Below are 72,089 nucleotides of genomic sequence, written 5' to 3' on the forward strand. Positions count from 1 at the left end.
TTTCAACCGATTTTAAAAGTTTAATGCTTTTTTGAGCGCAAATAATGGCGCGTACATGATTGGTTTGAGATTTCCAAGATTTGAGTAAGTTCAGGTGAACCCAAACTTTTGCACGATACACCATACTGAGGGATGAACCCAAACTTTTACACGATGACTTGACTGACTGTTTCATTGAATTTGAATACTTTCCAGATTTTTCCGCCAAAATTTCGTGGGGTCTCTTCAAAGAATATAAGATTACGATTCTAATGAAACTTTTATTTAAAATTTTGGTCGATCCAATGCTGAGGAATTTTGATATGAACTTTCAGTGTGTTTTTTGAAAAATGTCACAACTTTAAGTAAAAATTTAGTATACAAAATTCAAAAAATGTTTTTGGAAAAAAACATACGAAGTAAGAATAACTCTTTGCCTTTTGAATGCAGCTTAGAGAGTTTCAATTGGACGTGTGATCACAGAGATATGGACTGAACACTTTTGCATGTTTTTTAGGGGGTGAACCCAAACTTATACACGGGAGTGTACCTTGGGCGTTAACGGGTTAATATAGGTATTTAATATTTTCGATAAAAAATTACTTTGCTGCAAGCAGAGTTGTTTTTCCTAATCTCGACCGATTAATATCCAAACCAACAATCAGGCTCTGTCCCAGTATCGAAGTCAAGCCAAAAAATCATATTATCTTTATAAATTAAAGTGTCACTGGAGTGAATCTTTCCATCATCTGTGAAATTTAGGTTTCCACCTTACATTTTTTAGGGCGACAACACGTTGTCATTATCGACCGGCCAGTCATGCCAAAACTACAAAGTGCTTAATTTAATTAAAAACCGGTGAATTGGGGCTCCAGAAGAAACGAACACGACAACGACGGTCACAGTTCCACAGAGTGTAAAAATATTTTATTTCGGGCATTTTTCTTTTCTTCAAGGCTTATATTTTTATGGCCGCTCCTATTTCGCTCCAACTTCTGTGGTAACCAATAAAATACGTGCCAAAGGTAGGTGGTTAGGGCATCAGAAGTGGGGATAGAAAGAGGGGAGGCAGTAAGATAAACATTTTTCGATTTTTATTTCATTTTTTTCGGCATAGATAAAACGCATACAAACGCACGTACATTTCGACAGAAACTGGCACTTTGTTAGTGCTGACGCTTTACTAACACAGTCCACACCGTATTATCGTTTCAGGACGATTAGTCAATTGCTATACGTTTGGTTATGGTTTTTTTTTCGGCAAGCAAGGTGACATGTTTCACTGAACATGGCGGCCCGGCTTTTATTTAATTATTGTCATAAATATTTGAAACACCCCGAACGGCATTTGGCTTCCAATCGAACGCGTGAGCGAACACCTCCAACTGTCGCCTGCCGTCGATAATTACCGGATATTTGAAGCTCCCGAAGACAGATCTGGCACCCCTTTCGTTTCATGTTTTCAATGTGAATTCGACGTTAAATTGAATACAATCATGTATGTGACCTGTGACGTAGACATGTGGTAATTATCATTGGCGTGCCACGGTGCCCCATTATCTAAACCGATGAGCTTTTGTCACGAGATTTTAGAAACATATTGTGTCAGTGAAATGATCTACAGTCAATTATCAAATATTTCGTAGTACACTACCCTCAATCTGGTTAAAATGAAACAACTTTAACAGAACCAAAAATACTAAAAAAAACTTCTATTTTTTAAGTCAATGAAAAACCGAATTAATAACTATACCATTTAATTCCGCTAGAGTTTTTATTCTTTGACAGATACGCGTATTTCGACCTCAACTGTAAGGCCGTCTTTAGAGTCGTGTACTAGACTCGACTAATTTTTGCTACCGGTTTCGGTAGTCACATTTCATGCACAACACTTTATTTATTTCACGCCATATATAAAGTTGATAAAGCTAAAAATATCAATTTTACGCATGTCGAGCTTCAAAAACTAGAGTGAAATATGGTAAAAAGATGTAGAGATTTATGCATTTCACAACATGGTCCATTTGGATCTCTTTATACAGTTAGAGTAGACTACAATTTGAAACCGGTATATCGCAAAATCCAAATAATTTCGATACAAAGGGTCTTCATAACAGTTGTTATGAAGGTGAAGCGCTAGCTAATGCTACTTCATTTAATTCGCAATGTGACCGCTAGGTTACACTAGAATTTCTGAGAGAACTTTCGTTGTGTTTCCGTTGTTGGACTACTGAAGGATTTTCTGGAGCAAATTTTGAAGGAATTCCACTTAGCATATCGTAGGTAATTTCAAGGCAAATTCCTGGGAGACGTAAACCCACGTAAACCTGATGAAAGCTCTGAAAAAGTCTCTAGAAGAATTCCTGAAAATCTATTAACCTATGTATTATTTCCGTAGTAAGCTCTGGAGCCTCAAGATTTCACATAAAAAATCAATGCAACTAAAAAAGAAGGAAAATGTGGCTTTAGGTAGATTAGATGTTTTGCGTAAAAAAGAAACTTTTGAGAACTTTGTTCACCTTTGTAAGGGTATCACGTTAAGTTTTTGGTACTTTTCAAGAATGTATAAAATATTGTGTACAAATATTCATATCTCGGCTTGGTTCAGGATAAGGCTTATAATAAAATATTCCTCAACCTCCTCAGGCTTCCTCAGGCTCAAGTTATAGAGAGCGCCCTGATTTTCGATGATTAACAGAACAATGTATTTTCGAATCCAAAACCACGATGTTCTGTTCAAAAGTACTGTTGAATAGTGTTACAATAAACGCTAACTTCAGTAATATAGTAGATGATAAGTGATGAAGACGATAATTACCAATTTAGTGCCCCTCCCAATCAGATTTTCCTTGCCCCGATGCATTTTAGTTTGGCAAAAACGCAAATGCTATGAGACATTTTTACCATGATTACGGGGCCCCTAAGAAAATCCTGAAGTGGTTATTGTTGGATTCTTGACTTGATTTATGTTATTTCTTATGTTGTTATTGTCTTCGCAAAAGACAAAAAAAAACAGCAAAATCTCCAGGAAAGCACAAATGATATTGTAAGAATGTTTCATAGATTTCGCTGCAAAAAAATACAAGCATAGATCCTACCACATTTCCTAAAAATCCATCAACCAGAATGTCCATCAAATACTCAGAATTTAATTTCCCTGAATGCCATTACCCATATTCTCATTACCCCGGGAATCATGCGGCGCAATTTGGCTTTCGGGATGACAGGTTATGCAATTTGGAATAATGATACAGTCAGGGAAATCACACCAGATATCCATCTACTAATGAATTCAATAAGAATACGCTATGTATCAAAAATCCTAAATACATCACATCAGCAATCGCCCACAACTTCTGCCTTGAACCCAAAAAGATTCTTGCATTGAATCAAGGAATTCAACAAAAATCTCACATAAAATTCATCATAGACTGTTAATAGTTTTCTTCGCTTTGGTTTGGCATGCATTCTCAAGAAATCAAAGGAAAACAGTGATTTTCTATTTTCCGACGTTTCGGCGCAATGTATTTTGCCTTCTTCACACTATTATCCTAAGAAGAAGGAAAAAAAACATTGCGCCAAAATGTCGGAAAATAGAAAATCACTGTTTTCCTTTGATTTATTGAGACTGCATGCCAAATCAAAGCGAAGAATTCATCATACACGCTCAAAAAAGAGATCTGGAAAACGTGAACTGTCAAAAATACACCATGAACTACCACAAACGATCCCATAAACATGATCTAGTTCACGGTGTATTTTTGCTTGTTGACGAGTTCACGTCTGCTGTTCACGGATACGAGAACGGATTTTTTTTCTGTGTAGATTTTACCTGGAATCCGTTGGAGATTGTTTCTGGTTTCCTGAAGCTTAACAATAATCAATTCCAATGTTATGAAAACTCAATTTCTCAGAACTCACGCTTGAGATTTTTCATGCGTGAGTTGTCAGTCACGCAACTCAACAGTCAATTCATGGATGAGTTGGCTTACCTTTTTGACTCATTGTCTCGAATTTCCACAATTTACTGACACACGGCAGTATTTTCTAATTAGTCTGGTAAAATTATAGTAATCCTTTCTAACGTAAACAACAACATTCAGGTTTCACGAGTTTTTGACGAGTTTTGCGACTGAATCATATTTTACGGTTTGAGTTGATTGAGTGATTTTGTCGAATCTAACGTCGAGCATAATGCGCTTAACAGAGGATCTGGTGTGCTACACAGCGCACCTTGCCCAACGTAGCTCTGGCGCATGGATTTGGAGAAAATCCGTTTTTCGCGGGTCGAAAATTCCGATTTTTAACTGTGTGAATGCTATTACTTTCTATAAGTGAGCTACAACGTCTAGGACCTATTTGGCCGCTTCGGATCCGGTATCCGGGGTCAATCTTCGAAGGTGAGCAAAAACTGTCATGCGACATATCAATCTTCATGATTTTGAAAATGATTATTTTCTATGGATGAGCTGCAGCGCCTGGGACTTGTTTGGCCACTTTGGAATCAACATCCCGGTTACTGAAAAACCGACTCCGGGACATTGAAGGTAACTTAATATTATGCGACACATCAAACTTCATGATTTTTTAAATGATTGCATTCTATGACTGGACTGAGCTGCACAGTAAAGAACCCATATTCTTCACTTTGGAACCGGTATCCGGGTCAATTATTGAATAGGATTGAACAGGATATACTGACATGCGACAGATCAAACCTTGAAATTTTTAGAGATATTAAATTCATTGGGTGAACAATGTAGATTTAATCACCGTAATTCCAAAAAAAAAACAGTTTTCTTGGGAAAAGCGTGTAAATACTTTCATACGACTCATCAAATCTCAGCGGCGATTTCAAAACTGTCGAAGTACATATGACTGTATGACCATGTATTTGTTCAAATGTAACATCAAGCAATCTTTTAAAATTTGTTTACAAATTTCTTGCAGAAATTTTAGAGTTATACTAAATAAGTCTTGGGAATTTCTGAAAATATTTCTCTACTGTATTATCACTTATAAAACTCTAAAGGTTTTTTATATATTTTTACACAAGATAAGATTGCCCTAAAAGTGTTTCCAGATGAATTCTTGAAAGACTCGTTTGGAAAATTGCGAAAGTTATCCCTAGCAATGTCATGATTATGTGTATCAGCAGTAATTTCTATAGAAATTCCTGGAAAAAAAAATCAGGAGGTTTTTTATGTCAGTCCTGAATATACCCATATTGAATTACTGTTTATTCGAATTAATTTAATAAACAATAATTGAAATCACTGTATAATACATATAAGTAATCTCTGAATATAACATTAGTATACCTATTGAAGATATCTTTGTAGGCATATTCTATTAAGTCTTAGACAAATAAATGAGATGAGTAAATTATATCCTTAGTGCTTTTGGTAGATATTATTACCCGTTTTCTGGTGATATGTGTGAATACGTTCCTATTATGAATCCAATTATGGGAATCGTGTGAATGTGTTATTACTGCATTGATTATTATTTACAATGTTTGAAAATAAATAAGCAGAATATACTATACCACAAAGAAAAACATCACCAGCTATTCGTCACACAAGTCTCGTTTTGACAGAATCTTCCCATTCCTGCTTAACATGCGTTCAAAACAAGTTATAAAATAAATAAGCGGTAGCCACGATTGAATATTTCCACTATCAAAATGGGGAAAAGTTTTCCATTTCAAAAACATTTCCCCTCCCACGTTCGTTGGCTATGTTTTTTCGTTGCACGGTTCGTTAGGATTTTATTTGGCAGTTTTACTTGAATTTTCTTTCCATCCAGAATGTGTTTGTCACACTGATTACAACTGGAACTTTGAACGATGGAAATACTTTGTGATGCTTCTCGCTAAACGACACTTATGTTCCAGACTTTCAGCTTGAAGTCATTTTACAACAGCTGGGAATCACAACTTATCCTTTGAAAATAGCACTATAGCACTTGACTTACAGGAAAGTCTCGATCCATTGCAATGCATTTAATTTTTCATTGTCACAAACGTAAACCAATCCCAAATTAAAACTCCAATTCCGAAACGATCAACTCATCATCATTTGTTGCGCACTGATTGGCAAGAGGTCCCGATTAATACTGATAGAATTTTGAAAATCTAATCTATAAAAATCCAAACACGCCAATCGGTTTTTTGATCCTCGCTCTCCGCACCCAGCATTTTTGAAAAATCTCTTCCCCTCCCGTTTTCGAAAATCTCTTTTTTTCCAAAAACCGTATTGTACCACAAACCTTTCTACTGCTGTCGGTGCTACTGCATTCAGCATGCCGTATAATAACTGCTGCACATTAGGGACGCGTGTCTCACTTCGTTCCAAAACATAATGAGTCCTGACTAAGGGTATGCGATTTTTCTAATGATTCTGTCAAATAACGTTCGAAACGAAATTCCTAGGAATTCGAATAAGACTGGAACAAATCTTGCATTTTCTGTGTTGTGTTGTTCTCAGAAAAGTGGAATAAGTTGTGATGTTCACAATTCACAATTTACCGTTACCGTTGCTCGGAATTCCATGTATTGTTTCGTTTCGTACCGAAAAAGTGATATCACATACTCTTAGTCCACACACTGCATGCGCTGCCGATCACACGAGCGGGCACTTTCCGATAGAAAAACCGAAAATTTTGGAACACAAAAAATCACCCCTACGAATGTGTGGAAGCGAAGGAAAAAAAAACTTTTTGGACATTATGGTAATTTATTTTCTCCTCCGGATAGCCTATGGCAAAAGGGCCGATCGAAAAGACATCGTTGTCGGGAGTTTTCGTTTCGTTAGGTGCAATAATAATACATACTATTCGGGTACTCCCTTTGTGCTGAAAACTATAACAATTGACGTCGAAAACTATTCGTCCGTTGTAATGATTTGAATGTTCCCCTATTCGCCAGCAGTATGCTGTTAATGGGGACATGTAAATTGGAAGAAATTTCCTTTGAAAATTGGGCTTTTGAAAATGCTGTTTTTTGTACATGTGTTGGGACAAAATATCAATACCCCGATGCAAAAGTGATTCATGAAGGTGCCCAAGAACTTTTTACCATAATTATAAGGTACAGTGGGGGAAGTGTATCAGTGGGGTAAGTGGATCATTTGTCAATATAAAGCCTAAATACTTGGATATGTTGAATGTTTTCGCACCATTGCTTCGTTTTAGGTTATATTCTTACGCCCACACTGATACTATTGCAAAACTGGTACTACACGTACACTAACACAAGCAAACTTGTTAGCTGCAAAAATTAAATAATTTCAAAATTGTTTTCCATCAATCAAAAATCCATTGTATCTCTGTCTAAAATCAAATTCTATTATTTTTTTCGACACATGGTGAGCATTTCAGTTGTAATTAAATGAATCACAAAGAAAAATATGTCATTTTTATGAATAAATACAAAAATATTGGACATGGTACACTTACCCCTACTTTTTAGTGGGGTGGGGTAAGTGGATCAAGAATAATTATCATTTATTGGCAGACTGCTTAGTAGAATTTTAATAAGCTTTAATACCTGCAAATGTTGTTTTCCTTTATTTTGTTCCATTCCCAGCTTGAATTTGTTAATTTGACCATAGAAAATTTGAAATAATCCACCTAAAAATTTTTTCAACCTTTCTGGTATAAAAATATATTAAAAGAATAATAATTTCAAAATTCACACGAAACTTTTCGTGGTTTATCTAAGCTGAGTTGTAAAAGAGCAAAATATACTAATTATCCGATCGAAAGCATAGTCTCGTACATGATTTGACCATATAAATTGTTCTAGACAGATGATACACATATATTCATGAATAAAACAGAAGGATTTCAGTTTGTTATTCAAAAGTAAATGTAACTAATATTTTTAAACCCAGAGTGCTTTTCAAAAATATTGCTAGGAATAATCCTACAATACTTTTGTATAACTAATGCGTATAAATGGATGAATTTTCTCCAAATTTTTCTAGTTACAATGTTTTTTTTTTGTTCTAATTAGTATGAACTAATATATACATACTTTTTATTATATTTTGATTAAATAAAGATACTTTTTAATTTTAAAATAATAAAATGTAACATTACTAGCACTAAAAACAAGTGCGAGGGTAATATCATTCTCATTAAACATAATCATACTACATTTGTTTCGAGAACAGATTTTTTTTTAATGGTGATCCACTTACCCCACCATGGTGCGGTAAGTGGATCATTTGGCGCAAATTTTCAAGTCTCTCATTCTCAATACATAACAATCAGAAAAATCAAAATAAATGACGATTTGAAGTATAATAGTCCCTTACTTGTTATCCACAGAAAAAAGTTTGAGTTAAACTATTCACGTTAGCTGTACATAACAATGAAGTTAACTATTGATTTTTCTGTATCCACTTACCCCACGGTACCTTACCTAACGTTGCAATAGATGATTGTAATGAATTTTGCCTTAAAGTAAGGACTGTTCATTTCATGAAGTGTACATAATAAGTTCATGCTATATCTTGCTTCTTTATTAAAAAAACATGTCAGAAAATCGTTAAGAATTTAACAAAAAGATGGCACTCCACTTGTTCTTCTATTTCGTTTTTGAATCTACCTTGATCTTTTTATTTTTCGTAAAGTCTAAAAAACATTCTAAATGTTAAAATATTTTGTTCTAGTAATTTTACATATTAGAGTTTATTTCCAAAAATTTCGCCCATTATCAAGGATTTATTTAAAAAATTGAATCATTCAAATAATATGATGCGTTACCGAAAAGTATGTAGGTAGTATTGCATTGATTCTTATTATTCTTGAAAGCTCAACCATAAATATTTTCGTTGAAATTTGTGGGGGCCCCGTAAATGCGGCCCTGCCCGTTTGGCGTAATGGTTGTTTGGCATTATTTGAAATGGAAGATACTACAATGGTACAGTAATATCCGGGACCAAGCATCATAAAATATCATGTGCCTTCTTTTTTTATAAATAGTATGGCATGTTTTAAGCATTGGACACATTTTTGGTCCAAATCAAACTCGAAAACATATTTAAGGAACAACACGGAAGAAAATAAGCTAATGGCATCACGCTAATGTAGTTATTGTAATAATTTTACTATGTAAAAGATAAAGCATATACTACTTTATTTCGATTCATTTTATAAAAAAAATGTCTCATCAAAAAGTATTTTTAAATTTGTCTCATCAAGAAGTATTTCTTATTTCTATTCATTCCAGTTTCTAGGAAAATTTGAAACATCTGCCGTTTGTCCGTAGGCCAATATGCATGCCCAAGCAAATTACTGAAACAAGACCAAATTTTCCGTCGATTGCTTTCGGATGCATCCAATTTCATCCATATTTCATAAAGTTATAAGCATTTAAATTTAGGCAAATTTTTGCCAATTCCCTGTATCTGTTATATTGTTGCTCCAAAAATTTATTGAATTTTTAGAAGGTTTTTTATTGATTTAGCTTTTAGAGAACAAGTGATTTTTTAAATGGAAAACATAGATTGTCGAATTTTTTAGCCAATTCTGATAATCATAGATTTTGATAACCTTCAAAAATCCACCTTCCAAACGTTGCCCCTTATTCATGTAAATTTCAATTATTTTGGGGCTTTTTTATAAAAACATCTTATAATATTAGTCGAACGATGTACAGGATATCGATTATGATTTGAATGATAAATTAAAAATATATACCATGCACAAGGTGTCAACTTTATAAAATGAACAGCCATGAAATGGATATTATCTGCAAGGTACAACGGAGAAGTGTGCAAGTGGGGTTAGTGGAACATTCAACTATTTTTTTAAATTTAAATTTAAATTTAAATTTAAATTTTTTTAAATTGAATTTTTACTTAAATTTTAAATACTAGTGGTACCGGCAAACTTTCCCCGTTTAACACAACTTCGATCAATTCTGGGTCAGACTCTAACAACAGTGGTGCAGTAGATTTTTGCAGATGATAGGATGTTTGATGATAGGTGCTGTGATTGTGAGTATTCAATAACGTTATTGTTTTAAGGGAGATCTGCCATTTGGTTTGGAAGCTTTTTCAGAATTTCTGATTTCAAAGTATAATACTTTGAAAAACCAGCAGGGGTCGTGTACAAGATACGACTGCATGACGTTAACTGCGCCATGTGATTAGCTGCATTTGAATTTAAGTCAATTGTCATAATTGCAGCCTTCCTTTGCTTATAGTTCTGAATGTAATGGTTTGTGAATTTAAGAACAGTGAGGAGCTCTTCGTTCGGCGAAGTGTCCCAGTCATCGATATCGTCATAGTCACCGTAAATTCCAATTCTTCTTCTTTTTAGCATTAACGTCCTCACTGGGACAAAGCCTGCTTCTTAGCTTAGTGTTCAAAGAGCATTTCCACAGTTATCAACTGAGAGCTTTCGTTGCCAAATTTGCCGTTTTCGAAAGTCAAGGAAATTCCAATTACGAAAAGTTCCTGGACCGACCGGGAATCGAACTCGGACACCTGCAGCATGGCTTTGCTTTGAGCCGCGGACACAAACCACTCGGCTTAGGAAGGCCCCTATTGACAATTGTAAATTATTCATAACAACTCAGATATTGTATGATGCTACGAGACGAATTAAGAGCTTATAGCAAGTAAGTGGCCCAAGTAACACAACTTGTTTTATAAATGAATAAAATACTTGATTCATACAAATTGGTATGTTTTGTGGTGAATATGGATAACTTTATTTTGTACACTTATATCACCGAAACAGCGCAAAAAATGGCCGCTTATAAAACATCTTTCATGTCATAGAAGATGTTTCCCAATACATCATTAGAACATACATTTAGGTGTTAAAGATGTATTACATAGCATCACTAATACTTACTTGTTATATTGAAGCTAAGAAGATGTATTGTTTTACAAATTACATCTATTTTTGTTTTGATAGCATCAGTTCAAAACAAAATCAAAATAATGAAAGCGATTTTTTTTCTCTTCACGAATTGCTTATGGTGATTATTAAATTTTCTTCTGTTAATTCCCAATAGTGTACTCAAACTGTGTGCGGCTCCAGATTTATTGTGAAATACACAATTTTATTAATTGTAAATTCATGCGCCTCAATGAAATGGAAAAACAAAACAAACTATCCTAAAAATATGTGTGCCATCATAGAATTTTGCAGCGGATCAATTCCCTATGTCAGAAACACAATATGGTGTCTTCCTCACGAAGCCTGCAGTGCGTCAAAAAATGTTCGGATGTTTATCGATTAAATATTCTGAACTATTCTATGAAAATTACGTTACCAAATAGCATCCACATTAATATCAATCGAACTACCCTGAATAACACACTACTTGTGTATATTCACAATGTGTTTATTGCGCTAACTTCTCAAATTAACATTCGGAAAGCATAAATCAAACGACTTTATATACTGTGCCGTGGCAATTTTTTGGACCGTCAATGTTGCCCCCGGCAAATTTTTACTTTGCATTCGTACGTGCCACGTGGCAACTGAAGCGCTTGTATAGTTAGTTTGAACAACGTATTTAAGACGTAAAAATAACATGCATAAATCTCAAACCATCAAGTTGGCTCAAACAGGTGTTAATAATGCGCTACTGACGTTTTACTTAGCATCTCATTTTCAAGAAAGGTAATGAAGTCATATACTTGTATAATCAACGTATTCAATACGCATCAGAAACATATGTTTTTTTGATTGAACGTTGTGAGGCAACTTGTAATCATCAAACCTTACAATGACTGCATTTCACCCCAAGATGTTTTTCAATAGGATTATAATACAATTGTAACACATCATATGTCAATCTCGAATAGCATCGAATGCAATCGCTGTAGCTCAGCTGTGATGACGATGGACTTCAAAGAATAACAGAGCATGTGCTACTGTATAGAATGCTTGCATTTATATTGGTAAACAATCTCGACTCAACTATGCATTACTTGGTGGTGTAGTGATAAGGTGTTGACTTCTGAATCCAAGGCTCACAAGTTCGAGACCGGGTGAAAACTTTTTTTTTAAATTTTCATCAAATTTGTGTGGCATCGTATGTCTGATTGTAAAATTGTGGAAAAGTCGTGCGAAGTGCTAAGATAGCCTCCACTTTGATAGGTGTAAAATGTAAATAAATAGGTGTAAAGGTGTTTGAATGTTATTGAAACCAAGTTCAAAATACTTTTTTAGCGCATACGTTTTGATAACGTAAACATGTGCGGTTTAAACCTTAAAAAAGTTATATTAACACTCATGAAGCTATAATAATACCTAGACCGTTTGTTTTATTTCCAATTCATGATCTTGCATGACATGTTTTTCGAATACTGTACTATAGCTCATATATAACACAAGATGTTATATAATACTCAAATAGAGCTTCAATATAACAATATATCGTTAATGCTGCACAAAAAGATGTATTTGGTGTTACTTGGGGGTGAATACATTAGGAAATATTACACAAATAACTCTTAAGAACATATTTATTGGCCCTGAAAAGGGCCGAATGTATTGTTGAATTCGAGCAACACGGACACATTATGACGGCGCACTGGTTAAAATCCTCCTCGCCCGATGAGGTGTCCGGTGCCGATGACAATAGGCGCTTCAACAAGCGGCTTTGGATGATTTTCCTCAACCATCTCGTACAAATCTTGCGTTAGCGCACCGATTCCTTCAGGGCAAATTCTGGAAGCACGAGTCAATTTAGAAATCTTGAGCGATTTCACAATCCGGACACTAGATTTGCAGCAGCTTGATGATCAAGAGCTCTGTGGCACAGGTAGCGAGGAGCTGAGCAGGTTCGACGGAGCTCTTACCAGCTCGAAAGCGAAAATATAATGAAACCTAATCCAACTTTCTGATCTAGGAAAAAGGCAATATGAAACAAGATGAGCATTATGCTGTTATTGTATCCCAGCAGCGTCCTCGGAAACATCCTCAAATTGCCGTATTGTCGATTATTCGTAATAAATCAGATATTGTATGACGGGATGAATTAGGCGATTATAGCAAGTATGTGGTAAACACATTAGCAAATATTACATAAATAACTCTTTAGTACACATTTGTTTTCCCTGAAAAGGGCCGATTGAATTGTCGAATTGGAGTAAAACCGATGTATTTCTCGATCACCTGCAGGGAGGACCCGTTCCGTTCGTTCAGAGCAACGATGGCGGCCACAACCATCTTAATCTCCTATGGACTTCTTCCTCTTCTTCTTCTTCTTCTTCTTCTTCTTCTTCTTCTTCTTCTTCTTCTTCTTCTTCTTCTTCTTCTTCTTCTTCTTCTTCTTCTTGGCGGCGGCAGCGGCCTTGGCTTTGGCTTCGGACGGCATCTTGTCTCGGTCGGTCGACGGTCTGTTCGATTTGAGGGAAGCAAGACAAATGGGGGGAGGGGTCCTTCGCTATCGATTTCTGTGCCTGAGAAGCACACCCGGACAGAACCAGCCGATCTGTCATCATCTCAGCAAGGATGCGATCCAAGCGGAGAGTGATAAATGACGTCAACTTCCCTCCAGCACCCCTTTTTATAGATTTGCTTGAAATCAACGTTCTCTTTTAAAACAGTTATTAAACTATTTGGACAGGTATGTGGGATTCCGTAAGTAAACGACATGAACCTTTGATGCTTTGTCTATCAATTAAGGTGCTCATCAAGGAATTTGGTTAGGCCAGCAAAAAGTTATAAATGTTTAAAATATTCCATGCCAACGTAACGCTCTTGGTTTTGAAATTCCAATTCAAAGTCATCACACTTATTTTTTTTTTTGTTAAAAACGTATTAAAGATTTAAAATTCTTGTGCTAATGACTAGCTTGGCGAACTTAAGAAGGTTCAAATGTGACTTCATAGAATCATGAAGCATGAAAATAACTGGAACTTCTAAAAACTTACAGTCATTACTGTATTGTACATTTTATTTTAAACTGAACTTCAAAGTTACTCTCTTACTTCAATACTTGTCAGTCAAAAATACCATAGTTCTTTACTGGGTTCCTGGGCATCAGGGAATAGAAGGAAATGAAAAAGCAGATGAACTGGCAGGAGTTGGATCATCTCAACATTTACAAGGGCCAGAGCCTTTCTGTGGAGTCTCACCATGCTCAGGAACTGGGAAAAAGCCATGGTAAATATCAATTGTAATAAAACTGATGAAGCCCGCCAATCTAAACAGTTTATAAAACCCAATAAAGCAAATACACAAATACTTCTCGCTCTGTCAAAAAAAAAGACCTGTGTACATACACAGGACTAATTACAGGACATTGTTTAGTTAAATATCATTTACGACTAATCAAGAGAATCGAAGATGATATTTGTCACTTTTTTAGTGAAGAAACAGAAACTTCTGAATACCTTCTGTGTAACTGCGTTGCACTTTTTGCTGTATCTTAATCAAGGGTTTCTACAGCCCTCTGATATATGGTCCTTAGCTCCATTCAAAGTAGTTCGGTTTATACGACATATTATTTCCCATTTTGAAAATACCGAAATCATGAATTGAGGATAACTATTCATAGTAATCTATCACTTTGAATACGATTATACATTAAAATAGGTGGTGTATCACAATAGGTCAAACAAATGGTCGCAGTGATAATACAACCAACACAAGAAAAAAACTGAACATATTTTCCACTGAAGTGTAACAGACGCATGTGTAAACATGATCTAAAATGCGATATATTGTCCCACTATGAAAAAAAAAACTTTTGTCACTTTAGGTTAAGTTAGTTAGAAGCATTTTTTTTCTCTTATAAGTTATAAGTTATAAGTTAAAAGCAGATGCAATCAACTCACCTGTAAACATTCTGAACTGCTACGGCAAATTTTATTGACAAAATATTAAGAAATGTTAATTTACTCTACCAAATGAGGATGATAGTGTTGCCTAACACAGAACACCTAGACATAAGAAAGGAATGTAATGTTTGAATTGATACTAATAAAGGAACTAAAACAGGAAAGGCATATAAACAATGAATAATCATTTCGGTTCCGAACTTACCAAATGAACGATATAAGTTTTTTTTTTCGATCCGCAAAGTTGAATGTCATCATCGATGAAGTCTTAAAAAACTTGGACCAAGAGCAATAACCCCATTTGTACAAATTCCATGAGATGAAATGCATCACCATATCAGTATATCAATAGCACGAATCCATCATGATAATAGAAAATTATACCCTTGAGTGAGGTCACGTATAACGATTGCACATATGAAAACACTTCGGATAAGCCTACCAAAGCCTTAACCTCTAACGAGAAATAGTTCGTTGACCTATCTAAGTACATGCCATGGAACTGCATGCGGTGATATAAATTGCTCGACGCAAGTGCTGATGTTTTTTTTTTCTTGCATGCTTGAGCACGTGAAAAAATATACAAACTAAAAGCCGACCGAAACTGAATTCCAGCTCTCTGTTCCCCGTGATTCCTCCTCGAACGAAGGATTAACGCAAGTATCCGTTCTAGTTTGTAGCATAGTTACAGCTCGTCTGAGCCTACTATTTAAATCCATACTTATTGGATTAGATTGGCAACATCATGCCGAAATAGCAAAACTTTGTAGAATCGAAGAATACATAAATATTTAATACAGCATTCTTTATACTGTCTCACAGAAAAACCTAGCCATGAAATAAGAATTTTCTTCAATTTCGTGCTGAAAAAAAAATTGAAATATAAACTGAACTACAGCAGTGCTCTAGTATCCCGAAAGTAAAAATATGCCTTGGGGGGGCAATAATAATAAAGTTATATTTTAATACACTGATTATTACAGTTTTTTAGCCGACTTTATTCTCTACCCAACGGCAAAAGCTTCCTAGTCGACATTGTATTGACAGTAAGAGAAGGAAACTATCAATTTTTTCATAAGCGAGTTTCAGAAAGGAAAGAAAAATCCCCGCACGGAACAATGAATAACTGTCGCCAATAAATTTTGCCGCATACCGAGCGCCTCCATGTAGACATTGGGTGGTTTCCTTCGGTAGTGCCCACCTCGTAGTTCTTTCCGTTAATACCGCAGCAGCAGTATGCTTTTTAAATAAATCACTATAGGAGGTTAATTTTATTACACTCTCAAATGCTCGAAAACCACCCACAATGAGAACATTGAGGGCAAAAAAAAAGGATCAAAATCACGAGGCCGCATGAGCCCTGTCAATGGCTGCGTTTTTTATTCTCCTTTGCCGTTCGTTTTCCAAATTAGTTTTATGGCCAGCATTCAGTTTTATTGTAAAAATATTTTTAAATAACTATGCTGATTCGTAATGAATATGCATTAGTGAAAGAGTATCGCCCAAGGTGGTTGCCCGAACGAGTGTTAACTAGAGCGAGTGCCAAGTACATGGATAAAGCTTTCGCTTTTGGTTACCTGTCAAAATTCTAATTAAGTCCGTGCCCACCGCAGATGTAGCCCTGCTACCCCAAAAAAGTGGACGATTGCGTACCTACCGAGAGTGTAAACGTGTGAATAAAATTAACAAATGATTTCTCACCGAGGTGTTGTACTTGAAGCAAACTGCCGAAGCTTTTGTCTTGAAGTCATCGTTTACGTAAATGTCCTGGTAACCACGATGTTATCTCCATCTACTGTAGTCCAACTAACCAGTCAGAATAGTAAGACCCGGTTCAGGATTTGTTTCGTGGAAAAATGTAAATAGCTATTAGATGTGAGCTGCATGTAAAGAGCTCATGCAAATCCGTATATCCAAGCAAATTTTGTACCCGTAAGTCGTGACTGTTCATCATCCAAGCCCACGAAGCTTGTAGGCAATCAATCCTTGCGCATTTTGCTTCGGAGGCCATCTATTTATCTTGGCATACTAATGCTATGCGTTGAGAGCAATGAAAGAAATGAGACTGTTACAATTCAAGGTGGGTTCATTTCTACAATATATGAGCTTGAGCTTGAGCTTCATTGGCCGCCCGTGGTTGCTACTCCAGTATCGTCAGATCAGCTGCACTTACACAAGGAACCAACCAGATGACTGCTTGGGATTAACAGACAACCTCAGTGTATAAGTGCTGGTGATCTTCTATTTTTAGACGACAATGGTGCCTGCCACGTCAGAATACAGACGAATGAGGGGAAGAGGAAGGAGTTGATGATGCATTCAACTGGCTCCCACGGTAGACCGCATATACCACTGCGTCTACGCCCGTTCATGCGGGAAGGGTGAAGGGGTGGGGTAATTTATATGGCAGAGAGGCTTGCTGGTTTAGTTAGCGTACTGCCTAAATATCAGACGTAAGGATGGGCGTACTATAATCAAGAAAGAATGGAAGCGTAGGGAAACGGGTTTATTTCTGTCCGTCTCGGGTTCTACCAAATGCTATGAACTGTGATAGGATCAACTGTGATATATTAAGAATGGTAAATAGAAGCAAATGAAAAATACAAGTACAAAGTACGAGGAAAGGGACGGGCCTGGGAATGAACCCATGACTTCTGCTTATGAAGCCGAAGCGGTAGCCATTAGACCACCAACCCCGTCAGGTTCATTTCTACAATTGTGAAGTTGTAAAATTCTTCGTTCAAAGTCGATTGCTTTTCCATTAACCTTCTATCAAATAGAGATGTTGAAAAATCAATTCTGTTTGAAACATGGCAGCAATTCATCATTTCTCGGAAATCTTGACATTGGACTAGAACCGATTTTGGATTCATCAGTTATAGTCTTCAGGTACGTACGTTGGTACATCATGTGCTTGAAGGAATAGAAATGGCCTCGATGAGTGCTCACTTAACAACTCATATCACTACCATTTCGCGGTACCGGCGCCTGATTACGAGCAATCTTAGGGAAGATCGGGTAATTACCCCAGTAGGAGCTTTGGTCGTATGCTGACAAGGCAAGAGGTGTTTACTTCTGCAAACTTGAAGCGTCTGTTCTTCATGTTAGTAGCGATTCTACTCCATGATCTTGAATTATGGTACCCGAATGTACGGCTACGGGAGGACGAAGAAATGCCTACAGTTGATGTTACTGGGCGCTTGAACATCGCCATCACTACTCGATAAGATTTACCCCAGGCATCGCCAATTTAAACGTGGTTCTGATCAGCCGGAACGTTATAGCTATATACTTTCTGCTCGGAGGACCTGAATGAAAAGATCTTTGTGAAAGTCCTTCGTCTTTCGCTTTACTCCTCCGCTACGGTGTACAGCTTCCCTGGCCAATGCTTCGGTTTATCGCCTGGCAGTCGCTATGAGTTTTTTCTTCGATGACTCTCCAGTTCATGTGGATCACGTGTGTGTGGGCTCTCGAATGGAATGGATATTTGATCTTCCAATAGCTTTTATCAGTTTTGTTGTCAAACTTAGATCTTAAAATTGGCTATTGCCTCTGTGTCTTGTTTTTTTTTGCATATTACTACTGTTTTGATCGCAAAGGGATCAAGTGGATTTATTTTGTTTCAAACGGACGATGTTTGAGACAGTAGTATTGACTATATTTTTCTTCTACACTTGGTATCAAACTCAAAGGTGAGGAAATGAAACTTTGTATCATAACTTGAACTAATTATTTGGGAACCAGGTATGGCCATGAACATTCGGAATAAAACGAAAGAATAATAAATACGTTTTAATTCTTCGAGGTCAGTTTTCCAAAAACAATTCAATGATGTAAAGATGATATTTATCTGACAATGGGTAATGGTAATAAGGTCGAATAGCGGAAATGCTACTGTTCAACACTGATATGTCCTGAATCTACAGGAATGGAATTGGAAGATGATCTATTGATGTTCACCGCGAGTGAAAAGGCTACCCAAACCAATGCTGCGTACCCTTCGTCTGAACTTTCCAACAAGCGTAGAGCCAATTCACCAGCATCTAATGGTGACAAAATGTCTCAAACAAAGCACGATCCATCAACTTCTATGAAATTGGTGGTCAAACTTTCAAGAGGTTATGTCGATGAAATTTTCTTCAATATTGATGCTCTTCACCATTCAACAAAAGCATGCAGATGATGCAGTTCAGCCAGCTTTTACTGGCTCAGGATATTCTCAAGGAATGGCATGGTGTTCGGCAAACGATATATATAGCAGAGAGTGGCTAATTAGTTCCCTTGGGGAAGATCCAAATATGACGTCCATCGTTTTTCGGGATTTCTAGACCCCCCTCCCCCTCTGTCACGCTTTTTCCAATACCTACACTGTCACCATGCACTGTCACACCTTCGTAGACATACACCCCCCCCTAACCTAAATGATGGACGTCATTTTTGGATGACCACTTGAGCAAATAGCAGACAAAATGGTTCTTCCAGGATTTGATGTTTAAGCTTTTGTTCCAATTCAATCGTTGAGAAAAATTATCTTCTCAGCTCCTTTGATACCGAAGCTTGATCGAAATTCGCACAAAATTGTGAGAATTACCAAATTGAACGAAAAATTGGATACCAGATTCAGGAAGGTAGGGGGACACGGGGCAGTATGGACACTCTAAGGAATTTGCCTATTTTGACTGTGAGGACATGAATATTATACTGTTTTTTATGTGCAGCATGCTTTTTAGAGTTCTTAAGCATTTGTTAAACATGGTTGCATAATTGGGAAACAAATATTTTGTTTTCAAAAATAGGTTTAAAAAAAGCTTATATTTGGTAGTCGCCATCAAGCTAGCGGGGCAAAGTGGACACCCCCATGGGGCAGTATGGACACCCTACTGTTTATAGGAAAATTGTCCCGCGATCGTTCTCAAAACCTCTAAAAATGAAGTTCGTATTCAGGAAACCATAGTGACAGGTCACTGTGCCACTGGAAACATGATTAAAACCAATTAACGACATTTTTCGTAGAGATGCTTTCAATATTGCCTCCAAGTTAGTTTTAATCAAGAATTGACAATTTTCAACTGATTTGTGGTTCCGCTTCATAATCATTGCATTGAATGCTAAATATTTTTGGATAATTATTTGAAGCTATATTTTTTTCTCTTTGAAGTGTCAGCTCTACTTTGTCACCCGGTGTCCATATTGCCCCAACAGTATAAGAAATTTTTAATAAGTTTTTCAATGTCTTAAAGTACCAAAGCCTCTGAAACCTTATTTGGTGAGGTGTGAATGTTTTAATTTTCGAACCAAATAAAAACATGCTCGATTTTTCTATTTAAAATCAATGTTTTGAACATTTTTTCTGAAATTTTAGTGGATAATTTACTCCTCCGACAGGCAACTGAAATATTGTTTGCATTTAAAGTGTAAAAGTATTCGCTTATGCAAAGATACAGGGGGTGTCCATTCTGCCCCGGGTGTCCATACTGCCCCCGGTACCCCTATCTCGTATTTATCCACCAATCAAAGGCAAACATTCTATTATTCGATTCGGTCAACTCGCTTGCACAAAAGTGAATCGCATCTTCTATTCTTTCACCAAGCTGTATGAGAAAGTCTATCCAAAAACATGAATAACACATTTGTAAATTGTAAAATACACTGCATAACACGTTCTTGTCTCAAGCACCAAAATACTTCTATTTACTTAATTAGCGGTTGCTGAATCCAATGCCGTTTTCAAAAAAATCATAGCACGTCTAGATAATGGGATATTTGCTGTTGAAAATGGGCTCCATCCCATTACACCGAATGCCATTACCCCGAACGCCACAACCCCGAACGCCACTATCCCTAATGGGTCACTACCCCCAATAGGTCATATAGCCCCGAACGCCACTACCCCGAATAGTATGAGATAGAGTGCAGTGTCTTGTTTTGCGGACAAAAATGCGTCACTAATGAAAAATGGTAATGGCGCGTAAAATTCGTCGGTAAAATGTTCATCATATATTTTCCCTTCTTTTATATGTCAGCTATTCTTTCGGAACATCTTATTGGCAACTACCCTTCTTCTTCTCACTCTTTCTGAGACAGTGCTTGTTTATCAGCTCAAAAATTGCAATTTTTGACACTTAACCACGCCCTCGTACCATTTTTTGTATGGAAATTATACATATTGTGTATAAGCATTTTGAGGACAACTACCCACAACTTGTTTGCCCCCTTCAGCGATACGAAATTTGTGGATGGGAATAAGCCTTTTATTGACTGACAATATTTATTTGTGAGATCTTTCCTTGTCAAGGAAATGTTTAGTACATAAGATCCGCCAACGAAAAAATTCGAGCCCATAACCCTCAATATGGTCTTGTTGAAGCGCTGCGTGATCACCGGCATTTGGACTTCTTGGTGGTGTTTCAATTTTGTTTTTAAACAAATATTTTCTATTCTTATGAATATAGGTTGTGCCATAGCATCGCGTTGTTAAAGTGATCATTCACGTCATAGCTGCAAACATTTCACCAGAAATTTTCCCTTCTTTCTTAAATAGGCTGTTCTTTCAAGTTTTCTTTAGATAAGCTAGTCAATAATATTTCCATATAGAACACCTTTTTTTAAAGAAAATATCCTGAAGGCATTCACTAAAGTGAATCCTGATATAATTTTAATCAGACATTTTCCCTTTCTTTTATCTTCTTGTATGAAAACAGACAAGTCTCTTATGGATTTGCTCACCATTTTTCTGCCATTATCATTTCTTCATTGTCTTGAATAAAAAGTATTTTTTTGTGCTTATCTCATCGAAAATAAAATTAATGATTAATGATATAAACGTTTCCTGTTGTTGTTGTTGTTATTCTTTCAGAGGGACTTTAACCCGAAGATCATTTGTCCCTTCCATTAACGTTTCCTTGCTATAGCAGTTATCTATCAGGTTGGTCTTTGAACGAATTCCATAGAACAACACCTGCAGCGACTATCTCAGGGTGATCTTCCATTACCATCGTTCACGAAGCAAAATTTTTAAGTCTTAATGCTAGTAGCCCGACACATACAAAAATGAGTAAAGGAAGTGGGTACCGACGTCCAATAAGAGACTTTACTACATCCTAATTTTGTGCATATTATAGCTATCCTTTTCATAATAAATTCACCCTTCTTTTCAAAATAGGCTGTTTATTAGAGAATTGCAATGTGGCTGTGTGAATCTCACAAAAATTAAAGGACTAATCACAACGAAACTTAGTATGTAAAATTTTGCTGAAAAACTGTTTTTTCATCTCATTATATTTGAAAATGTATTGTTGAGCCAAACTCGTTAAAAGCTCATAAGGAATCGTACAATTATCACCCCACTCTCTAACTAGAATAAGTCTTAAAATGTTATGTATACGGGGTAATGGCGTTCGGGGTAGTGACCCATTCAGGGTAGTGGCGTTCGGGGTAATTGCGTTCGGGGTAATGGCGTTCGGGGTAGTGGCATTCGGCATTCGCCACTACCCCGAATGCCATTACCCCGAACGCCACTACCCCGAATGGGTCACTACCTCACTATTTTGAGATGGATAATTGTGAAGTATTGTGATGTGGAATTTCGATCAATAGGATAATATTCGTATGATACCCAAATCGTTTGGCAGCTATGATGACTTTGTAGCGTGCGATTTTAAAGTGATAAAACTCATTCTTGATAGATTATATAGACTTGAAAAAGTACCACTGTAGGCACCAACATACATAAAGTATGCTGATACTTTTTCAGTTGTGTCGGTACAAAACCAATTGATTCTTTTTGATTCGAAATCGTGAGATGAGGTTATTTACACCAATAACAATAGGTGTAAGACTATTTGCAGGTAAATTTCAAATAAAACGTGATTTTTATAAATTTTAATAATAGAAGGGTTTGAAATCTATATACTGATATGTTTAAATCACACATTTTATGATTTTATCATTATGTTTAGCAGTTTTTCTTTAGGTGCGCCACAATTGATTCATTTTCCCTATTATGGGTATTTTATTATTATTATTTTTGCTGGAAACAGCTTCGTATTGTGATCAAACGTCATCATCCCACCGCAGAATAGCTTGTGTTTGGAGGTGATTTTTTCTTCTAAAATGCAAAATCATCACCTCCAATTTAATTCTTATATCCTCCTCATATGGTCAGCCTGAACGCTACACTTTCCACTCGGAGTGTCCTGAATGAAAAAATCTTGGTGAAAATCCTTCGTCTTCCACTTTCGTTCCGCTTTATTCCTCCGCTACGCTGTACAGTTTTCCTGGCTAATGCTTTGGTTGATTGCCTGATAGTCGCTATGTGTATTTTCTTCACTGACTCTCCAGTTCATGTTGTTCATCGACAAGCTGCAGAAGGTTATGTTGACGATAGATTCCTCAACGGGAGCTCTCAATGTACAACCTTCCATCAAGCTTCTTCTGATATTTCATCAGACTCTAGCGTAGGACTGTCAGCTACTCCAGTCTAAAACCCAAGCATTGTAGTTTCCTCCAATGGCGCCCGAACCATCGTTCAAAATGAGGTACGGAGATTCAACCTGGCCTGCAATACTCTGGTAGAAGACATAGAATGTGCGGATGGCTGGAGCGATTCTAGAAATGTGAAGAATACGATCAGGTTGAACACGATCGCAAAGTAGTGGAATTACGCCCCTGACGAGTTCGCCACTACAAGTGATTTGAATCCACCGACTCAATGCTAATTTGTTGACTTGAACGATCAGGTACATATACAGATTTATCTGTAATTACAAAGATTTTTACTTGTCTGATGTATAGCTATCTGTGATTTCGGTTGATTAGCGAAACTCCAACTCTATTTCTATTTCAATTTCCACATAAATCAAAAGTTCCTTAACCCGTATCTGCCCAGCACACGGTGTCTTTGTGGAGTAATTTTATTACAAAAAAAAAATAGGTAAGTCTGAAATTTCGTACTAAAAACAATTATACTTTGCTCTTTCATTTGCGACCAAAATCTTAGAAATGCTTATTTTTACCGTGTATGATATATGCATAATCGCAAAACTGTCTCAAGTGTCATTTTAATTATTTTTTACGAAAAACCTTGAAAATCGTACTTAAATTGATCATAATGATGTAAGAAGTTATTAAGAAATATTTCTCGCAAAACTAAGGTGATGATGCATCGAAGTCAAACCTCGAATTTTCAAGAGAACAAATCTAGAGAACCTGACAACCTTTTTCGTTGAAATTTTTTTTGATTGGTCGCCAGTTACAAGTGAGCTACCGGTTGTCTGCTTCTCTAGACTTGTGCTTTTGAAAATTCGAAATTTGGCTTCTACACGCAGCGAACTGGACTATCGAATTTCATACATTTTGCCTTATGAAAGATGGAACGATCATTGCAATAATAACGCTTTATGTATCGTTTCAGCATCACTCCACATCAAGGTGTCGATAGGCGCGTGGTGTACGCTCGGGCCTATTGATCGCAAGGTTCTTGGTTCGATTCCAGGTTGCCGCGTAAACGTTTTTTGTTTTCAAATTCTGGTTTCATAAGGCAAATTCATGAATTTCAACCCGATTTCTTGTGGCGAATTTTCATAAGGAATTCCTATGTTTATCGATAGTCCATTTGCCTGAGTGTATGTATCTTTACCCTAGAAACCATTGGTAATCGAGTCTGTAGCTCGTTGTTATTAAGCAGATAAACGGACCAAAATAAAAACTATCACCGATGGGAGACTGAAGAGGATTTTCTCTTCATCGTAGCATTGTGAAATAAAGTGTAAATCCATTCGTTTGCTTAGTAGTAACAAGCTAGACACTTGGTCACCTATGGCTTTTAGGACGAGATCATAAATTATGCGAGATTTCTCTTTTTACTCGGTAAACTTGACTATTTCCAAAACTGTCAATCCTCTCTTACTTATTATCTGTATTAATTATTAATTAAATAATATATAAAAATTATTAATTTAATAATATATAAAAATTAGAGCATACTAAAAAAATGAAGAAGTTATTACTCCCAAAAATAGGAAGATTAACACCTCTTCCGAACGAACATTTCCAAGATGGATTCCAGCTCTCTAATTAAAGGCGAAAAAATCGAATTGAATTGTTCATCGATAACTCAGAAACATAAATTACATTTTTCACAAAAAAGAAGGAAATGAAATCGCCAAAAAAATGCCATACATGCTCACATAAATCTAATTCGGGTTCCCATCTCACGCAGTATTGGTGCTAAACACATATACCCGTCGCCGACGACTTCTTTGGATGTGGAAACCTACCACATTGAAACATTGTTTTCTTTTTGCCGATCACAACCACCGATAGAAAAGTGCACATTTTCTGTTTCCTGCGCCTCACAACCCCGCTTCGGAAGGATATTCACCGACAGAAACGAACAATGAGGACAGCTAGCAACCATCGCCAGACGGCGGCGTGAGAGAATTGTTTTCACTTTCTTCCACTTTACTACACAACGAACTAGACCTGGCGGTGTTCAATGGTAGTGGTTCGGAGAAACCGGTCTGAAGGCCAGACTGTAGGATCCTTGCCCCCGACTCGACGGGAATGCCAAAACTTTCACTCTCGTCCGGTACGATGAGAAACATAAACAGAGAGTAGACGCGTGCTCATGAAAGCAGAGTGAGCAAACGAACGGCAACCGAAGCGGCAAAAATATTTTGTAAGGATTCGGTTTATGAGAGAGACCCGATGATTTCCACCTTGAAGTGGGGAGGTGGCGAGAATTTGGTGTATTCGGCTGGACACAACTACACTTGTAGCCTATTGAAGGCACGTGGAACGATTAAAGGAGCCAACGACGAAGAGGATATTGTAGTCGGTGAAAAATTGCGTGGAATAATGCTAAGCTGCAAGGATGTGCAATATTCGGGAAAATTCGGATTATTTCTAATTCAACAGATTGATCCAATGAAAAGTTTTCTTTCTTTTCACTTCTATGATAATAATTGGGAAATGTAATTGACCTCCAAAATAATATTCGCAGAACAGTTTTTAAATTCCAATTACATACATCGCCCAATTCTATTAGAAAGCTACATGATAGTTGATTGTCTAAAGCTCATCAGATCCAATATGCCGCCAGCATAGGCGTAACCAAACGTGAGTTAGGGGGGAAGTGGATGGTTTTATTAATCTGTTGGGCTGAACGCTTCGATCGCAAGTGAGAATGGCTGGACTCGTGATTCGACTGTACCCACAGCTCCGTGACTGACAGCGGACAACAATTACGAAATGAACTAGTACTCTATATACGACAAGGTGAGGGACGATTCAAATAAGACGTCAGTCGTTTTTCGGGATTTCCAGAAACTCCTCCCTCTGTCACACTTTCTCCAATACCGAATACATGCACTGTCACACTTTCATAGACCAAACCCCACCCCCTCCTCAAATGATGAACGTCTTTTTTGGCTGACCCCTAATGGGCTTTCATGCCTATTGTTCAATATTGCGCTAGAAGGGGTTATGCAGAGAGCCGGTATTAACAGCCGTGCTACGATTTTCACGAGATCCAGTCAATTTGTTTGCTTCGCGGATGATATGGACATTGTCGGCCAAACATTTGAAAAAGTGACAGACCTGTACACCCGCCTGAAACGCAAGGCAGCAAAAGTTGGACTGCAGAAGAATGCGGCCTTTCTAGTAGGTGGAGCTGAGCACAAAAGGGCTCTCCTAGTTGGCAGTGTCACGATGGTGACGATAGACGGGGATTCTTTCGAGGTTGTCGATGAGTTCGTCTACCTTGGATCCTTGCTGACGGCTGACAATAACGTTAGCCGTGAAATACGGAGGCGTATCATCAGTAGATGTCATACCTGCGTCAAAACGTCGGGTTAAAAAATAAAACTCATTTTTAACAAAAAAAAAGACTGCTTTGCCGATATTTCATCGATCATTGAAAATACAGTCGAACTCTCAGCAGTAAATAAATAAATAAATAATAAGTTACAGAAATTTGAAAGAAATTGCTACTACCGCCACCCAACCTCCAGAATTTTAACTTATAAGTTTACCACAGACAAACAGACATAACAGTCAGAACAGTTATCAATTTGAACCTTTTAACACGAACATTGATTTACTTTTGAAGTACCTTACACCCCTTCACGGAAGTCCTGGCTACTCCCTTGTCGCACAGTGCAATGTGTTAGACGAATGTTAACAAAGACGGATATGGGTTATGAGGCAAAACCAAAGACGCACACGCACCTTGTTCCGAGGAACGAGTGTCCAGTATCCGGCTCGGAGAAGAGTAAGATATTTCCCATTCCAACGGAATCCGATCTCCACAGGTCGGGTGTACTTTCGCAACTACAACCCCCCTCCCGCTATCCTCCTGAAGCAGTGGTGGGTGGCAGTATTCCTCCGGCATTCTTGCCAACTTCCAGCGAAACAGAGATCGGCTCTGTCTTTATTCGTTGGTACTTTTTCATATTTTACTTTTTTTCCTCTGTTGCTACTCATTTCAAGTTACTTATTAAAGTTTTTTTTTTTCATTTGACCATCAACCACACATGTGCGAGCGTTTCTCCGGCGACGACTTTGGACGTTGGACACGAGTGTGCGTATGAGTAGAATGTGTCCTTTAACGACGCGCCGGACCTTTTGAGTGAGAGAGGGGAGGGTGGGTGGTGTGAACATGTGTGGGAGGGTTCGCCTGCCAGTATCTATGCCAACTGCAAACGCATGCCTATGTGAAAGTTTTATGATTCATTCTAAATTATCGCTCCCCTGTTCGCCAATGTTGTTGGGTGGGTGGAAGTTTCGTTGTAAATACGAAGCATAGAGGCGCAAGCACCATTTCAGTGTTCGATCGTATTTCCCAATAAATGTTCATGTCGAAACGATAAACTTGAGACTCTGGAGGAATTGGAAAAACTATTATGGATAACTTTCTAGGGAGAAGAAAACTGTCGGGACAATAATAGAAAAAGCGTCACATAGCGTCATAATTTTGAAGAATATTTTTTATACACTCTTAAAAATAATGAAAATTACTGCGGTCGTAATTCACATTATGACTGAATGACACATGATGTAAATGATAAAATGACATAAAACTGTGTTCTGAAAGATGTATTGAACGAAAATTGTAATTTTACATGATGAAGGGCATGAAAACGATGACACTATGACTGACATTTCCCAAATCAGACACCTTCGTATTTAAAATGTGACACAAATTCAAGTCATTTGATTCGCTTCTTTTATGTGCATCCAAAAGACGTAAAATCACATGATTTTTTCGGAGTGTGTATAATTAAAACTTGATGAATTTTAGAAGAAAAAAAACTTTGTGGTACAACGAATTCCTAATATGCGCACTCCTATAAGACACAGTTGAGTGTTATAGGAGACCCAGGGCTTAAGGGATTTCATCAATTAACTTGGAGGTGTTTTCGAATATATCGTACGCCTTAAGAGATAGCACAGTACTGTTTTCGGTAAAGTTTCAGTAATCAGTACAATCCGTCTTTAGGAATTGAAGATGATCTTTTTAGTTGAGAACTTAAAGCTTTTGAAACTTGCACTACAAATAAATATAAACCGTGAGGAAGAATAATAAAACTTTCAAAACATATGATACCTCCAGATCCTTAGGATTTCAAAAGTTGGTGTTTTGGACAAAGTTGTTCAGTAGCTCAAATACTGACATGTGGTGCGGAATTCCGTAAGCATGAAACTTTTGTTTTGTGGATATCTCAGGATCCTGACCACTTAGAAAGATGACGTCTTCGGCAAAGTTGTTCAGTAGCTCAAGTGCTATCAATATTCTAGTCAAAAGACTCCATGATTTGCCACCAGGTGGCGCTAGTGATCACAAGGCGATTGATTTTATCGAGAATATATTTTTTTTTTTTTTCAAGAAAAAAATCTTTCTTAGGGCTACAAGTAACGTTAGTGCTACTTTTAATGCTTATACCAAACAAATCAGCCGGACAAAAATCAATTAGCCTTTCAAGAATATTATTTGAAATTCCACCAATAAATTTTTAAGAAATATGCGCATGAAATCAGTTGGACATTCTTTGTGGAGTTTCCAGTGCTTGTCTATGAAGCTTTCATGGAATACCAAATCGTATCCGACATAGTTTGATCCACCTCCTCATTGAATAAAATCATATATTTTTCTCTTATAAGCATGTGAAATCAACTCACCTGTAAAAAATCTGAACTGCTACGGCAAATGAAGTGTAGTATGTTGTTAACAAAATGTTAATAAAATCTAAGGTTTGTTTTACCAAATAAGGATGACAGTGTTGTCTAATAACACAGAACACCTAGATATAAGAAATTAATGTAATGTTTGGAATGATACTAATAAAGAAATTCAAAAAAAAAAATTGAATAAAATCATGTAATGAAAATTGCGCCCCATAGAGCACCACAGTTCAGGAATTGTTTATTTTTTCCATTCACTTCTTATAAGGGCTTTATCATGTAATGAAAAGTGCGCCCCTATCATTCATGAATTGTGCAATTTTTTCCGCTCACCTACCCTTATTGAATAGAATCACCTTCCCTTATTAACATGATACAAGTGAAGTGACTTGACAATTTTTAATTAAGACCCACCTTCCCATATATCATGCAATGAACAAAGAGGCGCAATTCTTTGGTCCAGTAATTATAACATTTTTCATTAATTACTCAACATCCACTACTATGATCCCATCCATTATTGAACTCACGGTAATCTAATGAAAAATTTACACTGATTATCCAAGTACAATGACAAGTTTTTCGCCCACCTCCTGATTTTAAAATATCATCTTATGAAAATTTCACTTCTATACTTCAAGAATTGAGACAATTTTTCTCATTCACCATTTAAATGTGATCTACTATCGTATAGTACTAGTATGTATGAAAATTACGCTCATATCTTTCATGAATTGTGACAATTTTTCCGCCCATCTTCACCCGTTAATCAATATCATCTAATAAAAATTACTGTATCAGGAATTATAAGGTTTTTACTCCTAGTTATTTTTTTTTTAATTTTAAGCAAATAATTAAATTTGCGCACTTATGATTCTGCCCAAGTAACAATTCCACGGCTATTTGGCATTCGTGTGGATTTATCAATGTTTTATGACAGTTACTTGAATGCTATAACAGCTAGAGGTGACATTTAATGTTGCAAAAAGAATCTATTTTGTAAGTCAGCTCTTAGTTCTTTTTAAAACCTTTTGGAGACAAAATATAAAGTCAAAATGTTGTGGCTGCAAAACCAGCTTTTTTGCAGCATATGATACCTCATTTAAACTGCTTGAAGTGGCTGAATGACACTTATTTGTTACGGCTATGATAAAAGATTGATATAATACACCTTGTTGTCATAAAAGCTGCTTTTAAACTGATTAACTTGCACTTGAATCTGGATAACTTACCTTATCATACCTCTTAAAACGATATTGGGGCTCCTAATATGTGATAACACCTTAAGCATTGCGAATTTATAACCCACCATATCATCATTGACATTGCGTCATTTATCAAAAACACTTATTCTTAATATAAAAACGCCAAACTAATGTCCGTTTTCATTGTTTTTGCGTAGGGAAAGTGTACCAGTTATGGCCATAGTGGTTCCCTATTTCGCCATACGTGGTATCTTGAATGCCTTCACATTTTAAAAAATCTTTTGTGTTTTAGCAGTAAGATAAAGGATAAATCTTGATGTTAAAACATACAGAAAGATTAAAAATGTAAAAGTTATCCATATTTTGCATATGGCCAAATAGGGAACCACTATGGCCATAACTGGTACACTTTCCCTATTTTCTTCAAAACAGCACTCGCAAACTGTCAAACTTTGTTAAATGCTGCTTAGTTACCATAAAATGTGAAAAAAGCTGAATCATCTTCGATCAGCATTTATTAAGGAAATTTTACAACCACAAATGCTGAACCATAACAGTGTGCCCTTATTCGTGTATTAATAATCACAAAACAGCATTTGTCGATGAATCAATAAATTATGGTCCCGCCATATTATTTTCACTCCGGAAGCCACAATTTCACTTTTATCAACTCATATTATCTCCATGAATTCGCTCATAAGATGCTATGGTTTGATGATTAAACTGTCTAAATATAATTCAATGAACAATTACTGCGCAATCAAACCAACAAATGTTGACTCAATCACGATTTGCTTGTTCGGTAATTTTTTATACTGGGTACGAATTGTAAACCATAAAAACTACCGAACTTTCAGCTTTTTGATTGAATACTTCTGAGGTTCAGTAATAATTTTTACTTTTTACTGAACTTCGGTAGCTGTCAGACCCAATTTTGCAACATTACCGAACAGGCCGAAAAGTCAGTAAAAACAATTACTGACTATTCAGTAGTTGATGTTTTTTTACTGACTTGTCGTCAAAATCAAATCAAAACAAACTGATGCGCGTGCGGGAATGTGTCAAATGAGAATCTTCTGCTGTAAAATCATCCGGCCGGCGCCAGGAGACACGTCCACGGCAACCATACTTTTCCTGCACCTATTTTGCGCTTTCTCGTGGTAAGTAGTCGACATTTAGTGACAAACTCAACTATTTTAAGCAATCAAAAAGGCTCAGCACGATTTTAACTGCTCTTACGTTAGTAAATTCGGTTGGTTTCCATACAAGAGGTAAATTCATCTGCATCATTGAGTTTGCCTCTTGCATGCAAACCAACCTAATAATAATGATTTTGTCACACATTTTTCGATTACTGCCACCGAGATACGAGCGTACCGTAGATGTTTATTCACATGAAAAATGCTTAATAAGGAACATGTCCATGTCCCTTGGGTTTTTATTTGTATTGTTTTTGGAGAAAAAACAGAATCCGGAGAAGCAAAGCATGAAGCATGGGAAACTGGAAAGCCAGTAAAAACGCTCTACAATTTAACTGACTAAGTCAGTAATTTCCATCAATCAAAACATGTTTTGGTTTACTGGGTTTTTTCGGTAATCGTAAAAATTACCGAAAAAACCGTAGTTCCAAAACCCAGTAAAATTTTACTGGGGTCGGTAATCTGGATTGGCTGTGTTTTATTCTTCACCTGGCGGTTTGTTTTAGCAAATGCTAAATAACTACAAGCATACCGCTTTCAGAGGGGGCAACCGAAATTTCACTTCTTTTTCACCACATTTCACTATAAATCTCACTCGGCACTACAGATTTTAGCACTGTATCAAAATAAATCACTTTAATTTTTTAACAAGCACTACGAAACAAATTATCACAGACGTATTTTGATTCTTCTTTTGTTTTGTTTACGTTGGAATAAATCCGTGAAGATCGACGTTATGATAAAATCAATTTCAAGATGAAGCGACATTCACCTAAAACAGGTGGCCTCAAACTAGCTACCACTAAGGCGGCTTCGAGCGTTACGACTCATACAAAATTTTAAAAATTTCCTTACAAAAAGCGTTACGAAGGGGGGGGGGAGGGGGTCGGAAATTTCCAATTTTAGCGTTACGTAATAAATGGATGCCGCCTAATGCTATTTTGCTTTATTTGTGTGACATAAATATGCACTTCATAGCCTCTTTCAGAGTGGGCCAAATCACGTTCTAATCTGCAAGAGGCTTTGGAGGATGCGATGAAGGCAACAGTGCCTTGACCGAGGTTTAAAGGGCGTTTATTTATAGCACCCTGGAAGTAATTCGTAAAACTAAAATTATTACTTGGGTGAGATTGTGACATTTTTTTATCCACTATTAAAAATTCTTCGCCGACCCATAATAATTAATGAAAATTGCGCCCCTGTGATTCATGCAATTATCAACTTTTTCATTCAATTCTCATAAGTCTTTTAACATCTTATGAAAATTACGCTCCTAAGACCCCATCATTGATTAAGTTAACATCTAAACAGATAACACTGAATCAACAATTTACGGCACAATACTCGGTTCGTGGCCGCATTTCTCCATCCTAGGTCTGCCCCACGCTCGCCAAATCGATACGCACTTGATCCGCCCACTTAGCTCGCTGCACCCCACGCCTTCTTGTACCAACCGGATCCGAAGCGAACACCATCTTTGCAGGGTTGCTGTCCGGCATTCTTGCAACATGCGCTGCCCATCGTATCCTTCCACCTTTGGCCACCTTTGGGATACTGGGTTCGCCGTAGAGTTGGGCGAGCTCGTGGTTCATCTTTCGCCGCCACACACCGTTTTCCTGCACACCGCCAAAGATCGTTCTAAGCTCCCGACGTTCGAAGACTCCAAGTGCTTGCAAGTCCTCCTCGAGCATCGTCTACGTTTCATGCTCGGCCTTATGAGCGATTTGTACATGGTACATTTGGTGCGGGTGTGAATCATTTTTGATAGCAGCTTCTTGTGGAGGCCAACGTTATTGTCAGCCGTCAGCAATGATCCAAGGTAGACGCTAACATGAACTTTGTCTTGGCCGCATTCACCATCAGTCCAACTTTTGCTGCCTCGCGTTTCAGGCGGGAGTACAGGTCTGCCACATTTTCAAATGTTCGGCCCACAATGTCCATATCATCCGCGAAGCAAACAAATTGACTGGATCTCGTAAAAATCGTACCCCAGCTTTTGAGCCCGCATAACACCTTCTAGCGCAATATTAAACAACAGTTATGAAAGTCCATCACCTTGTCGTAGTCCCCGGCGGGATCCAAACGAACTGGAATATTCGCCTGAAACCTTCACACAATTATGCACACCTTCATCGTCGCTCTTATCAGTCTCGTGAGCTTCCCGGGAAAGCTGTTCTCGTCCATGATTTTCCATAGCTCAACGCAGTCGATACTATCGTATGCCGCCTTGAAATCGATGAAAAGGTAATGCGTTGGGATCTGGTATTTACCACATTTTTGGAGGATTTGCCGTACAGTAAAGATCTGGTCCGTTATCGATCGGCCGTCAACGAAGCCGGCTTGATAACTTCTCACGAACTCGCTTACTATAGGTGACAGACGACGGAAGATGATCTGGGATAATACTTTGTAGGCCGCATTTAGAATGGTGATCGCTCGAAAGTTCTCACAATCTAACTAGTCGCCTTTCTTGTAGATGGGGCATATTACCCCTTCCTTCCACACCTCCGGTAGCTGTTCTGTTTCCCAGATTGTGCTTATCAACCGGTGCAGACAAATGGCCAGCCTCTCCAGGCCCATCTTTATGAGTTCGGCTTCGATACCATCCTTACCAGCAGCTTTATTGTTCTTGAGCTGGTGAATGGCATCCTTAACTTCGCTCAAAGTGGGGGCTGGTTGGTTTCCATCCTCCGCAGTACCGACGAAGGCATTTCCTCCGTTGTCCTGTCCTCCATTGCCTGTGCTCTCAGCGCCATTCAGATGTCGAAGTGCTGCTTCCACCTTTCGATCACCTCACGCTCGTCCGTCAAAATGCTCCCACCCTTATCCTTGCACATCTCGGCTCGCGGCACGAAGCCGTTGCGAGATGCGTTGAGTTTCTGATAGAACTTGCATGTTTCTTGATACCGGCACAGCTGTTCCATCTCGTCGCACTCCGTCTCTTCCGTCCGTCCCGAAAGAGGCGGGTCTGCTGTTCCCGTTTCCGTCTATAACGCTCCACGTTCTGCCGGGTCCCTTGCTGCAGCATGACCACCCGCGCTGCGTTATTCCTCTCCAGAATCTGGCTACATTCCTCGGCGAACCAACCCGACGTTGCTCTCAGCTGCATTGTTGATGGCTGCTTTCACTGCTCTCCAGCAGTCCTCAAGAGGGGCTTCATCCAGCTCACTCTCTTCCGGTAATGCAGCCTTGAGTGTGGTGCGCGTATGCCGCTGCGACATCCGCTCTAGGTCCTACCGGGGCGGCCATCGATACCGTACGTTGTTAGCGATGGAGAGTTTCGGGCGCAGTTTAACCATCGCTAGATATTGTGGCCAGAGTCAATGTTAGCTCCACGATAGGTCCTGTCGTTGATAATGTCGGAGATTTGCCATCCATCAATCAGAACGTGGTCGATTTGTGATTCTGTCTGCTGTGGTGATCTCCAGGTGTATCGGTATGGAAGGCTGTGCTGGAAGTAGGTGCTACGAATGGCCATATTCTTGGAGGCGTCGAAATCAATAAGTCGTAAGCCGTTTTCGTACGTCAGCCGGTGGGCGCTGAACTTTCCAATAGTCGGTTCGAACTCCTCCTCCTGGCCAACCTGAGCGTTTAGATCTCCTATGCTGATTTTGCCGTCATGGCTTGGGCAACTGTCGTACTCGCGTTCGAGCTGCGCGTAAAATGCGTCTTTATCATCATTAGTGCTTCCGGAATGAGGGTTGTGCACGTTTATTATGCTGAAGTTGAAGAACCGGCCTTTGAGCCTCAACTTGCACATTCTCTCATTGATCGGCCACCACCCGATCACGCGCTTCTAAATATCACCCATCACTATAAAAGCTGTTCCCAGCTCGTATGTGTTGCCGCAGCTCTGGTAAATGGTATGGTTACCTCTAAACGTTCGCACCATTCCAACACACTTCCTGCAACGCTTGGATACCGAATCCGCGGTCCTTCAGCACGTCGGCGAGTATGCGTGTGCTCCCGATGAAGTTGAGAGATTTGCAGTTCCACGTATCGAGCTTTCAATCGCTAGTCACTTTACGTCGCTGTGGTCTTCGCCGATTGTCCCGGTTCGTATTCTCTCGTTGATTATTCGTTGCTTGTTTTTTTTTTACGGCTGGCTTGCAGGGCCTGACACCTACCCCCTAGATTTCTGGAAGACCATTCCCCCCAAATGTTCGGAGGACCATAGTGCACAGTTTAGCTAAGAGTCCTTCTCTGGCACTCGAACGATGATCCGCCGCCCCTGACATGGGTAACAGACGCTGTTGTGAGCCGCTCCTAACATGGAGTACAGACGCTCCAGGTTTGCAGGTTGAACTCCTTAAAATATAAAACTTACACGAAATAACAATTTTATTCTGGGCAACAAATAGCCGTAGCGTAAAGTGCAGCTACTTAGCAAAACCAAGCTTGCCGCACGACTGTTAATAACTGTGGAAGTACTCGTACAACACTAAGGTAGCTGTCTACGTAAAGGTAAAAAGCCAAAAAGGGGAAGAAGAAGATTAGTTCTGTTTGGTACAATACAGTGAGGATCTGTCTCGCGATAAAACTAGTGAGCTGTCTATAAGGACTGTTCATTTTATAAAGTGAACACCTTGTGTATGCTGTATCTCTTCAATTTATTAATGAAATTTCAATCGGTTTTCTGTACATCGTTCGACTAGTATTGTACAATGTTGTGCTAGTATAAAAATCTCCATAATATTCAAATTTCACATGAATATAGAACAACGATTAAAACGGCTAGAAAATTCCACAATTTATATTTTTTGACGTTAACTACGTCTTACGGCAATATACTGGGTGTCAATTGAAAATCTAAAATGTTGCGACCGTCACGAGTTATGTAAGATTTTGAATGGTAATAACTCAGCCATTTATCGGTAGATTTTCAATATTTTACTACCAATCGGTCAGAAATTTATACAACATTTTACTCAAATGGAGAAAACGATTGTGCGATATTTGCCAGAAAACCATTCGCCAGAAAACTATTCGCCAGAATGGCATCTGCCAGAAAACCATTCGCCAGAATGTACCATTTACCAGAAAACCATTTGCCAGAATGTACCATTCGCCTGAAAGTACCATTCTCCAGAATTATTTTTATTGTCGATTTTGATCAATTAATGCATGGTGAAATATCTCGGAATCCAAAGATGGCCGTCACAATATTCGAATTGTGCCTTTTTCACATCTTCAAGAGCACTAAATTGAACTAACAGTATTGTAATAATCTCGTTCTTCTCATTTTAAGCTTTCTACTAGTGCACAGAGCAGAGACAATATAACAATGTTATTCTACATCTCTTGCGAGATTTTTGCCTATAAGGTTTTAATACAATATTCTAAGCTGTTTTACCTAGTTTAAACTTCGAGAAAATGCATTTCCTTTCACCGCGATCTGTTCTTCATCAGAATATTGTATTGTACATAATTTCTCGATAATTTTTGCTTTTCAATTGACAGTTTATTGGGATTGTGCTACTTTCTACCAAATATCGATATCCCGAATGTCGTTTCGCCAAACACCAGTTCCGCAAATGTCCTGAATATCCCGTTTGCTCAAGTGGCCTATTTTTTCGAAAATGTTCTGGCACTCATAATTATCATAACTTATTGTATATTTCAGGGTGCTAAACGGTTCATATGATATTCATCCTTCTTTTTTGATCAGCGGTTCTTTCAAGTTTCTCCAAACTCAGCATTCTTTCTAGTTCACCACTCTGTCTCTGAAGATTGTTTCTTCATATTGAACTGGGTCTATTTTGGGGCCGCCCATAAACCACGTGGTCGTTCAAGGGGGTAGAAGGGGGTGGTTCTATCCTAATACCACGTTCCATACAAATTTCGGGCCATTCGGGAGAATGGATTGCGGGGAAAAGTGTCATTCGTGTAACTGGTGTTCGAGGAAATGATATTCGAGGGAACAACATTCGGGTAATAATAGACCAAAAGGTTTTTAGTGATAATGGTCACCTAAATTTCGGTACACGAAAAAGTATTCAAAAAAGGATCATTGCCTATCGCTACTTGGTATGGTTTGGTGAAAATAAGAATTTTTCATTCATATATAGGATGTTCATATTAATTTTAAAATTGTTTTCAATTGTCTGAAAGCTCCTGAAAATTGTTATAGGAAATGTAACTTTGGTTTGCGAGTGGAGGCATTATTTACTTCATCGAACAGACGGCAAAAGTAGTTTCAACGTATATCGGAATCTTTTAAATTTCCAATGAACTAGCCCTTAAGAGGCAACACAACTTTGAAGAACAGCTTATGATGAAAAGAAGAGAAAACTACTTGTCAAATATTCCAAACCATAATTTCCTATAAAACTTAATAGTATAAAAAAAAACATGTAATTGAAACTGAAAAATTCAGAAAGAAAATCGTATGGAATTTACTAATTATAAAATAACATTATTTCATGCTATAACATTTGTATAACAAAAGTTGCAGCGTATATTGAAATCTCGTAATCATTCAATGAATTAGTCGATAAAAAGATTCAAAACTTTTAAGAACAGCCTATGCTGAAAAGAAGGGCGAATCTCTTGTGAAGTCTTCCAAACCATAATCTGATTTTACAGGGACAATATATTTATAAAAAACTTAGGGGAAGGGGTGGTAAAATGAACAGGGGTGGTAAAATGAACACGGTGCCTTTTATCGAGAAAAAAAAAACAAATTTATATGAATTTTTATCACGCACGGGCGATTTGAAGCATAAATCGGAGTGTTCGGGTTGATACGGAGGTCAATTGAAGTGAAAATATCAACGCAAACTAAGATTTTAGAAAACCACGTTTGAAAATTAGGACCGACGTAACTTTTAGCTTGGGTGTCTTGAGGTTTTTCAGTGAGGTGAATATCGTTGTGATATGATGTCAAATCTGATACCTTTAGAATTCTTTTTGAATGGGTTACAATCATTAATGGATTTATTTTCGGTAACGAGATGAAAATTTTCAGAAATATATGTTTTGCTCACGTTTTTTGCACGATGTTCATTTTACCACCAACAGCTGTTCATTTTACCCACATTGTGCAGGTAAAATGAACATTTGCACCGTTTTTTGTTAGCGATAAAAATATGTGAAAATTTTGCTATTTTAGTCTGAATTCATGTTGCTGCTATAGATGACATCCCTAATTTTAATGATGTTCGATAGAATTTCACAAATTCCACGTTTTTCTATCAGAAACAAGATGATATCCTTAATGTGTTCATTTTACCGCCCCTTCCCCTACTTTATTATCCGTTATGCTGAATATAAAATCGTTACACAGTAAGCATACATTGTGGAGCAGCTTTTAATGAATGCAACTGTTATTCTATTGTATGTTTTCTGCTTTCTGTTTCATGGTCCCTCAGGATTAAGTGCAGTCTTTTCAATTCACATATATAAAGCTTCAAATGATGATGTTGATCATTGAATGCTCGAAAAATCGATATTTTTTAACCATGAGGAAGCCATGTGTACCTAGTCCAACAATTAGAATACTAGAACCACAATCCCCAAAACGTATATTCGAAACTGGCTCACTAAGTCAACTAGTGTCCAAGAGACCCTGTATTTTTTTTTTTGAGTATACTAACAAAAATAATCCCACAAAACGTTTTAACGCTCTGGCTCGATTATTTCTCCTAAAATTGCAAACTTGATCCATCTGAAGAAAAAAAAAAAATAAAAAAAAAATCTAGGGGTTGGTCCATTCTGGGGAATGGTACATTCTGGCGAACGGTTTTCTGGCGAATGGTACTTTCTGGCAAATGGTTTTCTGACATATGGTACTTTCTGGCGGATGTCATTCTGGCGAATAGTTTTCTGGCGAATGGTTTTCTGGCAAATATCGCACAACGGGAGAAAACTTTTGATTTTTGACGATAGACTGTCAAAAGTTGGGAAAATGTCGACCCCTTTCTTACGCAACCAAACTCGTTAATATTGTCTTCCACGATTCCTTTGGGTTCGCTAGTGCACTATAAAAGGAGACCATTTTCTGCTTCTTCGTTCATTCTTCTTTTGATGCTAAGTACATCTTACGGCAATATACTGGGTGGCAATTGAAAATCTAAAATGTTGCGACCGTCACGATATTATGTTAGAGTTTGAACTAAAGGAAAGCTGCAACTATGAAAGCCGACTTAAATTCAAATGCAAAAAATCACTTGGCGTCGGCGTAGTTAACGTCATGCGGTCGTGTCTTGTACACAACCCCCTCTTATTTTTATTTTTAAAAAGGCTTGTTCTTCGAAAGCATCATAAATCAGAAACCTGGTGGAAAAAATTAAGTAATTTTTGGAGCAACAATTTTACAGATATAATAAAATCATTTTCCCCCCATTTTTTTTAGAACAATTAATATTTTAAATTTTAAGGGAACTGATATAAGTAGAATTTTTGGATTTAAAGTACGTCCTGACGTAAGTGCTAATATAGTATTAATATAAAAAATAACTTACGCCTTCATAGAGTTACTTATTTAGTCCCCACGTCACAATGAAATTTCAATAGAAACACAATTGCTTTATTCTTAGAAGACCTTTCAAAGTACTTTGACAATCATCAAAATTGACAACACTGCTGTAATAAAATCAATTTTATTTTCCACATATTATTTTCATAACATTTTATTCTGAGATTACCAATTGACATATTCGGAGAATACCGTTTACAATTTCCTGTAGATCGATAAATATGCGTACATGATTTTAAAAGTATGAGATTTTTTAGTTAAACTAGCATAAACAGTAAAATTTATACTTAAGACTGTGGTTTTAACTCACGGTTTAGCTCTCGTTTATACAAATATAGTTTCTTTATTAATTTAAACTAGTTTTGAACACGCGTTTGACTTTTCTTTTTTGCTGGGAGTGAAAGGATGGTGTATCAGCAAATTTGGACATAAATGGATAAATCACTAAAGTTACCTAATGTCAGAGAATGGTGGAATATAATTGATTTTTTAAAGCTATACCTTTAGTTGAATAGTAAAGGATACAAACATACAATTTGTAAATGAAAATGAGGTTTTTTGTTTTGCGAAAAATAATATTAAACTTTTAAGAACAGCTTTTCATATGAGTTTTTGGAAAAACTATTTAGCTCTTCAATCAAAGGCATTTTCGAGGATCTTATATTTTCAAAGCATTGTAGAATAATAGTTGAACGATGCACAGAAAACCAATTACGATTTTATCAATAAATAAAAAAGATATAGCATGAACAAAGTGTCCACTTTGTAAAATGAGCAGTCCTTAAGTAACTTGACTGACAACATAAGTAAAAAGAATAGCCTATTTTTAAAAGATCGGAAAATTCATTATATAAATAATAACAGCTTTTGAAATCGAACATCCAAAGTAGCTTAACCAATACCTATTAGAACAACAAAACTTTTGGAGAGCATTCAGTTTTGAAAAACAATTAACAGTTCCTAACTAACTAGTTTTCCAGCGAAAACTCAAAAGAACAGCCTATTTTAGAAAACAGGGGTCAATTTGTGCTGAAATACTTGCAGCTATGACGATTATCATCATCACAACAATAAATATCCAAAGAACAACTTGTATGCACATGGAAGGAAAGTCAATGATTCAAATAATAAAGGAATAATTATCACTAAAAGTATAACTGAAGAACAGCTAACATATGGAAGAAACGAAAATCTCCAAATGCATACATTCGAGCCGTCATCAGTTCCATATTATAGTATCGTTGACCTTTTTTCCCACAAAACAAATTATTTATGTATAATCTGAACAATTCGGGGTAGTGACTTTGAAAAGTTTCTAAAATCACTAATTCACTACAGATAAAACTTCAGTTTATTTATAGTTCGGTCAAATTACCGCCAATTCGAACTACCTGATTACTAAAATGACAAGGAAGGCGCCTTTGAAGCCTATCTTTTGATCCAGTATATTATTTCTGTCACCAATCAAGTACTAGAGGCAAAAACCTATTCGGGGTAAAGACATTCGCAGTAGAGACCCATTCGAGAAAGTAGCATTCGCAGTATTACCGTTCGAGGTAGTAAGGAAAGCCCTTTTCGAAAGTTATGCAAAACGCGTAATATTCATGCGAATGTGCTTCTCAAAATACATCCCATTTTTCATAACCCATTTACTTACGGCCATTTCCAACGAGTCCTCGATTCGAAGAAACTGACGATTTCCCTCATGTTCCTGCTCAACTTCATGTGAAGCACCGAGAAGGCGTCGATGTGCGTAACGCTTCAAATTGATCGACTCTATTTGCATACTGCCTTGCTGTGGGGTCGTTTCTCTTCTTTTCCTAGTAAACACGAAAAGTCGGTACAAAAAACCCTCCAACGCTAGACAAGCACAGGCCGAAGTGGATGGGAGGCACGCCAGAAGCCTCGACAAGGACCATTCCTCAAAACGGTGGAACATTGCAAGGAATTCAATAATTTTAAACGATTCGGGGGAAAGCAAAATTCAAACCCCAGTGGAGTAAGCCATTTCCAGCCACGCCGAGTAACCGGGGCGATATGATGAATATGGGGGCCTTACAAGATAGAGTTGAACAAGTCACTTCTTGCCAGCCAAAGACGACAACGACGAAGGTACCGCCCAAGGCAACCGTAGGTTTTGAAATATTAAAAACGCTCACATTTTTTTCCATTCTATGAAAAATATGCACACAATTTGGCTCTTTCGATATTTCTCCTTCGAATAGGATATGATTCTATCGGAGGCAAGGCAAGCTGAAAAAAAACGACATCCAATTTCACTTTCGTGACACAGTGCGCTGTAAACTGGAAAACATTTAATCTAAATGTTTCGTCTTCTATCGTCTGTCAGCTTTTTATGTACTTCTGGTAAACGGCCTTTGGTTGACAGGCAAATCGTTTTTGTAGAGGGAATGGGTGATACAGGAACCAGACCAAAAATTTCATTATGAAATAGATGGCATGTAATACGGCGTTCAGGGTTCTAAAGGAATGAACTAGAGTAATGGATTATTTTGTTGTGGGTTTATCAATATCACAAAGTAACAAAAATAACATTTTAGTAATACACAAAATATTGGTTTTACCTATGTTCACATGAAATTTAAACTATGAGCTTCAAACTTTTTAGTGATCCTGTCCACGGAGTATACAGGATAGCACTTAAACCTGCATGAAAATATAGGTTTGGTTTGAATTGCACGTTTAAATTTAGATTAAGTCGATTTTTTTCAACATACATGCAGTCTCCATACAAAATTCTTTGTTTCTGCGATATAACTAGATACAATAATTTTCTAATACATGAAAATATAACTTTTGAGCATCAAAGGTCATTCGAACTTTATTTATTCTTTAACATATAAAGTTTTAATTCTGTGGTAAATTAAGCAAATAAATTGCCATACAAGTTTGTATACTTTCATGTAAGTTGACTAATATCGTTCAAATGCATTTTCAACAGCCAATATCTCAAAAGCTAGACATACTCTGATATTTTTGAAACGGTATTAAACTTAGTAATCCTCAATTAAATTAAAAGCGAATCTCAATTAATTCAATAAATTTATTGAGACACAAAAATGTTGCACAGTGTATTTAGTGTAACGAAGTTTAATGATTGCTTAACCCTTAAAAGGCGTGGACGACTTTTTTGCACGCTTTTACTTATATCTTTTGACTCAGTTGATCAATTCTCAAAATTTAAACAGTATTGTGTAGGGCACCTCCAAATGCATCCACGCAGCTTTGGATAACAGTGGCCTATTCGGCTGCAGGACCGAAAAGCTGCCATTTCGTCAATTTCCGTTCGATATTTTTAAAACCACCTCCAGTTGACTTTGAAAAGGTTCTAGTTTTTTGTAATAAATGGGTTGTACTGGGATCACGAGGGCGCTAAATTTCGGAAAGGTGATTATATTTTTATTTATTGCATTTAGAACACCGAAGTTTTTTGTAAAACGTAAGATAATGATCGATTGTCCTCATTTAAACATAATTTAAATAATTGGACCGTTCCGCCAGGGACATTTCCGTTTCATGACCATGGCTGGGCATGGCGTACCATTGGTACCTCGCGTACCTGAAGGAATAAAATAGACCCCTTTGTCCGGTCCTTAGCCTCTTGCCCAGCAACTCCTATCCCTACCTCCTCGCGGTACTGGCCGGGGTAACCAACCCCCGGTGGGAACTTTGGTCGTATGCTGACAGGGAAGGGGGGGTTTGCTTTTGCTTTTGCTTCTGCAAACCTTGAGCGTCTGTACTCCATGTTAGGTGCGGCTTACAACAGCGTCTGTTCCCCATGTCAGGGGCGGCTGATCATCGTCCGAGTGCCAGAGAAGGACTTTAAGCTAAACTGCGCACTATGGTCCTCCGAACATTTAGGGGGAATGGTCCTCCGGAAATCTAGGGGGTTGGTGTCAGGCCCTGCAAGCCAGCCGTAAAAAAATCAAGCAACGAATAATCAACGAGAGAATACGAACCGGGACAATCGGCGAAGACCACAGCGACGTAAAGGGACTAGCGATTGGAAGCTCGGTACGTGGAACTGTAAGTCTCTCAACTTCATCGGGAGCACACGCATACTCGCCGACGTGCTGATGGACCGTGGATTCGGCATCGTAGCGTTGCAGGAAGTGTGTTGGAAGGGATCAATGGTGCGAACGTTTAGAGGTAACCATACCATCTACCAGAGCTGCGGCAATACACATGAGCTGGGAACAGCTTTTATAGTGATGGGTGATATGCAGAGGCGCGTGATCGGGTGGTGGCCGATCAATGAGAGAATGTGCAAGTAAAGGATGAAAGGCCGGTTCTTCAACTTCAGCATAATAAACGTGCACAGCCCTCACTCCGGAAGCACTGATGATGATAAAGACGCTTTTTACGCGCAGCTCGAACGCGAGTAAGACAGCTGCCCAAGCCACGACGTCAAAATCATCATAGGAGATCTAAACGCTCAGGTTGGCCAGGAGGAGGAATTCAGACCGACGATTGGAAAGTTCAGCGCCCACCGGCTGACGAACGAAAACGGCCTACGACTAATTGATTTTGCCGCCTCCAAAAATATGGCCATTCGTAGCACCTACTTCCAGCACAGCCTTCCGTACCGATACACCTGGAGATCACCACAGCAGACAGAATCGCAAATCGACCACGTTCTGATTGATGGTCGGCACTTCTCCGACATTATCGACGTCAGGACCTATCGTGGCGCTAACATCGACTCTGACCACTATCTGGTGATGGTCAAACTGCGCCCAAAACTCTCCGTCGTTAACAACGTACGGTACCGACGGCCGCCCCGGTATGACCTAGAGCGGCTCAAGCAACCGGATGTCGCAGCGGCATACGCGCAGCAACTCGAGGCTGCATTACCGGAAGAGGGTGAGCTGGATGAAGCCCCTCTTGAGGACTGCTGGAGAACTGTAAAAGCAGCCATCAACGATGCACCTGAGAGCAACGTCGGGTACGTAGGACGGAGTCGACGGAACGATTGGTTCGACGAGGAGTGCCAGGAGGTTTTGAAGGAGAAGAATGCAGCGCGGGCGGTCATGCTGCAGCAAGGGACCCGGCAGAACGTGGAACGCTATAAACGGAAACGGCAACAGCAGACCCGCCTCTCTCGGGAGAAAAAACGCCGCCTGGAGGAGACGGAGTGCGAGGAGATGGAACAGCTGTGCCGGTCTCAGGAAACGCGTAGGTTCTATCAGAAGCTCAACGCATCCCGCAACGGCTTCGTGCCGCGAGCCGAGATGTGCAGGGATAAGGATGGGAGCATTCTGACGGACGAGCGTGAGGTGATCGAAAGGTGGAAGCAGCACTTCGACGAGCACCTGAATGGCGCTGAGAGCACAGGCAATGAAGGACGGGACAACGGAGGAAATGCCTTCGTCTGTACTGCGGAAGATGGAAACCAACCAGCCCCCACTTTGAGGGAGGTTAAGGATGCCATTCACCAGCTCAAGAACAATAAAGCTGCTGGTAAGGATGGTATCGGAGCTGAACTCATAAAAATGGGTCCGAAGAGGCTGGCCATTTGTCTGCACCGGCTGATAGGCACAATCTGGGAAACAGAACAGCTACCGGAGGAGTGGAAGGAAGGGGTAATCTGCCCTATCTACAAGAAAGGCGACAAGTTAGATTGTGAGAAATTTCGAGCGATCACCATTCTAAGTGCGGCCTACAAAGTATTATCCCAGATCATCTTCCGTCGTCTGTCACCTGTAGTAAACGAGTTCGTGGGAAGTTATCAAGCCGGCTTCGTTGACGGCCGATCGATAACGGACCAGATCTTTACTGTACGGCAAATCCTCCAAAAATGTCGTGAATACCAGGTCCCAACGCATCACCTTTTCATCGATTTCAAGGCGGCATACGATAGTATCGACCGCGTAGAGCTATGGAAAATCATGGACGAGAACAGCTTTGCCGGGAAGCTCACGAGACTGATAAGAGCAACGATGGAAGGTGTGCAAAATTGTGTGAAGGTTTCAGGCGAACACTCCAGTTCGTTTGGATCCCACTGGGGACTACGACAAGGTGATGGACTTTCGTGCCTGTTGTTCAATATTGCGCTAGAAGGTGTTATGCGGAAAGCCGGGCTCAACAGCCGGGGTACGATTTTTACGAGATCCAGTCAATTTGTTTGCTTCGCGGATGATATGGACATCGTCGGCCGAACATTTGAAAAGGTGGCAGACCTGTACACCCGCCTGAAACGCGAGGCAGCAAAAGTTGGACTGGTGGTGAATGCGGCCAAGACAAAGTACATGCTAGCTGGTGGGGCCGAGCGCGACAGGGCTCGCCTAGGTAGCAGTGTTACGATAGACGGGGATACGTTCGAGGTGGTTTACGAGTTTGTCTACCTTGGATCCTTGCTGACGGCTGACAATAACGTTAGCCGTGAAATACGGAGGCGCATCATCAGTGGAAGTCGGGCCTACTATGGCCTCCAGAAGAAGCTGCGGTCAAAAAAGATTCACGCCCGCACCAAATGTACCATGTACAAAACGCTCATAAGGCCGGTAGTCCTCTACGGGCATGAAACGTGGACGATGCTCGAGGAGGACTTGCAAGCACTTGGAGTTTTCGAACGTCGGGTGCTTAGGACGATCTTCGGTGGTGTGCAGGAGAACGGTGTGTGGCGGCGAAGGATGAACCACGAGCTCGACCAACTCTACGGCGAACCCAGTATCCAAAAGGTGGCCAAAGCTGGATGGATACGATGGGCAGGGCATGTTGCAAGAATGCCGGACAGCAACCCTGCAAAGATGGTATTCGCTTCGGATCCGGTTGGTACAAGAAGGCGTGGAGCGCAGCGAGCTAGGTGGGCGGATCAAGTGCGTATCGATTTGGCGAGCGTGGGGCAGAACCGAGGATGGAGAGATGCGGCCACGAACCGAGTATTGTGGCGTGGAATTGTTGATTCAGTGTTATCTGTGTAGATGTTAACTAAATAAATGAATTATCGATTTGCTTCAATCATTCTGATCGTAATTAGTAAATGAATTGATTTCTAGCAAGCACAAGTTTGGTATCTTCGTTTCACAATGGAGAAACAGTGGCTTTTTTGACGTTAGTATTCACAGAGGCGTTCAGTTTACTGATAAACGCAAACAACGGTGCAGAGTTCAGTTCACACGTTGCAATCCTAACCTTGGAGGAAAATGATATTTCACCTAAATTATCCCTCGTGCAGTTTTCATAATACTGTTTATGAACGTATTAAAAGCCTTAATTCCAAAAATTATAAAAAAATATTCAAATTTATAAGAACAGCCCATGATCAAAAGAAGGAAAAATATCTTATAAAATTTAAAGCAAGTGTAATGCATATAATTATTATATCAGTATAACTTTAAAGAACTGCCGATGATTTAAAGAAGGTAAAATTCCCTAGTCAAATATGAGAAAAATTATTGCCAATAATAATGAAACCAGTACAAATCGAAAGAATACCCTATATTTAAGAGAAGGAAACATTTCTGATGAAATTATAAAAAAAAAACACTTCATACCCTAGCACACCGTTGGTAACTCAGAGACGAATCATCCAAGCTTAGAGTCTTGACACGAGCTCACAACTTCGTCCTGAATGGAAAAATCGTATTAATTATCCTCTAATAGCACTTATTTAAGCATAAGCATAGATGACCGTACAATTCGTAATTGCACAGAGATCTAATTAATGGGGCTTGGGGCTTACCATTCTCAATGGGCACAAATCGGGAGCTCAATTTTAAAAGTCAATAACGGTGCTGGCCACATCCTTACGGTCATCGTGAAAGGGAAGGAATGTTAGTGTGGCTACCGTTGTTACTAGAGACCGAGATCACCTCTGCATCTCCACGGTTGTCATGGAAAGGATATTGGGTTAGTGGGATAAGGTAGAGATCTGGGAGTTACCAAGTTTTGACGATGCAATACATGATATAATCACGCCTAACCGGATACGCGAAATAATTCGACAATCGCAATGTACGCCGAACAAGTGATCATCGCTCGCTCACGCAAGATCAAGCGACGCGATCAATAGATCAAACACTACTAACGATCGGCGGCGCTTTTTAATTTCACTACTCGACCGACGTGCGACATGTTTAATCCTGCCCTCGTAGCTTGCCACCGAAAAAGCGCAAGCGTCAAGGTCGAAGGATCAAACACAGCTCTTGTCCTCTAAGAGCACTTATTTAGCGACAAAGATGATGTCTCGCCACATCATAAAGATCAACAAACTAATTAGATGATCAGTTATTAGGTCACACTTATGAATGCTACACATCAGCATTGGAAAAAAATTGTTCGTTATTCGGCCAAACGGCATTTGTCCGAGTGACCCGTTCGGCCAAACGTTCGGACACCGTTTTGAACATGCATCTTGCACCACTTATGGTGGTAAGCTTCATCGAAGTTAATACGCCGATCGCGTATTAACTTCAATGGAGCTTACCACCATTAGGGGTTTAGCTGGATTAGATCAAGAGTCTCGAATACAACCAAGGATTTAAAAATGACTTATTTCACTTATGTTGAGAGTTGAAAACATATAAGAACTCATTTTAATTTGTATTGACGATCCAGCTTGGATTAATATAATAATAAAAGCTTTCGGGTTCAATGTGGGAACATTTTGGTCAAAAGCATTAATGATTAATGTTAGATATGAATTCATTCCATCTCAACAAAATAACTGGCGAACAAAATTTACATTTTGATACATAAATTGTGAACCTCACCATAAACTCTGGTTGCCCATATCTGTTGATAATGAGTTCATTTTTAATTTATCGACATATCCCTTCAAATTTAGGAGGATGCAGCAATGGAGGACATGTTTTGGTTATACAATTAATACGGTCTAAATAGAGAATCATTTAGACCATATTGATTGTATTACCATACATCCCCCCATGATCTGAATCCTCATGAATTCTAAGGGATATGTCGATAAATTAATCCTGGAAGTAAGTAAATTAAAAACCGAATTTAGTACTATACCATTTAATTCCACTAGAGTTTGTATCCTTTGACAGATACGCGTATTTCGACCTCAACTGTAAAACCGCTTTCAGTGTCGTGTACTACCAGCTATTTTTTCAATAATATTCTTCAAAAAAATCCTTGTTAACTATCATGGATATGGTGACTATAGACGTATCAAGCATTATCTAATTCTAAGGCTGTAATATATTTTTTGCAATTTCTCATCGTAATAAGCTGTTTTTCATCACGACAATCTATCATGGAACGGCCTACTTTCCTGCACTGAAGAATGCAGTACGGGAATAGTCATTACGCAAATGAAACCAGTGCTGTAATGATTCATTACGCAACGCTTTCTCATTACGCAACTGTTTTGAGTTGCGTAATGAATCATAACACAACAATTTTTCGGAAATTGAAAAATGATGGTGAATGCATTCCGATATAATTTCTGATACCCTCATGTGGTCTTCTACGAAATTACAAAAAATGTTGTACGTAACTCATTGCAGAGATCGATTTTTACAGCACTCGTGGTAAGTATCCTACTCGGCAAATTTACGACTCGTGCAGTAAAAATCATAATTCTGTAACTTGTTCCGTAAACTACTAATCATCACAGACTCACCGGATTTCCTCCAAATAGCCCTGTTGAGAAGCTCTGCTTTCCTGAAGTCATTTTCATGCGTAGGCTGCGAAACCCATAAACGATCCCTAGTCTAGTTTTCATTTTTCATTTTAAACCATGAAACGGCCTTTACAAATGCGACCGAGAAACCTACTGACTGTTTGGCACTGCTGGAATGAGATGCTTTCCTTCTAGCTCTAGTCCTTCGGCAGATGACCTAGTCAGAATCAGTATCGAGTATGAGAAACAGTGGAAATGGTACAACATCATCATCATCAATAGCAACAAGAGAACCAGAACCGGAATGGAAAGGATCGGGGCGGTTTTTTATTATGTCTAGCTACCAAGGGAGAAGCTGCTATATCAACATAGACGATGGAAGTGTAGAAGTGTGCCGCATTACATAGGATTTAAAATATATAAAATAAAGCCGAGAAGGAGGAATTATTTTAAAATGTGAAGACATACGACCCGACAACCTGTTGATTCACTAATGGTTGTGAATGGACGGATAGGATACCGTTTTTTAAAAGGACCGGAGGGATGTTATTGACTTTGAATCCTGGGTAGGTGTCTCGGTTATGTGTAAATAAGGGTAAGTGCGATTTCACATTTTAAAGGAAGTTCAAGGGTAAGGTTAATGGGTCAACCGAAGCCAATTTGATGTTTCTATCTTTTCAAAGTGATTTATAGAATGTGGTGTGTGCGATGCTATCAATATCGTTATACTAGCATTTCAAGACTAGTCCAGATAAAAATCTGATCTGCACACGTTTGATTCTTACTTCCACCAACCAGATATTGAATTTCAATCATTTTGTTCTGTTATAAATTTGATAATGATGTAATATTTCTTAAATACAAAATTAATGCCAATTAAGAAGGCATACTTTCAGAAAGGCGTAACGGAAAAATAACCCAATTACATCAGAATATGTCATTAAAGTTAATTGCATTTCGATATTTTGCTTAGTACCTATCTGAAAACGCTTTGCCATTACATCAAAACAATTATCAGGAAAGTATGAGTAGTACATTGAGTGCACACGATATCATAACTAATTATCAAATTTGTAACAACATTTGTCATAATTATATAGTTAACTCTCCCTTACTCAATATTCCGTATCTCGATATCGAGTTAGAGAACCAAAGTAAAAGTTAGTTTTCATGGCTAACTCGATGGTTCCTTAGATCGCAGTTGCATTGGTTTTGTGCTCTGTAACTCGATACCTCCCTAACTCGATGGTCCCTTCAATATCGAAATAGGGAGAGTTGACTGTATCTACTTTTGTTATCTAGATAAAACTAAATCATGATCGGTTGTAGATTTCACATCATTGCACGAATGTATGTTATAATTATTGTTATCTTTACTCGATTAGGTGTTATGATTCATAACACATTGCCATATGGCCAATTAGGAAACCACTATAGCCATAACTGGTACGGTTTATGGACAAAGGGTCGAAAGACAAAACATTGAAAGTACAAAAGGTCGAAAGGACAAAAGGTCGAAAACGATTTGCTTGGTGGGAAATTTTTCCTTCTTCGAAAAAAGATTTTCGACCTTTTGCCCTTTCTTTCTTGTTGACCTTTTTTCCTTTCGACCTGTTGTCCTTTTGACCTTTTGTCTTTCGACCTTTTTTCATAGATTCACTGGTACACTCTCCCTGTTCCTATCTGATTAGATATGTCTAGACCAATGCACCGAACTATTTTTAATCAGCGACTGTATCAAGAAATTTAAAAGAGTCCTATGCTAAATCCCAAGAGCGTACCATAGAAAAATGCGTGGCAAAAACACAGAAGTTTTTTTTTCGTTTGTAAATATGCAACAAACAAAGCATTCTTGGCCACGTTATTAACGCGAACTTCTGCAAAATCATGCTGAGAGACGTGTGGGTTAGAATCCTTCCGATCGAGGACCTTGTGGTTTGTAACACGCGAACATAAAAACATTAACCTGAGAAGCAGGTTCTATTCTAGCGAAACGCAAAAAAAAGAAGCGGTCTTGCATCACGGGTTCAATGATTTTACTATTCTTCTCAAACAAAAAGTAATCTTACTCTTCTTTTTTTTTTTTTTGAAAATAAGAAGTTGTTTTATTTTTTTTATTTTTGAAATCTATAGTAAGCTATGTAAATTGGAAAGTTTATTTCATGCAAAGTTCTTCCCAGGTTTCCTGCAAACAGTACGATCCAAAATCAGTCACTAAAATAATGGAAAACAACCGAAAGACATTCATACGGTTACGATCACGTAACCTAGAAACAGTAAACTTTCAAGGGGGCAGCTTGAGGAAGCAGCAGCAGATGTAAAAAAAGGTTATAAATATTAATAAACTAAAGGAATAATGCAAAGAAAATTTAAATAAATTTAATGTGTTTCCCCGACGTGAAAGCAAAGAGCAAGCCTTCTTCCCCATTTACAACAAACTTCATGAGCTCCAAATTGAACTACAGCCTTGCGACGGCGCCCGTCATGTGGGCGGGACGTCAACGAATGAAAGAAAATTCTCATTAAAATGTTAAATATAAAAATTTGGCTTACTGCCGGACACGCACGTTTCTACGATTCGCGCCTTGCATCGAAATTCATGAGAGTTGGTAAAAATACAAAATTGCTTCACTATTTTCGCCAATACTCCAATGGATTCCTGATGTCATTACAAGTGAGAGAAATGCGGCACAATATCCTCAGATATAAAACTGTGTTTAATCGCATTTTCCCCACAGTATAATGACGACAGGAATGAAAATCCACCGCCAAATCAGTGTGAATGTCGACTTCCTACTTGATTTGCATTAGACAGCGCACATTCAGTTTTATGTTTTCCGAAATGTGTACGGGCCACATTAAGCTAAACACATAAGAGCCTAATAAGAAATTACATAAATATTAATTTAATGTACAGTCTTTTCGGTCGGCCAGTTTGTGCTCGGGCTTCGGTCACTCTGCCACCGCCACCACGGATGCTTGTTTTACTAGATTTTCTTATGCCACACCTTTCCAATGCCTGCGGGTCACCCACGCACCACAACCTGGTTCCGCCGGAACTTTTGTAATGTGAAATCCAGTCAGCACACTTCTTTGGCTGTCGTAATTTGCTAATAAAACAGAGCTCAGTCAGCACTCGGGGTTGCTTTTCAGTCCGTGTGGTGTGAAAGCGAAAGTTGGATTAATTTTCACTTTCCACGTCCTGCACCTGGATGTGGGTAATATCACTCGGGATTGATATCTATGTTTGTCAAAATGATGACTAGAGACTGTTTGTTTTTGTTGGTACACAAATTATGTCACGCTAAATTTCAACTTTTTTGACCACCTGCCCCCCCCCCCTTTGGCACGTTTCTTGTATAAGTCCTCCGAAAATTTTGTAAGGCTTGTCCGGCTTGTCCGGCTTGTCACGCTTGGCTTAACCCCCTCTCCCTTGGAGCGTGACGTAATTTGTGCATGATCCCTAATGTAAAATAAAGGGCAATGTTTCAACATATTTCTTTTCAGAGCACGTAAAGTTTAAAAATGCTACCACGATAGACCAGCGTTTTCCAACCGGAAGTCCGCGGACCCCTAAGGGGCCGTGACGACTTCTCAAGGAGTCTGTGGAGCCATTGCAAAAATAAGAGCTTATTTTGTTGCAAACTCAAATACGTTATAAATAATAGCTATTAACTTACCAAAATCATCAAACATTGGAAATTGACATATTTAAGCTTACTGAAATTAATACCAACTTCTCTCTCAATGTCATCAAAGCAAGATCTGTAATAAGAAATGCTCATGGATTCCTTTCTTCGGAGCAACGCTGTTGTCTTTGCATTTCTTCAAAATGAAAGGACAACTTAAGACATATCTATTCAAAACAATGCTAATTAGCACAATTTCGAAATATTATAGCAGTGTAAGGGTAAGCTCACTTCTTGTTCTCAATTATCGAAGGGATCTTGAAAAATAAGAAATACTTGTTGTTTTGATCTTTATTTAAATGTCTCTTTTTATGGGATTTTGGTAGATGTACGGGGCAAGAGTGCTACTCGTAAAGGCATAAAAACCAGCAGAGTAAAATGCATAAAGTCTTATATATTATAATTTCCTAACTTAAACTGAACTTTCTACAGTAAGTATAGGAAGGGCAGTCAACATTATAGCAAACCCGTAATATTACGAAACTATTTTAGTTTTAATCCTATTCGGCTATCGAAATACTACACAGTTCGAACGAAACGTGTAAATTTCTGAGACATATAATGCACATAATTGGAGCGTGGAAAATCATGGATATTTACATGATATGACATGTAAACTTCAATTATATGTCATGTAATCCAGCAGAATCCTGAGTGATTACATGACATATAACACATTTTTACATGATTTAAGACTTAAATTTACATGACATCAAGTTTACATCGCATAAGTGAAGTTTACATGACGTGTAATCTTCATTATTTTTAACAGTGTAGTAAAACTATTCAGAAACTGTTTTAAATGTCCTAGATGGTTTATTTTAATTTCAGTTAGTGTGAAACATTGATTTAATGCAATGTTAGACAAGGCCAACTAAAAATTATTTGGTTTTATATGAGAAAACTGCCGTGTCCCTTTTGTCCCTACATATACTGTTATTATATATGCAAAACTAAACGTCAAAAGAAATTTTTCGAACAGTTTACTGAACAGTGGTAACTCATTGACTGTTTTGGTTTAAACGGAACTCGAACTTTATTTTCCAGTTTTTTTTTTTTTTTTTAAAGACACTACACGTTAATGCTTCCAGTGGGCTATTTGCCCTTTGAAGGAAGCACCACACTAGGCAACGGACTAGCATGCAACGCCCAGTGGCACAGTCGGAAAACATTCCTCTCGAAAAGTTTTTCGACCTGAGGCGGGAATCGAACCCACACTCCTTAGCACGATGCGGCTAAATGCCTCGGTGACACTATCCGTACGGCTACGAAGCCCACAATCTAATGATCTAATCTATGGGAAATAGAATCCTAAAATGTTTTAAGAAAACTTGTTTTTATTTAGTAATACGAAAGAGCATGCTACTGTAACTACTTTAGCAATTTTCCCCGCTCAAATAACGGCTATATCATATTGAAACTTTAATTTCAAAATTGGGTCCATAAATGAACCTTGACACTTTTGATCATGTTTGACGTTCGCTTAGTCGACAAAAACACCACAGAGCTTTTAGTTTTAACACTGGGGTTGTTCCTATCTGACATTTCGGAAGGGACACGGGAAACAAAATACACCCAAAATTTGAGTTTAAGGCAAGGGGTGTGACAAAATCTAAAGAAACATAAAACATATTTTTTTGGACTTAAACAAAAGAAAAACGTTTAAAATTGAGTAAATATGTGTTTTTGGCCTTAACTTAACTGTTTGGCACTATTCTTATTGATGGAATCCTTGAAAAATATTGCAGGAAATTGTTAGGATTAAAAGGAAAAATATTAGGATTATAAAATATTTGCATTTTCTCCTATGAAAGTTTCCTCTCAGATTTGCGCGTTTTTAGGGATTTTTGTTTTAAATTTTTGTAGATTTCTAAATTCTAAAAAAATCTATGTGGATTTATATTTGACTGTAGCTTGTTTAGAGATTAGGCACGGTAAATGGCTGGACATGGCGTACTTGCAGGAATAAAATAGACCCGTTTGTGTGGTCCTTAGCATCTTGCCCAGCAACTCCTATCCCTACCTCGTGGCTACCAACTGGCCGGTGAACGAGTAACCTTAGGGAAGATCGGTTAACCAACCCCGGTGGGAACTCTGCTCGTATGCTGAAAGGTCCTTAGACGTAAAGGGATTAGCGATTGGAATCTCGGTACGTGGAACTGTAAATTTCTCAACTTCATCGGGACCACACGCATACTCGCCGACGTGCTGAAGGACCGCGGATTCGGCATCGTAGCGTTGCAGAAATGATGTAACCATCATTTACCAGTGCTGCGGCAACACACACAAGCATGGAACAGCTTTTATAGTGATGGGTGATATACTTACAAAGGCGCGTGATCGGGTGATGGCCGATCAATGAGAGAGTGTGCAAATTGAGAATCACAGCTCTCACTTCGGTAGCACTGATGATGATAATGACGCTTTTTACGAGCAGCTTGAACGGAAGTACGACAGCTGCCCAAGCCACGACGTCAAAATCATCATAGGAGATCTAAACGCTCAGGTAGTCCAGGAGGAGGAATTCAGACTGCGCCCAAAACTCTCCGTCGTTAACAACATACGGTACCGACGGCCACCACGGTATGACCTAGAGCGGTTTATGCAACCGTATGTCGCCAATGTGTACGCGCAGCACCTCGAGGCTGCATTATCGAAAGAGGGTGAGCTAGATGAAGCTCCTCTTGATGATTGCTGGAAAACAATGAAAGCAGCCATCAACAATGCAGCTGAGAGCAACGTCGGTTACGTGGGACGGAGTCGACGGAACGATTGGTTCGACAAGGAATGTAGGCTGATTCTGGAGGAGAAGAATGCAGCGCAGGCGGTCATGCTGGAGCAACGGACCCGACAGAACGTGGAACGTTATAGACGGAAACGGCAACAGCAGACCCGCCTCTTTCGGGAGAAAAAGTGCTGCTTGGAGGAGACGGAGTGCAAGGAGATGGAACAGCTGTGCCGGTCTCAAGAAACACGTATCTATCAGTTCTATCAGAAGCTCAACGCATCCTGCAACGGCTTCATGCCGCGAGCCAAGATGTGCAGGAAAAAGAAAGGTAGCATTTTGACGGACGAGGGTCAAATGATCGAAAGGTGGAAGCAGCACTTTAACGAACACCTGAGTGGCGCTGAGAGCACAGGCAATGAAGGACGGGACTACGGAGGAAATGCCTTCGTCAGGATTAAGGTTCTGTTTCGCAGATTGTGTATATCAGCCGGTGCATACTAATGGTCAGCCTCTCCGGGCCCATCTTTATGAGTTCAGCTCCGATACCATCCTTACCAGCAGCTTCATTGTTCTTGAACTGGTGAATGGACCAAATGTACCATGTACAAAACGCTCATAAGACCGGTAGTTCTCTACGGGCATGAAACGTGGACGATGCTCGAGGAGGACCTGCAAGCACTTGGAGTTTTCGAACATCGGGTGCTTAGGACGATCATTGGCGATGTGCAGGAAAACGGTGTGTGGCGGTGAAGAATGAACCACGAGCTCGACCAACTCTACGGCGAACCCAGTATCCAGAAGGTGACCAAAGCTGGAAGGATGCGATTGGCAGGGCGTGTTGCAATAATGCCGGACAGCAACCCTGCAAAGATGGTACTCGCTTTCGGTTGGTACAAGTAGGCGTGGAGCCAGGTGGGTGGATCAAGTGCGTATCGATTTGGCAAGCGTGGGGCAGAACCGAGGGATAGAAAGAAGCAGCCACGAACTGAGCATTGTGGCATGAAATTATTGGTTCAGTGTTATCTGTTAAGATATTAACTGAATTAATGAATTGAAACAGGTCTCCAAACTCGAAAATTTCTCAGGAAAATCAGCTTTTGTGTACTTTATTGTTGGCAATATCATATAAACACCAAGATTAGAAATTTGTTTTTTTTAAATCAAAATATGTTTCCTACTATTTTTTCAAAGCTGAGTACATCTTGAGTTTTTTATCAATACACATTTTAATTACCATTGAAAATGTAAATTAACAGTTGCAGAACAATTTGTAGCAAGCTTATAGCATTTTTACAACCAAATGATCATATTATAATAATAGCTTCCTTTTTGGCCAGTAATAAATTTAAAAGCGCAATTACTTCATATCGTCCGACGTTTCGACCCTTGGTTTGTTCATTTACTGAAATATTTCGTTTTAATTTAACTTGAAGTTCCTCTGTGAATTTCTTCAACTATTTTTCTCAGAAAAAAAAATATTAAAAACTATTTCGTGTAGTTCATTAAAAGTCCTTCAGAAATATTTCCCTTATAAATCACAAATTGCTTCAGAAACTTTTCTATGTTTTTGGTCCCGGGAAATTCTGCTTCAAATCCCCGTATAACATTAGAAAACCTTGAACACTTTTGCTTCTGAAAACCCCCAGGAATACTTTTGCTGTTGAAATAAGCATAGCGGTAAATGAATCTGTGGAGAAACATTTTGTAAAATAACTGGGAAGAGAGGATTTTTAAAAATATTCATATAGAAATTTGTAAGAATCATCCTCAAAACATTTATGTATTTAGAAAAATGTTATCAATTATTGGCAAAATCCATATTCTTGGGTTGAATGTTTGTGCGTTTTTTGCAATCTGATACAAATTAGACATGGATATGAATATGGAGTGATCGGATGTCCACATGAAAGAAACGGAGTAATGTCTACAACCTGAAGGAATGTCTGATGTAATTCTTGGGGGAATTTTTTGAGAAGTTGGATAATGAAATGCAAAACCTATTAGTGAACCAGTTGAGAAAGCTTCGAAAAATCCACAGAAGAATCACTAGTGCCTGTTTCATAAAGACATCCTAGAACGAATTGCTCGACAAATTTTTGAATATTTTCACGATAGAGTTTTGGAAAAAATAGTTGAGCGAACTTCGCTAGAAACTTTATAGGAATATTTGAATTGTTTGAAGAAATATCAAAATAGTATTTCCGAGAGAGCCTCGAAAGAATGCGGGAAGCAACATCAAATTGATTTTTAGAGGAATCTAAAGAAACCAAAAGAGAACTTTCTGTGAAAAAATGCTGATAGAACTGCGGAGAACTTCTTCAAGAAATTGCTTAGACCATGTTGTGGAATATTAGAAGGAATCCTTTGAGTAACACCTCGTAGAAACATTTAATATTTTTTGCAGGAAGTCGTGGATAATATTTGCAGCGAATTTTTCAGGCAAGCCTTCAAGATTTTAGGATAGATTTTGTGAAAGATTTGTTGAAAGAATCTGAAGAGAAGTTTTACGAAGAACCTCAAAAAAAAGAGTTGAAAAAAAAATGGTTAGCTATCAAAATAATCATTGGAGTTTATATGTTATTAGTACGTAGAAGGCTTTCATTGAGAAATTTTTAAAATAATTTCTAAAGCATTATCTGGCGGAATTCTTCAAGAGATTTTTTTAGTAATTTGATAGAAATTCTTTGAGAATTTTACTGGTAAGATGAAAAAACCTAAAGAAACCTCAGAAACAAAAAAAGGTTGAATAATAATTACTAATCACGGGAATGGTTTTCAATGGGAGTCCTAAGAGAAAGTCAGTAAAAACTGGTAAGACAGTTCTTGGAGAAAGCTCTGTAAAAGTACGGGTATAATTCATCAGTGACGCATTTCAAACTGAACGCGAGCCAAAAGTGCACCGAACGCGTTCTAATTTTGAACGAGAACGCAGCAAACAGTGAACTTGCGTGCAAAATTATGACGCCCGTCCACTTTAAAATGCACAGTGAAGCACAAAACCTTAAAATACTACTTTAAACAACATTGAATTCATATCACGCACAATGTATGGAACCTTGAATGTTCCATTGACATCGTTTGCAAATCTTTCTGCTTTTAAACATGTTTTAAATCTGCCATGAAAACAATTTTCCTTTCGCGTTCATTTTTCGGCTCCCTAGGGTTCAAAATTTTAAACTGATCAATGTTCAAGCCTACTTGATCCTTCGTTCAAACATTTGAACTCTAACGCAAACTGAACGCGTTCAAATGCAACTCTGTAATTCATGAAGAAATCCTCAGAAGAATCTCTTAAAAGCACATGTTTGAATACCTGAAAAGTTTTTGAAAGAATGATTAAAGAATTCATTTTACCGGATTCTGTGTCTAACCAGTAGTAAAATTTGAAGTGAAAATTGAAATTAACAAATATCACTGATGTGTAGCGATATGAGACAAAATCCCAAACAAAATAAAAATCAATACAGATCTGTGCAAACTACGAAATTTGTTCAAATCGTGATTATATTACATTACATGACTAATATTACTTCTGTAAAACCAGATTTTTCTGGGCCTCTCTATGGCCCCTCCAGAAAAAAAAACCTAACTACACCAATGATATGTGAAACAGAATTCATCGACTTTTGAAAATTAACTCGTTTTTAAGCAATGTATTATCCTTCCCATAAGGTCTATCTTACTAACATTATGCTAGTTTGATAAGGTCTTCCTTGGCATTGAATGAAATAACGTCCGTGGCTACAAAGCTAAGCCAGTACAACCAGAATGTATCTAGATTCGATTACCGATCGCTGCAGGATCTTTTCTTTCATGGAAATTTCTTAGACTTCCTTAAGCATTAATTATCATCGTACATGGCAAATTTGGCAAAGGAAGTTCATACCCAGAAAAAATATTTAATTTTCAATGTGATGTAAACTGAAGTCTACTGTAAAAATAAATCAAATTCGTGTGTTGTTACAGCAACATGTAAATTTAAATGAATTTACATTTAATTTTCAACTAAAAATGATTGAATATTACATGATCGTGTAAATTTAAAGTGAATTCGATTGGAAAATAATAGATTGGTCGTTGAAATTTAGGTTTATTTTGATGCTCCAAATATGTGCATGAAAATAAACTTCAATTTACAACATATTTTTAGCTGTGTAGGTAATAACTGTGGAAGTGCACTTTTTTTTTCTCTGTTCGGATGCGCCACTGCGACCAGTATTTAGATCTATTGTGACATTACCCGTATTCTTAGTGTATAGTGCATGTCGCATTACTCCATTTCCATTGATAGGTAATGAAGCATCGATTTCTGTACAGTTCTTGTTTTGATTCCTCAGATATTGATACAAATCGACTATGATGAAAAGATCCCGCTATTTACACCCTTCATAGAAATTTACATCACAGCGAAGGCGCAAACATAATCGATTAAATTTCTGAGAAACCAAATCGGTATTGACCCCTTGAATTACCAGAACATATTACCCTAGACCGACAAACAAGATGAGACTAGGGTTCAAATGGTAGATCTTACCCCGTAACGCACCACGAAAAGGTGATCTACCCGCGTTACGGGTAGGAAGTGCACTTAGAACACTGAGCTGAGAAGCAGACTCTGTCCCTGAGGACGTAGTGCTAAGAAGAAGAATTTCGATGTTTTTTCTTTAGTTTCATAAATGCTCACACAGATTCGCACATGTCATCCACGAAATTACCGTAGAAATATTGAAGACTTTGTGCGAATAAACAGCGAACGGACCAAGAAAGGTCGTTCCTCATCCCCTAAGCTCCAAACATCCTCCCATCCGGGATTAGAATCGTCATAGTCACCCAGAAACGACGATAGCCACGAGTCTTACGAAAGGGTCGCTTCTGCGGAAAGAGACGCAACGCAAGACGGCGGGCAAGAATAAACATTATCAGCAGCCTGTGGTGAAAAAGAATTTATATTTCCGAAATATGAAGTTGAAATGAGAGACAAAAGCGCCAGCGCAAGAGCCCCACATATGAGCCACAACCGTTCCCTGATCTTAGCAGCACATCCCACGCAGGCCTCGGTCCACACTCACACATGTGCGGTTATAATTAATTAAAAATAGAATATTTATATAGGACATTAATAAAAACATAAAGGAAACTTCTGCCCCCCGGATTGTGTTTCTCTTTCGGGCACTCCGACGACGACAACGGCAACGAACGAATTTCGGGGCCTTGTTTGGCTGCTCCTTCGTCTGCGTGCTCAGCTAATGTCCACAGCATCCACTTTCGTAAATATGCGAAGACATCCACCCACCCTCCAACTCCCCGGCAAATTATCGCGCTCCTCGGCTCTCCAAAGTGTGGAGTGTGCGGTAGGTATTAAGTTCCTTCTGTGGCTTCAATATTTTTTGTGTATGTTCTATTGAATCGAACATTTTCATCATACATGCGTTCCACATAAGTATGATACATTTTCGAAGATATTATCTACAGCTGGTAACTTGTCTGCCTCTGATTTTAATTTCAGGCAATGTTCAAAACCACAACTATGGATGAAGCTGTCCATGTTGGTGTGAAATTGAAAGAAGAATTTTTATTAGATTACGTTTTTCTAATATGTCAAAATTATTTTTTGAAAATTTTAAATAGCAATGCTCATATACATAACAGTTATTACTGAAACCTATTTGGATGCTGGATCGTTATGACGAAGCACGTTAGGCCGAAGCTTGTTAGGTCGAAGTACGTTAGACCAAATGGGTTGTTAGGTCTTATGTGTCATTAAGCCGAATGGGTTTATCGCGAAGAAAAAAATAGTTTATAAGGGTGATTGCTCTTTCCTGCCAGTAAAGTAAATAGGTTCCTAAAATGTTTGATAAAAACCTTTTTTTTTATTAAATATCACGACAGAGCATGTTCTTGCTACTACTTTGGTAAATTTCTCGCTCAATTAACTGTATAATCATATTGAAAATTTACTTTAGAAAATGGGTCCAAATTTAAACCTTGAGACTTTTGATCATGTTTGACGTTCACTTAGTCAACAAAAACGCCACATGGGCTCAACGTTTTAATACTGGGATTGTTCCTATCTGACATTTCAGAAGGGACACGAAAAACAAAATACACCTAAAATTTGAGTTTAAACCAAGGAGTGAGACGAAGTCTCAAAAAATAGGAAAAAGAAAGTTTTGACCGTAAACCAATTAAAAGCATGTCGAGGGAAGCAATTCATGCACAATAAAGCACCGTCAACAAAGCTCCCAGTCAAAGCATATGAACTTTCCGAATACCGATCGCAATGATGTACTCCCGAAGATTGATAAAGAAGCTTGATTAAGAATTTATTTTCATTGGTCTGAAATCTAAATTTAGCAGCGACACTAATCCAGAGACTAAGTGTTTTGTCGTCCGTTTGTATCGACCGCTTCCTGATGATTGGGATAGCAGAAGGGCAACCCACGTCGACACATTCCGGAACGACGAAGAAGGATGCTTTTTCAAGTCCACACAAACTGTCCGACGACGACAACGACGCGTTCACATATGGGTTGCTAGCTTGTTGCAAAACGATATTGCCAATCCGATCACGTATTGATATTAGGTTCGTTACTATGTTTCTGATTTTTTATAGTCCAACAGTTGGTCGTTTTCCCCGTTGGTGACTTGCAGCATCGGCAGATAGTGTATGGGGTCTGTTCAGTTCTGCCTAGGAAGACGGTGTTGTTCGAATTTAGGGTTGATTATCGATAAAATTGGAATGTAATTGATGATGCCTTACAAAAATTTTGAATCTAGCCTTAGTGGCAGATTTGGAAACAGTATCGTTGATATCTTTGAAATTCAGTATCAAACGCCTAAATTGAAGCTAGATAGACATGTTTACTCGATTTCTAAGTGTTTTTCTTGGTTTAAGTCCAAAAAACATGTTTTATGTCTAATATTATTTATGTTTATGATTTTGTCACCCCTTGGTTAAAACTCAAATTTTGGGTTTATTTTGTTTTCCGTGTCCCTATCAAAATGTCAGATAGGAACAATCCCAGTGTTAGCATTTATCAAAATGTAAAACCCTAGTGGAAATTTGTCGGCGAAGTGAACGTCAAATATGATCAAAAGTGTTCAATTTGAATCCATATTTTAACCCATCAGCCCCGTGACATAATACTTTACTTTTGCTGGCTTTACGTCCTTCAAGACATGACCTGCGCCACAATGTTACGCCAATTGGGTCCTAAAATTTGTAATGAAATCTTGTGGTTATTTAATAACACGAAAAAGCATGTAACTGTAATTACTTTAGCAATTTTTCCCGCTCAAATAATGGCTATATCATGTTTAAACTTTAATTTAAAAATTTGGTCCATAAATGAACCTTGACACTTTTGATCATGTTTGACGTTCGCTTAGTCGACAAAAACACCACAAGGGTTTTAGTTCGACCACTGGGGTTGTTCCTATCTGACATTTCGTAAGGGACACGGAAAACAAAATACACCCAAAATTTGAGTTTAAGCCAATGGATGTGACAAAATTTAATAAAAATGTTTTTAGGCTTAAACCAACGGAAAACATTAGAAAATTGAGTAAACATGTGTTTTTGGCCTAAACTTAAGCGTTTGCCACTAAAATTGGGATAGGGCTTTAGGACCCAATTAACTCGGTCCATGGCTACTAACCTCCAGTTTCTCGATCGCCCCACACTTCCAAGATTCTGCTCCACTTGGTCAAACCACCTAGCTCGTTCCGCTCCCCTTCGTTTTGTACCGGCCGGATTTGAGGTGAACGCCATTTTTGCAGGATTGTTGTCCAGCATTCGTGGTTCATTCTTCTCCTCCTTACGCAGTTCTCACATACTCCGCCAAAGATCGTCCTAAGCACACGTCGTTCAAAAACTCCTAGCGCTTGCAGGTCCTCTTCGAGCACTGTCCACGTCATATGTCCGTAGAGGACTACCGGTCTTATCAGCGTCTTGTACATGGTACACTTAGTACGGAAGTGAAGTTTACCAGACCGCAAGGTCTTGTGGAGTCCGTAGTAAGCACGATTTCCGGCAATTATACGTCTTCGAATTTCTCTGCTGCAGTTGTTATCCGACGTTATCAATGATCCGAGGTAGACAAATTTGTCCACCACCTCGAACTCGTCCCCGTCGATCATCACGCGTCTGCCAATGCGAGCTCTATCGCGCTCGGTTCCGCCAGCCAGCAGATATTTCGTCTTCGACGTATTTACCTTCTGTCCAACCCGATCTGCTTCACGTTTCAGCCTGGTATACTGTTATGAAACCACCTGGAACGTTCTTCCGACAATGTCCACGTCGTCAGCAAAGCCCGTCCACAAAACCGGCTTGGTAACTTCCCACAAATCTGCTTGCCAGTGGCGATAGACGGCAGAAGATGATCTGGGAAAGCACTTTATAGGCTGCGTTAAGAATGGTGATCGCTCGATAGTTCTCACATTCTAACTTGTCACCCTTTTTGTATATTGGGTATATTATTCCCTCCTTCCACTCCTCCGGTAGCAGTTCTGTATCCCAGATCCTGGATATAAATCGGTGCAAACAAGTGGCCAACCTGTCCGGGCCCATTTTAATAAGCTCCGCTCCAATACCATCATTTCCAGCTGCATTGTTGTTCTTGAGCTGTTGAATGGCATCCTTAACTTCACCTATTGTGGGAGTTGGAACGTCTCCCTCATCCGCCGTACTGATGAAGCCATTCCTCCTGCTGTCTTGATCTTTCTCCTCTGCGCCGTTTAGGTGTTCATCTTAGTGTTGCTTCCACCTTTCAATCACCTCACGTTCTTCCGTCGAGATACCTCCATCCTCATCCCGGCACATTTCGGCTCGCGGCACAAAGCCTTTGCGGGATGCATTGAGTTTCTTGTAGAACTTACGTGTTTCTTCAGAACGATACAGCTGCTCCATCTCTTCGCACTCCAACTCTTCCAAGCGGCGCTTTTTATCCCAGAATAGATGGGTTTGCTGTCTTCGCTTCTGTTTGTATCGTTCCACGTTTTGACGGGTGCCTTGCTGCAGCATCATCGCCCGCGCTGCATTCTTCTCGTCCAAAACCGTCTGACACTCCTCGTCGAACCAACCGTTCCGTCGATTTGCTTCCATGAACCCAATGGCACCTTCAGTTGCGACTTCGGGTAGCTTAAGTCGTTCCAGGTAGTACCGTGGCGGGCGTAAATACCGAATGTTGTTCACAACTGAGAGTCGTTGGCGCACTTTAACCGTCACTAGGTAGTGGTCCGAATCGATGTTTGCGCCGCGATAAGCCCCGTGACATACAAAATTCAAATTACTCGTGTTTGAGCATAACTTAATATTTTTTAATGAAATTTTAAGGATTGCTTCACTATGAGTTGTAGTTTCATGAGTGATGGTACTAAGTAGTATATTAATGACAAAGTTATCCCAGAACATCTCTGAGTCAGGTAGGGTAAAAATCACATAAACCTTTTAGAACTCATTTGTCATTTGGAAACGAAATATTTTCATACAAAAAGTGTACAGACGAATTATTTGTAATAAGTAACGATGCACCAGGGAATTCAGAAATGTATAATTAACCTAGAACAATGCTATGGCCTCCAGAACAATTTGAAATGTTAGCCGTTATCTACCCAGGTTCACAAATTATTTCAAGCGAGTGATGTCTATGTTTAGTTGCTAGAGGCTTGATAATAACAAATGTTAAAAACATGTGAGAAACCACCAGTAGATTCAGTAGATATTTTAAATTTTGTCATGAGAGTACTTTAAAATTCATAGTGCAACTAAGGTACAATGGGGTAAGTGTATCATTCGTCAATATTAAGCAAAAATACTTGAATATGTTGAATGTTTTCGCACCATTTCTTCGTATTAGGTTATATTCTTTCGTCCACACTGATACTATTGCAAAACTGGTACTACACGAACACTAACACAAACTTGTTAGCTGCAAAAAATAATTAATTTCAAAATTGTTTTCCATCAATCAAAAATTTATTGTATCTCTGTCTAAAATCGAATTCTATTAGTTTTTTCGACAAATGGTGAGCATCCCAGCTCTGATTGAATGAATCACAATGAAAAATATGTGATGTTTACATACTATTAATTACAGATATATTGTAGATGGTACACTTACCCCTACTTTTTAATGGGGTGGGGTAAGTGGAACAAGTTTTATTATCATTTATTGGCAGACTGCTTACGAAAATTTTAATAAGGTTTAATATCTGCAAATGTTGTTTTCCTTTAATATTTTCCAATCCCAGCTTCAATTTGTCAAGTTGACCATAGAGAATTTGAAATAATCCACCCAAAAGTTTTTTTAACATCTCTGGTATAAAAGAAATATTAAAAAAAAAACAATAATTTCAAAACTCACACGAAACTTTTCATGGTTTATCTAAGCTGAGTCGCAAATGAGCAAAATATATTAATTCTCCGATTGAAAGCATATTATTGTACCTTATTTTACCATATAAATTATTCTAGACAGATGATACAAACATATTCATAAATAGAATAAAAAGTTTTCAGCTATTCAAAAATAAATGTTACTAATATTTTCGAACTACGAGTGTTTTTCGAAAACATTGTTAGGAATAATCCTACAATACTCCTGTATAACTTATGTGTATAAATGGATGAATTTTCTCCAAGTTATTCTAGTTACAATGTTTTTTTTGTTGTTCGAATTAGTGTAAACTAATGTATACATATTTTTCAATATATTTTGATTAAATAAAGATACTTTTTAATTTTAAAGTAATAAAATGTACCATTACTAGCGCTTATAACAAGAACGAGAGTAATAAATATCATTCTTAATATACATAATAACATCACATTTGTTTTGCGAACAGATTTTTTCTATTTAATCTACCATGGTGGGGCAAGTGGATCATATGACGCAAATTTTTAAGTCCCTCGTACTCAATACATAACAATAATAAAAATCGAAATAATCGATGATTTGAAGTATATTAGTCCCTTTTTTGTGAGCCACAGAAAAAAGTTTGAATTACATTATTCACGTTAGCTGTACATAACAATGAAGTTGACTATTGATTTTCCTGTATCCACTTACCCCACGGTATCTTATTATTTTGGCCTACAACGAAATTTTATGATCAAGTAGAGATATATTAAAAACATCTTATTTAAATAATAACTAAAGCTGTATACCGAAAACGATGCCCACTACTTCAGTATGTTCTGAAGACCGTAAGATTAACAATATTCATAGTAGTACACTTTCCGAGCCATATGAAGCTTTATGGATAGGAATGAAAAAGTTTCACGAGAATTGGGAGAGTATAGACTGTAGTAGGTTTGGTATATCATAACGACCTGCACTCCAGGACGATTTGGATGACTTCTTATATCCAATATCTTGTCAAATTTTGTGGACACGTCTGTTAAGGCTTAATGAATGCTGTAAACCCCTAAACGTAGGCATCATTCGCTTTAAATAATTTATGAACCTGTGTAGATTATGATCAAAACATCAGAATGTTCTGGAGGCCTTAGCATTATTCTAGGAAAATTATGCATTTCTAAATCCCCTGGTGCAACGTAACTTATTACAAATATCTGGTCTGGTGTCTCATAGTGAAGCAATCTTCAAAATTTCATTAAAAAGTATTGCGTTATGTTCAAATACGAGCAATTTGAATTTTGTATGTCAGCCCCGTAGCCTACCGGTTAAATAAAAAAAATTGTTCCAGTTTGGATCCATTTTGTAAATTGAAGTTTAAATATCATAGAGCCGTAATTTGAGCGGGAAAATTTGTCGAAGTAGTAGCAAAGACACGCGTTATTTGATAAAACAAGATTTTATAAAAAAAATTAGGATCCCATTGCTTTTCTCACTTTCTGAGTTGTGGACCAATGTTTTGTTTACATCAAGTTAGTAAAAAACTATTAAATGATGTAAAACAAACAATAACCATATTTAAGGTCACAGGTGTTAACTATTAATGGAAATTTAATTGACTTCCCTGGGCATAGAGTATCAGAAGAAAAAAACCCTACATACTAAACTTCATCTGACCAATTTATTGGAACCTCTCTCATCGTAAAAACATGTCATTTTTAAGGCTTCAAATGAAAAACATTTGGTTTATGTGGGAATATTATGAGTTGAGGTTTGGATACCCAATGTTTTTTGTAATCTACTAAAGATGACATGCAGGCTTCGCCATTTGGCGGAGAGGCCTGTGTCATCCGCAGACAAAGATTTTTGACATCCCTGAGATAACTCAGGTAAGTCAGAAGTGAAAATATTGTATAATTTTGGTCGCAAAATGCTGCCTTGAGGAACACCAACTCTTACAGGAAGTCTTTCAGACATGAAGTTCTGATAATTAACCTGAAGTGTACGATTTATAAGCTACTCTTTGGAAGTTTCTTGATTAAATGTTATTCCATCATCACCAAAAACTTTCAAATATTTTTATTTTTTTTAAAAGAAGTTTTCACGTTTTCCAAATCAGTATCTCAGGACAATTTTGCTTAATTGAGAGTGAAAGTCCTGAGTAACTTGATTTTTAATAGGACTAGTGAATCATAAATCAAAATTGTGCGCACTTTCAAGCTACATAGCATATTTTTGAGCTTTCACTCAATTTGTTTTCCTCTTTCAATGCCGGAATTGATTTCTGGCGGTTTTTTTTTTCGAAATTTTTAATAATTACCAACAGGGCTTAGAGCCATGGCCCGATTGAGAAATTGTATTTCCAAAAAAAAATCCTCATCGAGTTAAACGGTTCTTTATTTTTTTTTTTTTTGTAGATCCTGCCTTTTCCATAACATGATTGCGAATGCGGTGAAATTGCCTCCTCTTTACGTTTCCAAGACGGACAAAGAGTTCAAGATCATCGTTTATAATCAAGGATTTGAATTTTACCTCACATTTGGGTATTGCAATGCCTCTTGCTTCAACAATGGAATTTGTAAAAGTTTAGAGGACATTGTCAATATCAAGTTTGGTTTGTAAATAAATGTTCAAGACCAAGATTACTGTCGATGTATGTTTCATGTGTATTCCAGTCGGCTCATGAATATTTGAAAATGGAGCTGAGAATCACTTCATGAGATATGTAAATGTAAATGTAACAGGAAAATGATCAGAATCAAAATCACCGTAAGTAACCAGTTGGCTACAAAGGTGACTAGAGTCGGTTAAACTAAATAAATCGTAAAAGGATTTCTAGAAGAGGAAAAACTAGTAGGGCTCTCAGGGTACTGAATTGAGAAATATCCTGAAAAGCATTGAAAATTCTGCGTTGGATTTACTCGCGTATTATTCTTAAAACGATTTTTGGCAGTGAAGTCACACCAATGGCAAAAAAATGATTTACTGCTAGACTATTTCCGGAAGTCAGTTTGAACTTAATCAATTTTCTGCCCAGTGCATTGAAAAGGCAAATAGGCAGCTATGAAAGTATATTTACTAAGCTGTGTTTCAACAAAAACACCCAAAGTTTCAAAAACTTTGGTTTCAAATGACAAAAGAATTGATATTTCATAATATGAACTTCATCATCGTTTTCCATTTTTAATCAGCATCTTTCATTTCAAATGATTGCAATTATCTTTCACAACGCTAGCTGAACATTCCACAACATATTTTTTTCACAAATTTATCCTAAGTCTTCGCAAAGAAAATATGACATATACCTAATTTTCCTCTTTTTTTTCAACGTGTACTAGTACTGCTGGCTGACTTATGCTCCTACTTATGGGTAGCACAACACGCCGTACGCAGCAGCATCAGTTTAGACACACTGGTGGTGTTTCTTGAAAGCACAAAAATGTAATCATACATAACGAAAAAATAACAATAACGTAGAAAGAAAGTAACATCTAGCAGGGACGTGGAAATAGGTAAGAGAAGCCAAGTGCTGGCCTTCTGCCGTGCAGGTCATCCTCTCAGGAATAGACTGATCCATTTGTCCATTTCTATATGGAAAGTCAAACATCAAAATCAAACCTTAAGGTTCTACTCAGTCAGCTTGTAGATTTATATTCTCAAATTGAAATAAAACCTGAAAGAAACATCAGCTACAAATCAAATGTCTCGAGTTCGATGTCCCTTTCAAGTCCAATAGTTTTATCTAAAAATAAATGTAAAATGTTTTCTCAAAAAATCGAATGACATTGTTCATTTATTGCGTTCTACCTTAGTACCAATTCTTAGAGAAAAACATTTAAGGAGATCAAAAACAGTTCAAAACGATTTATTTTAAAGAGTCTTAAATTTAAAAGTAAATTCATACATTTTATAGCATCACGAGTCAGTCTAATCTACACCGGTAATATGCCATTTACGAGCAAGGAGAGCCTTCTACATTATCACGCCTAGAATCGGAACCTGCCACATACATATATTAACATCTCCCCTCGAAAGAAGTCACCGGCAGAAGGCAGCAGTCAGTGGGAGCAAGATCCCAAAGAAGCCGAGAAAACGAGAGGTGATGTAACATAATAAAATATTGATTGATTTTATTTTTCGGCATTCTTCATTTTTTGCTGCTCTCCTTGAAGCCAGGAGGTAAACTGGGTTTGACCCTAGCTACATATGTGAAAAGGATGTGTGTATGGACGTAATACGTTTCAAGATTGCAACTGATAATGAAATTGCCAAGGATTACGTCTCAGCTCATCAGCAGCAGCACATATGGATTTTCGAACGCACTTGTGAAGACCGATGTGGTCAACATTCTTCCCTCCTCAAAGATCACCGAGGACTGACCGGCAATGTTTAAGATAGAAAAAAAGAAAATATATTTCATCCTTTTTGGATAAATTACACTGTTGTTTTTATTTTCGAATGTGATTTTTTTACGTCAAAACATAACAGCCTCCAACAAAAAAGAGTGGAATGCATTTATTTACGTTACCCTTGGTAGCTAAGAGAGTGAACTCACAGCGCAACAAAAGTAACATTTTTGTGTGTCGCAAGGATTGTATTATGTGTCTCTAGTAGATTTGGGGTAGCTGAATCTGAAATAATTCTCAAAAAATGTTCTCAGAAATAATCCAGCACGTATCATGTTTAAGCTAAAGGTCGTAAAAGTTGTATAAAACAATGGTTTAATTGATTTTTACATGAAATTTACTTGAAATACATAGAGTTTTCGGAGCCTTCCTTAGCCGAGTGGTTAGAGTCCGCTGCTACAAAACAAAGCCATGCTGAAGGTGTCAGGGTTCAATTCCAAGTCGGTCCAGGATCTTTTCATAATCGAAATTTCCTTGACTTCTCTGAATATAGATTATCATCGTATATTCCACACGATATGCGAATGTGAAAATGGCAACTTTGGCAAAGAAAGCTCTTCAGTTAATAACTGTGGAAGTGCTCATAAGAACACTAAACTGAGAAGCAGGCTCTGTCCCAGTGAGGACGCAATGCCAAGAAAAAAAAGAAGAACATAGAGCATAGTGACCAGACGTCCTAGATTAGTGGTCCTCAATCTGACTGATAAACTAAACTACTATGATGACTTGTCATAGACCTTAGGAATCGCAGGTTTTTTAAAAGGCTGGAAGGTTTCCTGACCTGGAAAAACTTGAAAATAAACAACAATATTTTTTTCTATTGCTTGAAACTTTCTGTCAGTGGAATAGTTTTTTAACGCTCTTTTTGGTGTATTGTCACAAATGAGAAAAGCTGAGAAGAGCTTTATTTACTCGCTTGGCATATTTTTGAGAGTATTGCATATTAAACAGAACACACCTAAAGCAGAAACGATGAGGAGATCTGTACTGCACCGTGGTCACGATGGATGTGAAAACCGAATTTAAAAGCGCCAGCTGGTAGGCCATCACAGAAGCACTGTACAGAATGCAGATACCCGACCATCTGTACAAGATCCTGAATAGCTGCTTTCAGAGCGAAATCCTGGTGTACGAAACAAATGTAGAGCAGAAGTCCATACAAGTGACAGCGGGCGTCCCTCAAGTTTCTATTCTCGGTCCAACTCTTTGGAACAATCACCCACCACGAGCTGAGTTCCGACCACTATCCGGTGATATGCTAGCTCGACTGCAGCCCAACACCAGCCGCGCTGGCGATGAAACGGGATTACCATAGAGTCAACTGGGTGGCTTTTAGTCGCCTAGTGAACACCACCTAGTGAACAGATCCGGAACTCCGGACTTCCGAAGCGATCGAGAACCAGCTCGGCTTGTTTGAGGATGCCGTGCACGCCACAGAA

Source organism: Aedes aegypti, chromosome 3 (assembly GCF_002204515.2).
Source record: "Aedes aegypti strain LVP_AGWG chromosome 3, AaegL5.0 Primary Assembly, whole genome shotgun sequence".
Lineage (NCBI taxonomy): Eukaryota > Metazoa > Arthropoda > Insecta > Diptera > Culicidae > Aedes > Aedes aegypti.